Genomic DNA, 72,089 nt, shown 5'->3' with positions numbered 1-72,089 from the left:
CGGGGATTGACAGCCTGAAGTTATTTAGTTTTGCCATAACATTTTATTTTGTTTTGCATTTTTATTTTTTTGTATAGTTTACTTGATATTTTTGTTTTATTTTTCAGGTTTATTTAGTGTATGCCTAGAAGAAATTCTGAAGAGCCTTTGGAACCAATAGAACCTGAGATTGAAAGACTCTTTAGAAGAAGAAGACGTGCTCAAGGAAATATGTATCAGATTGGAAACCAAGGCATTGGTCAAGATGATGGAAATCAGAATGTCGCGGCATTAAACAATGTTGAACCTGCTATTAGGCCTCATGTTATTCGAGATCATTTAAATCCGATGCTGGATGATCTGAATCTTGGGATTGTGGCACCCGAAATTCAAGCTGCACATTTCGAGCTGAAACCAGTCATGTTCAACATGTTGAATTCCATTGGGCAGTTTGGGGGTATGCCAACTGAAGTTGCCAGGCAGCACATTCGCAATTTTCTGGAAGTTTGTGATTCTTTCCGCCAAGAAGGAGTGCATGGGGATTTTCTGAAATTAAAGTTTTTTTGTATTCATTGCGTGACCGAGCAAGAGCTTGGTCGAGTGGTGTACCAGCCGGTTCGATGGAATCATGGGCCGATCTTTGCAAGAGTTTCTTATTGAGGTACAACCCACCAAACATGAATACGCAGCTAAGGAATGAAATATCATCTTTTCGCTAGGGCGACGACGAATCCATGTATGAGTGTTGGGATTGTTACAAGAGTTTGCTTCGAAAGTGTTCAAATCATGGTTTTCATGATTGGACTCAAGTAGTCATGTTCTATAATGGAGTCAATGCACCCACGAGGATGTTACTGGATGCCTCGGCAAATGGGACATTGCTGGACAAATCACCTACGGAGGCTTTTGCTATCTTGGACAGAATTGCTAACAATGATTATCAATTTCCTTCCTCAAGACTTGGGAGTGGGAGGAGAGCACCTGGAGCATTCGAGTTAGAAGCCAAAGATTCGGTGTCCGCTCAACTCTCCGCTATTACTAATATGTTGAAGAACTTACAATATTCCATTGATGTGAAGGAAGTGAAAACAACTAATCTGGCATGTCTGTTATGCCAAGGCAATCATCATGAGAGCGAATGCCCAACCAACCATGAGTCCATCAACTTTGTTGGTAATTACAATCGAGGCAGCAACAATCCTTACTCAAGCACTTATAATGCTGGATGGCGTCAGCATCCCAATTTCTCATGGGGAAATCAAGGAGCCCACAATTCTAATCAACCTACTAGGCAGCAGAATCACAATGAGCCTCAAAGTTACCAAAATGCTATGCCATGGCATAATGCTAACAAAGGAGCTTCATCTTCAGCGAGTATAAGTTCCTTAGAAGCTACAATTCAAGAATTCATATCTACTACGAAGACAATGCTGCAAGACCATTCTACTTCAATTAAAAATCAAGGAGCTTTACTTCATAGTCAAGGCACCTTACTTCAAAGCCATAGCTCGTCTCTGAGAGCTTTGGAAGGTCAAGTTGGTCAGATTGCTACGGCATTGCAAGAGCGTCAGCAAGGTCGTTTGCCAAGTGATACTGAAGTCACTAAAGGGCCTGGAAAAGAGCACTGCAATGTGTTAACTCTTAGGAGTGGAACACAAATCAATCGACAAGTCAAGGATAGTGGGCCACAGCATGATGATTCTAATCCCACTACTGAAGCTGAATTACAAGATGATAGAGTTTCTGAGAAGGACAAGAAGGAGGATTCTGCCAAGGTACCATATTCTGATGCCAAGGCAAAAGAAAATTCTATTCCTACAGCTAAGGAAGCTAGACCTCCCCCACCCTTCCCGCAAAGATTGAAAAAGCACAATGATGAAGTTCAGTTCAAGAAGTTCGTAAACATTCTTGATCAGCTCCATATCAATATACCTCTCTTGGAAGCTGTTGAACAGATGCCGATGTATGCCAAATTTCTGAAGGACATCTGTACCAAGAAGAGGAAAGTAGAGACTGTTGCCACGGCAACAGAATTTTGTTCTTCAATGAGTAAGTTGTCGCCAAAGAGAAATGATCCAGGCAGCTTCATTATTCCTTGTTCAATTAGAGCTAATTTCGTTGGGAAGGCTTTATGTGATCTTGGTTCAAGTGTCGACTTAATGCCGAAATCGATATTCTTGAAGCTTGGCATAGGAGATGCAACACCCACCTCAGTTATTTTACAACTTGTCGATAAATCCCATGTTAAACCTGAAGGGAGAGTCGAGGATGTCATAGTAAGGGTGGACAAGTTTGTGTTTCCAGTCGACTTCTTAATTCTGGACTGCGAAGTTGATTCCAAGGCACCAATCATTCTGGGAAGACCTTTCCTAGCCACTGGACGTATCTTGATAGATATTGAAAAAGGTGAACTCACCATGAGAGTGGCTGATCAGTGTGTGACTGTCAATGTTTTTAGAACGCTCAAATATGTTGATGACACTGAAGAATGCCAAGGCATTTCTGAATTGAACTCAGTGATTGAAGAAGAGACTGAACATCTTTACCAGAACAACTTCATTCAGCTAGCAGAAAATGAATATTGGGTGGATGATGAAAGCTTAGTGGAGTCCGACGACTTTCCAATTTTGGAGGAGCAATCTAGCTTAGTACAAGTTAGATCAGGTATGAATTTTGAACCTCTGAATTTTGATGAATTCATTTCTCCTAAGCCTTCATTATTGCATGCACCCAATCTAGAGCTTAAGACTTTGCCAGGGCATCTTAAATATGTTTACTTATGTAGAGATGAGACTTTACCGATGATTATTTCCGCTAACCTTACTGCTAACCAAGAGAAAAGTTTGTTAAGTGTTTTGATACAGCATAAGAAAGAAATTGGTTGGACTATGGCCGATTTGAAAGGCATTAGTCCCACGATCTGCATGCACAAGATTCTGTTAGAAGATTGCCATGGCAATTCAATTGAACCACAAAGAAGACTCAACCCTATTATGAAGCAAGTGGTGATGAAAGAAATTCTGAAATGGCTTGATGTTGGAGTGATCTACCCTATCTCCAATAGCTCATGGGTGAGCCCTATCCAATGTGTTTCGAAGAAACGAGGCACGACGGTGGTTACGAATGAGGATAATGAGCTATTACCCACTCGTACTGTGACCAGATGGAGGATATGTATGGACTATAGAAAACTCAACAAAGCTACGAAGAAGGACCACTTTCCTCTACCTTTCATCGACCAAATGTTGGATCGATTGGCCGGCAAAGCATTCTATTGCTTTTTGGATGGTTACTCGGGGTACAATCAAATTTCCATCGCACCAGAGGACTAGGAGAATACTATATTTACTTGTCCTTTTGGCACTTTTGCCTTTAGGAGGATGCCTTTTGGACTCTGTAATGCCCCGGCAACGTTTCAGCGCTGTATGCAAGCTATATTTTTAGATATGGTTGAGGATTTTCTGGAGATCTTCATGGACGACTTTTCTGTTTATGGGGACGACTTTGAATGATGCCTCGGTAATTTAGCAAAAGTTCTCAAGAGATGCGAGGAGGCTGAGTTGGTCTTAAACTGGGAAAAATGTCACTTCATGGTGACTGAAGGTATTGTATTAGGCCACAAAATTTCACACAAGGGTATTGAGGTGGACAAGGCAAAGATTGAAGTGATTGAAAAATTGCCACCACCAACTTCAGTCAAGGAAATAAGAAGTTTTCGTGGACATGCTGGATTCTATAGAAGGTTTATCAAAGACTTCTCCAAGATTTCTAAACCCTTGTGCACATTGCTTCAACAAAACCAACCCTTTGTGTTTGACGAATTATGCCTCGGCGCGTTTACTGAGCTAAAGCGACAACTGATCTCGGCACCCATTGTAGTCCCTCCCGACTGGACATCACCATTTAAGCTGATGTGTGATGTAAGCGATTATGCCGTAGGAGCTGTTTTAGGGCAACGCCGAGGTAAAATCTTTCATGTTATTTATTACTCTAGCCGCACTTTAAATGAAGCACAATTGAACTACACCACCACTGAGAAAGAATTACTTGCACTAGTATTTGCTTTTGATAAATTTAGACCTTACCTAATAGGCACTAAAGTTATTGTTCACACTGATCATTCGGCTATAAAATACTTAGTGAACAAAAAGGATGCCAAGCCTAGACTTATTAGGTGGATCTTACTTTTGCAAGAATTTGACTTAGAGGTGGTAGATAGAAAGGGAACTGAAAATCAAGTTGCTGATCACTTATCTAGGCTAGAGAACAATTCTGAATGCCATGACACTGTAGATATCCAAGAGGAATTTCCTGATGAGAAAATTTTATATGCCGCGGCAATCCCGTGGTACGCTGACCTTGTTAATTTTCTTGTTAGTGGAATTGTGCCTTTTGATTTGAATAGTCAGGCTAAAAAGAAGTTCAAGCACGATGCAAGGCACTATTTTTGGGATGAGCCATATCTGTTCAAACATTGTGTTGATCAGCTCATTAGACGATGTGTACCTGAAGAGGAGCAAAGTGATATTTTGTACCATTGTCATTCGGCCCCAAGTGGAGGCCATTTTGGTGGAGCAAGGACTGCTGCTAAGGTCCTGCAATCAGGCTTTTACTGGCCAACTTTGTTTAGAGATGCCCAAGCATTTTACAAAGGATGTGATCGATGTCAACGGACTGGAAACATCTCCAGACGACATGAGATGCCGCTGCAAAATATTTTGGAGATAGAGTTGTTTGATGTGTGGGGCATCCACTTCATGGGACCATTCCCATCTTCTAAAGGAAAATTATATATATTGCTTGATGTGGATTATGTGTCAAAGTGGGTGGAAGCAATAGCAACATAAAGGAATGACTCCAAGACCGTACTCAAGTTTTTGCACAAGTATATTTTCACTCGGTTTAGAGTACCTCGTGCTATCATCAGTGATGAAGGAACCCATTTTGATAACAAGTTGATTGCCAAGACATTGCTGAGATATGGAGTTCCACACAAGATTGCCACGGCATATCATCCGCAGACAAATGGCCAAGCTGAGATATCTAATCGAGAGATCAAGCAGATTTTAGAGAAAGTCGTGAACCCAAATCGAAAGGATTGGTCGCCAAAGTTGGATGAAACACTTTGGGCGTACAGAACAGGATTCAAAACTCCTTTGGGGATGTCACCCTTCAAGTTAGTGTATGGTAAAGCTTGTCATCTCCCGGTTGAGCTTGATCATAAAGCTTATTGGGCTATCAAGCGATTGAATTTTGATCCTCAACTAGTTGGGGAGCAGAGATTATTATAACTTAATGAAATGGAAGAGTTTAGAGCACAAGCATATGAGAATGCTTGGATATACAAGGAGAAAACCAAGAAGTGGCATGACCAAAAACTGATGCCACAGCATTTTCATGTGGGCACCAAGTCTTGCTTTACAACTCCAGACTTAAACTCTTTCCTGGGAAGCTAAAATCTCGATGGTCAGGGCCATTTGAGGTGCGTTATGTCTATCCCCATGGAGCTGTTGACATCAAGAGAATAGACAATGGGAAGATCTTCAAGGTCAATGGCCAGCGTCTGAAAGCCTACAATGGAATTCCACCACCGCACAACAAGGACGTGTTACGGCTGCACGATACTGAAGCGTGCCCAGAGGATAACCAAAATTCGATGCCTCGGCATTGAATTTGTGTCTGTGCATAAATAAAATTTAACATTCAAGTTTTTTTCTTTAGTTTTATTTTATTTTATTTTGTAATTAATTTTTGATCTAATTTGTAGGGACCACATTGCTGCAAACCGTACAAGGAGCGGTTACCAAAGGGAGGAAAGGACAAAGCATTAATTGGAGAGATATTCTTTTGATTTGTTTCTTTTTATTTAATTTAATTTCTGACATTTCTTTTTCTCTTTCCACAGACTTGTCCTATCACCATCATTACCTTTTGGTAGTTTTTTTTTCCTTCCCTATACATGCACAACCCCCCACCCACTAATTCCTCTCTTAACTGTCCTATCACCCCTTTTCCCTCCCAAATTTTTAACTTTTTCTTTTCTCTTTCTTTATTCATTTTTTTCCCTTTCATGTTAACTTTTACTTTTTCTCTCTCTTTTACTCATCCTCTTCCCTTATTCTCTCCATAGCCGAAATACATCCAAGTTTTTAAAGCTTTCAAAAGCTTCTTCCTTTTTCATTTTTCTTACTTCAAAAACACTGAAAATGGTGCGCTCAAGACCAGCTCCAACCGACACTACCGCTTGGCAACAGTTTGAGAATGATGAGGCCAAGGCTCGGTTCCAAAACTTCAAGAACCGAAAACTCTTTTTTGAGTTGGGATTTATTTTTACCGAGAAAACCGATGGTGGTTTTGGACCCGATGTTATGGACATCGTGACGCTGCTCAATTGGCAAAAGTTTGCCCGTCATCCTGGTTCGGTGAACGCCTCATTAGTTAAGGAGTTCTATGCGAACATTTCCAAGCCCAATCAACACTCCATCTTCGTTCGAGGTAAGCAAATCCGTTTTACATCCACTGCTATAAATCGTTATTTTCATTTACAGGAGGTAGTAGACGGCCATGCCATGTTTGAAGAGGAAGCCGATAGCAACACATATGATGGGGTCTTGGAGGACCTTTGTTTTGAAAACACTGAGTGGAATGGACGACAAACGAGTAGATACTCGGTCAACCGAGAACGTCTTCAGCCGCGCGCAAAGTTATGGAATCACTTTCTCAAGCATAAACTAATGCCCACTTCCCACAACACTACGGTATCACTTTCACGCTTATTGCTTTTACATTCTATGATAGTATCCCGTCCGATCGATGTGGGTCATATTATTGTTCAGCAAGTTCATGATTGTTTGGGTAAAAAGGTAAGTGCTTTGGTGTTTCCTAATTTAATTACCGCTTTATGTCGTAAGAAAAAGGTTGAGGAAAATGCTTTTGATGAAATTTTACCTGGATTATCGGGCATCACTAGGGCTAGACTTCCACTATTGTTTGGACTTGAAAATCCCAAGTCTAAAAACCCTGTTCATGAGCAATCTGCAGGTACTACAGAATCGAATGTCGAGGCAAGGTTACTTGCTCTCAAGGCAGCTGTGACGCAGACTCAAGCTCAACTGCATGCTTTACACGGTGACATCCGTAATTTCTTTGGATACGTGAAGCATAGAGATGTTATGGTGGAATCGTTGTTTCAAGAAATTATTCCCCACGGTCAACGGAATTTCCCTGGTTTCCCAGACGAAATTCTGCCGGCATTCAATGCCGAGGCATCTCCAGAGCCTGAGCACAATGCACCCGATCCTCCTGCAGCTGACCCTACTCCTGATACACACCGGTTCGAGACTCCTGAATATCCGCCCACTGTCCCTGTCGAAGAAACACCCAGCCGCATCCCAGCACTCAATCCTTCTCATGCACAACGTAGTGGTCGCCGCACCAAGACCACGGCTGGACGCATTGCGCACTATTACTCCACTTCTTCCGAGTCCAGCCCAGCACCTATCCGAAAGCGCACCCGACGAGGAGCTGCTAGCACCTCCAAAGCACCACCACCACGTAAACATTGAGGTACCTCTCTTGCATCCATTTTCATTTAGTTGCATTTCATTGCATAACATATAGTTTATAGTTAGTTTAGTTCTCTTTAAAGCATTGAGGACAATGCTTCCCTTAAGTTTGGGGGAGGTATTGTTCTTGGTAGGTCATATGCATGATAGAATTAGCATAGTATTATGCCATGGCATCAGTAAATGGTAGGATAGTTAGATGAAATGTTTTGAGGATACCCGATGATGATAATTTTGTTAGGCTAGAATCTGAATGTAAATGACTGTTGAGAATGATAGAACTCACTCTAGGGCTTGATGCTTTGTGAAAAATATTTACACAATATGTATGTTTTCTATACTTAGAAAATTTAGGAAAATTCTATGAAGGAACTTTAGTTAGTCTTGGCATTGAAATATAGTATGGTGTTTAAAAGAAAAATCAAAAACAAACTCCCTTAGAAATGAAACTGTGAATAAATGCTTAAGCATTGCTGTAGAGGGACACTCCTCTTTGCCGTGGCATTTCCTGGAACTTTCTTTAATAAATGGAAGCCTTGTGCATATGAGTGAATGAAAGAAGTCATGGGATGACTCTACTTAACTAGCTCGGGGATGGAAGGTATGCTCCCTTTCATCTAGAGTGTGGGAGAGTAGGTGTGATGAGCTGACTCCCTTCGTAACAGCATAAAAAAAATCAAAGAAAAGGGAGTAAAAATGTGCTTAATGATAAGTAAATGCCTTGACAAAAACTAGGGGGACTTGATTAGAAATTATCTAAATTCGCTAAGTATAGATTGGATACAATCACGCACACACACTACCACAAAGGATTTTGACCTAGGGAAAAGTACTTGAATTCTTGATAAGTCTAGCATGTTGAAGCCTATCGTTCTGAGGGTTGAAATTCAATTTTGTCCTACTGCCTTACTATCGAACTTTGCCATGACATTATGCTTATGTAACTGCTATCCATTGCTTGAGGACAAGCAATATCTTAAGTTTGGGGGTGTGATAACTTCCTAAAAAGGCTACTTTTAAAGCCTTTTTCACTTAAGTTATTGTTTGTTTAAAAGCTCATTTTAGTCATTTTAGGATCATGTAGCTGCATATAGTTGCATTTGTGGTGGTTGTGCTATTTTATTTCTTAATGGTGCTATTTGAGGGAAAGGTGCAGTTTGTCTATGGTGTGCAGGGAATAGCAAGAAAAAGGATTCTTTGGGAAGTAATGCCGCGGCATCACACGTTGCTAAAGCAGATTGAAATGCCTTGGCATTTCTGGCGCAGAAAAAGACAAAAAGATATTTCTACATAAGGACAGCTGGCATTGGACAGCTGTCACTGGACAGCTGTCTCTGTACGTGAAGGACTGTTGTAACCGCCTGCCAGAGCTGCCAAAGGACCACTGCCACTTAGAGGATAAGGTTCATGCACAACATGTGATTCTAGGGGTATGAGGGGTATTTTTCACCCAACAACCTCATCATTACCCCTAGATATTTTTATTATATATGACACCTCATGGGAGAGAAAAAAAAAGAGGGGAGACAGAGAGCACACGCATAGAAAAAAAAATCACATTTTTATTTTCTCTTTTCCTTTCTTCTTCCTTGGGATATTCCTCCATTGATAAAGCTCCAAGGAGTGGCAAGCTAGGCGCCGAAAGGAGCTAGCGAGCTAGGTGGTTCGTGGTGGCCCGAGAGGAGACCTTCGGTGGCGCGTCGAAGGCTTCTTCTCACTTCCCTTTTGCTGCTATTTTTCTATTAATTTGTGGGTTGTTGGAACGAATATTTTCATGACTTTGTGTTTGGATATTTCGAACCCCACTATGAACTAACTTATTTAGTGGTGGTTGGTTGAACGATTGTTTAAACTTTATTTTTTAGGGTATATTTAAGTTTATTTTGGGTTCTTTATTTGCTTTGCTTATGAATGCTTCACCATCTAGGCTTGTAAGAGGCATGGAAATGTCCATCTCTTAGATGAAGGTTAGGTATTCGGAAGAATCCTAAGCTAAAAATACTTGTAAGTATTCGGAAGAAACACAAGATAAGATCCTCATAAGCAATGGGTTATGGTATTTTCAAGGGGCTTTGAACCGGCCTAGGAATATTATAACTTAATCCCTTAGATCTCGGAAGAGACTAGGATAGGATTTCAACGACTAAAAAGGGTGTCTTTATCAATAGGGTAGGCTGTCCAACATCGTTGAGGGAGAGCAGATGCCTTGGCATCCTATTCTGTTAGGTTCTTTTGAACACCTTAGGAAAGCCCTGTCGAGTAAGTAAAGTCAAGATAGCTTAAATATACTTGAGAAATAAGTTCAGCAACCTTAGACAAATCCTTACCATTCATTTCATTGGAAGCTTGTCACGTGAGGATTATTTTCTTCTTATTTTATTTATTTATCTTTTTATTTACTGTTTTTACCATTTCTCATTGCCTCAACATTTCACCATATTCAACATTAAACATCCATCATTGCCAATGCATTTCCATTTGCTACACCATCACACCATCAATCCACATTCACCAGCATACACATTTCCATTACCGTGACATTTGTATATATCAAGACTAACTATACTTAGATAATTTAGTGCGTTCCTTTGGTTAGACTTTCGTAATTTCACCCAATCCCTGTGGAGACGATACTCACTCATCATTATATTACTTGAGCGATTGTGTATACTTGCACATTATTTGCGTATATTTTATAGTACTCACAACACGCGAACAATAGATATAGATATTTATATATATATATATATATATATGTGTGTGTGTGTGTGTGTGTGTGTGTGTATAATTTCGAAACCTATTAATATAAAGTAATAGATTAATTTCCAATGAAAACGGTCAAAGTCAATCGGTATCATGATAATATGCATAAACAAGGTACATGGTAATATGTGGATAAAGCTTGATAACAAATAAAGTAATTAACTGGTTATGTTATCGTCGGATTTGTTAGGCTCCAACAGCTTTAATATTACGCTACTTTTTACATTACATAAGCACTACCAAATATGTTATTATGCTTGATAATGTTTCCAGTAATTAACTTCTTATGTTATCATCAGATTTCTAAGTTTCATTAGCTTAAACTTTGGTAACATTTTAGGCGTTACCTAATGTGTTGATAATATAGATAAAAAATGAAGTAATTATCTTATTTTGTTATCGTAGGATTTCAAAAGTCCCATCAGCTTTAAAAAGGTGCTACTTATTACGTTACATAAGCGCTACCTAATGTGTTATTATGCTTGATAAAATATCCAGTAATTAACCGGTTATGTGATCGTCGGATTTCTAAGGTTACATCAGCTTAAACTTTGGAAACATTTTAGGCATTGCGTAATATGTTGATAATGCTCATGACAAATTAAGTAATTTACCTATTTTGTTATCGTCGGATTTCTAATGCCACATCATCTTTAAAAAGGCGCTACATTACATAAGAGCTACCTAATATGTAATTATGCTTGATAATGTTTCCAGTAATTAACTGGTTATGTTATTGTCGGATTTCTAAGGCTCCATCAGCTTAAACTTTGGTAACATTTTAGGCATTACCTAATATGTTGATAATACACATGGAAAATTAAGTAATTAACATATTTTGTTATCGTTGGTTTTTTAAATCCCCAACAGCTTTAAAAATGTGCTACCTAATTTGTTATTATGCTTGATAATGTTTCCATTAATTAACTGGTTATGTTATCATCAGATTTCTAAGTTTCATCAGCTTAAACTTTGGTAACATTTTAGGCGTTACCTAATATGTTGATAATATTGATAGCAAATTAAGTAATTATACTATTTTGTTATCATCGGATTTCAAAAGTCCAATTAGCTTTAAAAAGGCGCTACTTATTACGTTACATAAGCGCTACCTAATATGTTATTATGCCTGATAATGTTTCCAGTAATTAACCGGTTTTGTTATCGTCGGATTTCTAAGGCTCCATCAGCATAAACTTTGGAAACATTTTATGCATTACGTAATATGTTGATAATGCTCATTAAAATTAAGTAATTTACCTATTTTGTTATCGTTGGATTTCTAAAGCCCCATCAGATTTAAAAAGGTGCTACCTATTACACTACATAAGCGCTACCTAATATGTTATTATTCTTGATAATGTTTCCAGTAATTAACTTGTTATGTTATCATCAGATTTCTAAGTTTCATCAGCTTAAACTTTGGTAACATTTTAGGCGTTACCTAATATGTTGATAATATAGATAACAAATAAAGTAATTATCTTATTTTGTTATCGTAGGATTTCAAAAGTCCCATCAGCTTTAAAATGGTGCTACTTATTACGTTACATAAGCGCTACCTAATATGTTATTATGCTTGATAATATATCCAGTAATTAACCGGTTATGTGATCGTTGGATTTCTAAGGTTACATCAGCTTAAACTTTGGAAACATTTTAGGCAATACGTAATATGTTAATAATGCTCATGACAAATTAAGTAATTTATTTATTTTGTTATCGTCAGATTTCTAATGCCACATCCACTTTAAAAAGGCGCTACATATTACGTTACATAAGCGCTACCTAATATGTTATTATGCTTGATAATGTTTCCAGTAATTAACTAGTTATGTTATTGTCGGATTTCTAAGGCTCCATCAGCTTAAACTTTGGTAACATTTTAGGCATTACCTAATATGTTGATAATACACATGGAAAATTAAGTAATTAACCTATTTTGTTATCGTTGGATTTTTAAATCCCCATCAGCTTTAAAAAGAGCTACCTAATATGTTATTATGCTTGATAATGTTTCCAGTAATTAACTGGTTATGTTATCATCAGATTTCTAAGTTTCATCAGCTTAAACTTTGGTAACATTTTAGGCGTTACCTAATATGTTGATAATATTGATAACAATTTAAGTAATTATACTATTTTGTTATCGTCGGATTTCAAAAGTCCAATCAGCTTTAAAAAGGCGCTACCTATTACGTTACATAAGCGCTACCTAATATGTTATTATGCTTGATAATGTTTCCAGTAATTAATCGGTTTTGTTATCATCGGATTTCTAAGGCTCCATCAGCTTAAACTTTGGAAACATTTTATGTATTACGTAATATATTGATAATGCTCATGACAAATTAATTAATTTACCTATTTTGTTATCGTCGGATTTCAAAAGCCCCATCAGATTTAAAAAGGTGCTACCTATTACACTACATAAGCGCTACCTAATTTGTTATTATTCTTGATAATGTTTCCAGTAATTAACTTGTTATGTTATCGTCGGATTTCTAAGGCTTCATCAGCTTAAACTTTGGTAACATTTTAGGTATTACCTAATATGTTGATAATACTCATAACAAATTAAGTAATTAACCTATTTTGTTATCGTCAGATTTCTAAGGCCCCATCAGCTTTAAAAATGTGCTACATATTACGTTACATAAGCGCTACCTAATATGTTATTATACTTGATATGTTTCCAGTAATTAATCGGATATGTTATCGTTAATATTTTTTTACGCAATTTCCATAGAAATATAACATAACTGGTTATTACCATTACTATAACCAACTCAAAAGATATTTTTCGGTGAAATCATTTAACAAATTAAGTAATTAACCTATTTTGTTATCATGTGATTTTTAAGGCCCAAACAGCTTTAATATTACGCTACTTTTTACATTTCATAAGCACTACCTAATATGTTATTATGCCTGATAATTATTCCAGTAATTAACTGGTTATGTTATCGTCAGATTTCAAGGCTTCATCAACTTAAACTTTGGTAACATTTTAGGCGTTGCCTAATATGTTGATAATATTGATAACAAATTAAGTAATTAACCTATTTTGTTATCGTCGGATTTCAAAAGTCCAATCAGCTTTAAAAAGACGCTACCTAGTACGTTATATAAGCACTACCTAATATGTTATTATGCTTGATAATGTTTCCAGTAATTAACCAGTTTTGTTATCGTTGGATTTCTAAGGCTCCATCAGCTTAAACTTTGGAAACATTTTAGGCTTTGCGTAATATGTTGATAATGCTCATGATAAATTAAGTAATTTACCTATTTTGTTATCGTCAGATTTCTAATACCACATCAGCTTTAAAAAGACGCTACCTATTATGTTACATAAGCGCTACCTAATAGTTATTATGCTTGATAATGTTTCCAGTAATTAACTGGTTATGTTATTGTCGGATTTCTAAGGCTCCATCAGCTTAAACTTTGGTAACATTGTAGGCATTACCTAATATGTTGATAATACACAAGGAAAATTAAGTAATTAACCTATTTTATTATCATTTGATTTCTAAATCCCCATCAGCTTTAAAAAGGCGCTACCTAATATGTTATTATGCCTGATAATGATTCCAGTAATTAACTGGTTATGTTATCTCCAGATTTCAAGGCTTCATCAACTTAAACTTTGGTAACATTTTAGGCGTTACCTAATATGTTGATAATATTGATAACAAATTAAGTAATTAACCTATTTTGTTATCGTCGGATTTCAAAAGTCCAATCAGCTTTAAAAAGACGCTACCTAGTACGTTATATAAGCACTACCTAATATGTTATTATGCTTGATAATGTTTCCAATAATTAACCGGCTTTGTTATCGTCGGATTTCTAAGGCTCCATCAGCTTAAAGTTTGGAAACATTTTATGCATTTCGTAATATGTTGATAATGCTCATGAAAAATTAAGTAATTTACCTATTTTGTTATAGTCGGATTTCTAAAGCCCCATCAGATTTAAAAAGGTGCTACCTATTACACTACATAAGCGCTACATAAAATGTTATTATGCTTGATAATGTTTCCAGTAATTAACCGGTTATGTTATCGTCAAATTTCTAAGGCTCCATCAGCTTAAACTTTGGTAACATTTTAGGCATTACCTAATATATTGATAATACACATGGAAAATTAATTAATTAACCTATTTTGTTATCGTCGGATTTCTAAATCCCCATCAAATTTAAAAAGGCACTACCTATTACGTTACATAAACGCTATGTAATATGTTATTATGCTTGATAATGTTTCCATTAATTAACCAGTTATGTTATCGTCTTATTTCGAAGGCTTCATCATACTAAACTTTGGTAACATTTTATGTGTTACCTAATATGTTGATAATACTCAAGAAAAATTAAGTAATTAACATATTTTGTTATCGTCAGATTTCTAAGGCCCCGTCAGCTTTAAAAAGACGCTACCTATTACGCTACATAAGCGCTACCTAATATGTTGATAATACACATGAAAAATTAAATAATTAACCTATTTTGTTATCATTGGATTTCTAAATCCCCATCATATTTAAAAATGTGCTACCTATTACTTTACAAAAGAGCTACGTAATATGTTATTATGCATGATAATGTTTCCAGTAATTAACCGGTTATGTTATCGTCGAATTTCTAAGGCTTCATCAGCTTAAACTTTGGTAACATTTAAGGTATTACCTAATATGTTGATAATACTCATAAAAAATTAAGAAATTAACCTATTTTGTTATCGTCGGATTTCTAAGGCCCCATCAGTTTTAAAAAGGCGCTACCTATTACGTTACATAAGCACTACCTAATATGTTATTATACTTGATAATGTTTCCAGTAATTAATCGCTTATGTTATCGTCAATATTTTTTGACGCATTTTGCATAGAAAGATAACATAACCGGTTATTACCATTATTATTACCAACTGAAATAATATTTTTGATGAAATCATATAACATTTATGATATCGATTTTAATCGGTCAATTATTTAAATAGTCATGCCATTTTTTAGCCGTATTTTAACCGCCTCACAGTAGAACTTCCCGAGTCTATCCTTTATTAACCTGGATAATCCCAACTACAGAACTGGTTCCAGCCACGACTTGTGGGAGACTCTATTCTACAGACTGTTTGGCAAGGTTCAAGCACACTATACAAGGGAACATATGGAAAGGGATCGTAGTTTCATAAAACATGGTGGGATTCTGAGAAAGAATAGACTTATCCGTTTAATTGTTAATTTACCTATTACCTGAAAGTAATAGGTTTCGAAATACCAAGTATCGATACTCCAAGTACCGATATAAAATAAGAAATTAGTGCATTGACACCCCATTGACGATTTCCATTTCTTTACCTCGTTCAAGTGCATTGTAGATGTCTTTATGTGTAAATCCAACATTTTGATAACCCATATATAAAGAGCATTGTAGAAGTAAAAGGTAAATTTACAATGTACACGGTAGAAGTAAACCAGCATAATGATAATAACGTAAACTTTTGTATATGTATCAATATTTCGTTATATCGGTCTCGATACTTTAATTCCACATAAAGGCTCAAACAATATGCATGCAAAATGTATTGATACAAACAAACACACACACACAGAGATATATTATGTATATATATATTTTATATATATTATATACTTATACTTTCGAAACCTATTACTTTAAAGTAATAGGTTAATTTCCAATGAAAACGGTTAAAGTCAATCGGTATCATGATAATATGCATACACAATGTACACGGTAATATGTTGATAAAGTTTGATAACAAAATCAATTAATTAATTGGTTATATTATCTTCGGTTCAAAGACTCCATCAGCTTTAACTTTGGTTAATTCTACATAAATGCTCAAACAATCTGCATCAAAATGTATCGATATATATATATATATATATATATATTTATAATTTTGAAACTTATTACTTTAAAGTAATAGATTAATTTCCAATGAAAACGGTCAAAGTCAATCGGTATCATGATAATATGCTTAAATAAGGTACATGGTAATATGTGTATAAAGCTTGATAACAAATAAAGTAACTAATTGGTTATGTTATTATCGGATTTGTCAGGCTCCATCAGCTTAAACTTTCTTAACATTTTAAGCATTACCTAATACGATGATAATTTTGATAACAAATTAAGTAATTAACCTATTTTGTTATAGTGTGATTTCTAAGGCCCTAACAGCTTTAATAATACGCTACCTTTTACGTTACATAAGCTCTACCTAATATGTTATTATGCCTGATAATGATTCCAGTAATTAACTGGTTATGTTATCGTCAGATTTCAAGGCTTCATCAACTTAAACTTTGGTAACATTTTAGGCGTTACCTAATATGTTGATAATATTGATAACAAATTAAGTAATTAACCTATTTTGTTATCGTCGGATTTCAAAAGTCCAATCAGCTTTAAAAAGACGCTACCTAGTACGTTACATAAGCACTACCTAATATGTTATTATGCTTGATAATGTTTCCAGTAATTAACCGGTTATGTTATCATCGGATTTCTAAGCCTCCATCACCTTAAACTTTGGAAACATTTAGGCATTACGTAATATGTTGATAATGCTCATGACAAATTAATTTATTTACCTATTTTGTTATCGTCGGATTTCTAAAGCCCCATCAGCTTTAAAAATGCGCTACCTATTACGTTACATAAGCGCTACCTAACATGTTATTATGCTTGATAATATTTCCAGTACTTAAACGGTTATGTTATCATCAGATTTCTAAGGCTCCATCAGCTTAAACATTGGTAACATTTTAGGCATTACCTAATATGTTGATAATACACATGAAAAATTAAGTAATTAACCTATTTTGTTATCGTCAAATTTCTAAATCCCCATCAGATTTAAAAATGTGCAACCTATTACGTTACATAAGCGCTACGTAATATGTTATTATTCTTGATAATGTTTACAGTAATTAACATGTTATGTTATCGCCGGATTTCTAAGGCTTCATTAGCTTAAACTTTGGTAACATTTTAGGTGTTACCTAATATGTTTATAATACTCTTAACAAATTAAGTAATTAACCTATTTTGTTATCGTCGGATTTCTAAGGCCCATCAGCTTTAAAAAGGTGCTACCTAATATGTTATTATACTTGATAATGTTTCCAGTAATTAATCGGTTATGTTATCGTCAATATTTGTTGACGCATTTTACATAGAAAGATAACATAACCGGTTATTACCATTATTATTACCTACTAAAATAATATTTTCGGTGAAATCATATAACATTTATGATATCGATTTTAATCGGTCACTTATTTAAACATTCATGCCATTTTTTAGTCGTATTTTAACCGCCTTACAGCAGAACTTCCCGTGCCTATCCTTGATTAACCTGGATAATCCCAACTACAGAACCTATTTCAGCCACGACTTGTGGGAGACTCTATTCTACAGACTGTTTGGCAAGGTTCAAGTACACGATTCAAGGGAACATATGGAAAGGGATCGTAGTTGCATAAAACATAGTGGGATTCTGAGAAAGAATAGACTTATCCATTTAATTGTTAATTTACCTATTACTTGAAAGTAATAGGTTTCGAAATTCCAAGTATCGATACTCCAAGTACCGGTATAACGTAGGCAATTAGTGCATTGACACCCCATTGACGATTTTCATTGCTTTACCTCTTTCAAGTGCATTGTAGATGTCTTTATGTGTAAATCCAACATTCTGATAACCCATATATAAAGAGCATTGTAGAAGTAAAAGGTAAATTTACAATGTACACGGTAAAAGTAAACCGGTATAATGATAATAACGTAAACTTTTGTATATGTATCAATATTTTATTATATTTCTCGAAACTTTAATTCCACATTAAGGCTCAAAAAATATGCATGCAAAATGTACTGATACACACACATACACACACACACACACACACACACAAATATATATATATATATATATATATATATATATATTTATAATTTCGAAACCTATTACTTTAAAGCAATAAGTTAATTTCCAATGAAAACGGTTAAAGTCAATTGGTATCATGATAATATGCATAAATAATGTACACGATAATATGTTGATAAAGCTTGATAACAAAATCAATTAATTAATTGGTTATGTTATCGTCGGTTCTAAGACTCCATCAGCTTTAACTTTGGTTAATTCCACATAAATGATCAAACAATCTGCATGAAAATGTATCGATATATATATATATATATATATACATTTTAATTTCGAAACCTATTACTTTAAAGTAATAGATTAATTTCCAATGAAAACGGTTAAAGTCAATCGGTATCATGATAATATGCTTAAACAATGTACATGGTAATATGTGGATAAAGCTTGATAACAAATAAAGTAATTAACTAGTTATATTATCGTCGGATTTGATAGGCTCCATGAGCTTAAACTTTAACATTTTAGGCATTACCTAATATGATGATAATATTGATAACAAATTAAGTAATTAACCTATTTTGTTATCGTGTGGTTTCTAAGGCCCTATCAGCTTTAATAATACGCTACCTATTACGTTACATAATCACTACCTAATATGTTATTATGCTTGATATTGTTTCCAGTAATTAACCGGTTATATTATCGTCGGATTTCTAGGCTTCATCAGCTTAAACTTTGGTAACATTTTAGGCATTACCTAATATGTTGATAATATTGATAACAAATTAAGTAATTAACCTATTTTGTTATCGTTAGATTTAAAAAGCCCCATTAGCTTTCAAAAGGCGCTACCTATTACGTTACATAAGCGCTACATAATATGTTATTATGCTTGATAATGTTTCCAGTAATTAACCGGTTATGTTATCGTCAGATTTCTAAGGCTCCATCAGCTTAAACTTTGGAAACATTTTAGGCATTACATAATATATTGATAATACTCATGACAAATTAAGTAATTAACCTATTTTGTTATCGTCGGATTTCTAAAGCCCCATCATCTTTAAAAAGGTGCTACCTATTACCTTACATAAGCGCTACCTAATATGTTATTATGCTTGATAATGTTTCCAATAATTAACCGGTTATGTTATCATCGAATTTCTAAGGCTACATCAGCTTAAACTTTGGTAACATTTTAGGCATTACCTAATATGTTGATAATGCTCATGACAAATTAAGTAATTAACCTATTTTGTTATCTCGGATTTCTAAAGCCCCATCAGATTTAAAAAGGCACTACCTATTACGTTACATAAGCGCTACGTAATATGTTATTATGCTTGATAATGTTTCCAGTAATTAATCGGTTATTTTATCGTCGGATTTTTAAGGCCTGTTCAGCTTAAACTTTGGTAACATTTTAGGCGTTACCTAATTTGTTGATAATACTCATGACAAATTAAGTAATTAACATATTTTGTTATCGTCGGATTTTTAAGGCCCCATCAGCTTTAAAAAGGCGCTTACTATTATGTTACATAAGCCCTACCTAATATGTTATTATTATTGATAATGTTTCCAATAATTAACCGATTATGTTATCGTCAATATTTTTTGACGCATTTTACGTAGTACGATAACATAACAGGATATTACCATTATTTTTATCAACTCAAATAATATTTCCAGTGAAATCATATAACATTTATGATATCGATTTTAATCGATCACTTATTTAACCATTCATGTCATTTTTAGCCTATTTTAACCGCCTCACAACAAAACTTATCGAGCCTATCCTTAACTCTGAAAAAGATTATGGTAAAGTAAATTAGTCAGTGAGTTATGCTTATATAATATATTCTATCATTGAACTTTTAAAAAGTTTAAAAATAATTATTAGATTATTATAAAATAGTCACTATAAAATGATAAAATTTGATAAAATTAATGATCATTTGGTAATAGTTTGATATATTTAATTATAAGTTTGTATTTTAAAGTCACATGATGAAATTTGAGCATATTTAAATGATCTCTTGCGGAGTTTACCCAAATATTTACTCATTTTGATTTGAAGAATTTGACGCCAATTGACAGATGATTATTGGGAAAGAAGTAAATCGCTTCCTCCCTCGCCGTAGTGAAAAATAAGAAGAAACCAACTTTCTTCACCGTCTGCCATAACGCGTGCATAACACGATGCAAAATCAATGCACACATCAGAACCCACGCGCCCTCAAGGCGATCATGAACAACAAGGAACAAATAAAGCAACCAGCGAGAGAGCGACATATCTCCGACACAAATAAAAGCAGTCGCCTTGCGCGGGCGTTTTTTAACTCGCTCTTCTTTGCTTCCAATTTCTTTTAACCAATTCGATGTAACGTATACCGTTGACTTATAACCGTCCCAGCCGTCTTAAGGGCATCTAACGGCTCTGCCATCAACGCAAAATCTTGATCGAGTGTATTACAGAAGAACCCATTAACATTTAACAAGTTGATTTTTGGTTAGTACGATGTACGAGGCAAGACAATTTGGACATGGATGTCTCGGGTGAATGAATATAGAGTTAGATAAATTATGCATATAATGTTTATTTATATTTATTTATTAAGTGAAATAAATGAATATTAAGAAAACTTTTATGTTAAATTATCAAACGAACGAACACGAACAGACATATATTCGATTCATTTATATTCATGAATAAACTCGTTTATAAACTTGTTACTAATTTTCCTTTCTCTTTTATTTGTTTACATTTTAAATATTGATGAAGTAGAAAATAAATTGAACACAAGTTGAATTATGGTATAATTTCACCATTTTCTGAACATGTTAGCCATTTGGCGGTAAGCAAAACAATGGGCAGCAAGCTAGCACTGGGGCATTTGGCAGTTTAACAAAGAGTTTAGCGCTTGGTTTAATTAGCATTTGCTGGTTCACTTTGCTTTTAACCAAATCAGCACTTCATATCAACACAATTTTTTACTTTTTTTTTAACTTTCAGGTCACATCTTCAAAAAAGTAAAAAAAAAAAACTGATTAGCAAAAACAACAGTAAAAGAAGGATTTTACAATAAACAGAAAAGTTTCTGTTTTTATCCACTAGTAATGAGTATGCATCACATCTCCGGGCTTTAATCTTCCAAAACTAGTACATGGAGGAACTTACAATTGATTCCCCATTCTCTCAGTAAAAGAAGATAAAAACAAAAAGTTGTCTTTCTTTGCTGTAATTTTGTGTTAATGGAATTTGGACAAGAACAAAGACTAACAACTTGTAAATTATTGTCAAGCCATGGATGTCTTTTTGAACTGTTAGGAGCCATTATGCTGAACCTGTTGAAACGGGGAAGAGTCATGTGGAAGTTAGAGAAAATGGATTTAGGGGGTTCGGAATTACATCCGAAACCGTAAAAACAGGACAGACTTGTTTTCAGAGAGTGGACGACGACCGTCTTTAATGCCACCATGGTTGGTATGGTTTTGACCCACCTGTGAAAAAGAGGGGACCAATCAATATGATAAGAATAAGAACAAGCAAGAGACCTTTATCTCAAGTAACAGGGAAAAAATGACATGATTTACGGTTAGAATTCCCGAAAACCCGAATTTTACAAGCCAAAATTAAAGATCTGTATGTTACTTGTTAGGGTGAACACCTGAAAGCTATAGGTGCATAACATTTCATATGATTCACCAAAGATGTCCGTATCAATAAAAGCTATAGGTGCATAACCTTTTCTTCCTACTAACACGACCAATCGGGAGTCGGGACAAAGCACACATTAAAGGATTAAAATTACCTTACTGGTTGTGAGAGAGAGCACGGTTAGAATTCCTGAGTGAATTTGAATCGCACTTTCATCATGATATCCTGTTAACAGCTGAAAGTTCTGTGATTTGCAGGAATCAATCAGTAACAGCAAAAGGATATATTCATTTAGTTCCCGGTATAGACGAATTACCTTGCACGACTGTGCACTTAATCCTTTTGCTTGTTATGTAAGTTACCGCATGGAAATATGGATTGTTAAAGATTATCTCAAAAGAAACAAAGTTCGGTATATCCGTGTGGCTGTGGCAACAGCTCTTCAACCTCGATCCTGGCACTGGAACAACTCATGCTTTTGCTCATTCGGCTGAGGTTAATAGACTCAATCTCAGCCGAAAATACACTGTAGACAGGCCTATGATCAGAGAACTTGGACTCCCCACGAACATAAGATAGCTGATATAGGCCTCTTCCATACCACAGTATACGATCACACCTTCAAAAATATCGGGTTGCATAATATTATGATACTATTAGATCAAAAGTAAAAGAACCATGTGGTGGTTTCTTCCTATAGACGTAGAAACATCAAGTAAATAACGAGATAGTACCATGCGGGAGTCCTTCGCTTCTCCCTTGGGTGCCTACCCTCTCCAGCATATCTGTCTGAATTATTAGAGTATTTGTATGTAGGAGGGAAATATATTTTTCCTTCACTCCATCCCTCGAAAACACGGCCTCGCCTCTGCTCTATCCGAAGCTGTAAGACAATTGATTCTTTTCAGATTCTTTGAGGGTTAAGAGCAGATATTGAATCAATTGAGGAAGGATAAGAACATGCCTGGTCATTCTCTAACAGTGCCTTCCAATTGCGCATCTCGACCAGAGCTTTTGCAGAACAGTACGACAGAGCAATCCGATAATTCAAATCCCCGAGCCATATAATACGACTGTGCCAATACATTCAACACAGCATTTTAAGCCAAAGGGAAAAGGCTAACACAAAAATTATAAAGGCTACAATTTCTGGGAAAATAATGTAATAATTTGACATATGAAGGCTTACTCATGCTCTAGAATCGTTTGGGGAGAATTCTTGTCTCCGATACAGTTAACCCTGGGAAACCTTGTCTTCCTTAGGATCTCCATGACATCGGAGTTTCTTCGCAGTTCATCGCCCTCTTTTTGCCCGGATGTTAAATGACTACAGACGAAGCAAAAGCTGGTTTGATGCAAAGACATGCTAATAGAAATGGATCCCTGGAAAACTCAAGAAATGAGTATGCCTCCTCATTTTCTAGTTCAAGAAAATTGCTCGAATCGGAGAAAGGAAAAAATACCTTGTTTCCGAGATATCCCATCAATCCTCTGCCAACACAGGACACTTTCATGTTGCGAACATCCTCTCGAAGATCACTCTTCACCCACACAGTTAGAAATATCCCTACCATTTGCTTGCTGGCAACCAAACAGTACCTTGAATTCCCCATCTGCCTACTGGTTTCCTCCATGACAAAAGATCCACCATATGACATCGGAGAATATTGCGAATATTGAGCATTCCATGGCGAATCCCCCTGTCCGTTTTCATCATCAGAGGAACCCCATTTGAAATTAGGGTCGTAATCACTAGGCCTATGTCCAAATATAACACGATCGCAGACACTGAAGCAGCGGTCGAGCTGGGGTTGCAGCATTGCCATGTCATTATCCATTCTCATGCTGCAGCTCAAGGATTGAAATGATCGGCGGTGAAGGAAAGACGAAGCTTTCTGCCTCGTTGATCCTTCAAAGTCCGAATCCTGTTCCACAAGTGGATCAGGGATCGGCGAAGGCGTGTGGCAACAACCGCTTCTCCCAGGAAGACTATTCAGTGTCTTCCTAATGAGAGCTAGCCATTTCCTAGCCGGTCCATTGTCTTCGGTTCCCAACACATTACCGGCATTCAGAGGGACAATTTCTTGAAAACTACAAGGCCAAATAAAAAATATCCAACAGTCTTCTATCAAACATCATAAAATCCGTTTTTTAAAAGAACTGAAATACAAAAGAAATCTGATTCGGTTCGACATACCCGATAACATAAATGTCAGCAGGAGGAGAAGCATGAAGCCAATCTTCAAGATTCAAATAACTAGGAGGAGATTTTCCAGCCACATTCCATGTAGCTACAAAAATCCTGCAAAACCAAATCCTATTCAGCAAAACTCAACGAAAGTAGAACACCAGAAACCAACTAAGAACACAACACAACACCATACCTATAATCACGCACATCCGTAAACTGCGAAACATTGAGATCGACTTTACCTCTCCGAGCTCCATCCGAACCCCTCTCGCTCGATCTCTCTACCATCCAAAGTAAGTTGATTTGAAGTTCTGTGAAGATGGGAAAGAGATAAAAAGAGAATTGTTGTCCAAAATCCAAACCTGTTTTACTTTTCTTGATGGTGCATGGATCCTTCTCTGAAAAATGGTCCCTCCTATCTTGATCAACACCTGAAAAAAGAAGAGCCAAACAGTTGTTAAAGCTGCTGCAATTCTCTCTCTTTACCAGAAGGGTATCAATTTCACATATTCAAACACCATAAAAAACAAAGATTATGGATTTCAGAACATAAAAAGAGAAGAAGAAAACAAATACTAAACAGATCTTGAGCTGCAAACGTAAAAGTACTAAGTACCAAAAACACATTTTAGTGCAAGTGCCCAGGGTCCAGAAGAATCTGAAATCAATCAAAATCACCTCTATAATCAACATCATCAGCATGAAAGTCCTGAGCTTTACTCTTGATATTGAACCATTTCTTGACCAATGTCTTGGGCCATGAAAGCTTCTTCATCATGGAAAAACAAACAAACACAATACAATCAGCAATCAATCTCATATTTGAACATTAAATTGACAAAAGGAATCAAAATGATGGGGTTTTTTTTTGCTTGTTTCAAAAGAAAAACACCTTTCTGTTCTTGTTGTTCCCACCTCTCATTGCTTCACACACCTTTCATATGGCCCTAACCAGATTTGAAAGCAAATAGTTTTATGAAAAGCTGCTTCTTTTTGGCTCAAACTATGACTTAGGGGTAAAATTCCAAGTTTTTGCTGAATATAATGAGAGAAAAGTGTTGTAACTTTGAATGATGGGTGAAATGAAATGAAGAGTAGTACTCAGTTCCCTCAAGTAATGAAGAGAAAACACAGGTTTTTAACCTGCATTACTGTTGTACTTTGAACCAGGTGAGAAAACAAAAGGACCCAGTCTTTGCTGGTATGAAGAAATCCTAAAGGGAGAAAAAGAAACCACAGAGAGATAGAAGAAGAAGACAAGAACTGAATAAGAGATTCAGAGGTTTAGAACAAGACAATGTAGGGAACACAAAAGGAGATATAGAGATAAAAGGGATGGTCTGGTCTGTTGAAACAATAAACCTCGTTTCAAGGTACAGTGCAAAGTATCTAATTTTGAAGAGAATAAAGTGCAAGAGGAGCCCTTTCTTTAACACCCTCGAAAATCCAAGGCCTCAACCAACTATATCAATGGAGATCTCTCTCTATCTCTTCAAGCTTAGCCTTTGATCGTTAATCTAATACAACACCCTAAGCCTTATATATATATATATATATATATATATATATATATATATATATATATATATATATATATATATATAGAAAGGTCTCATTATGTGTGAACATGGAGACTCTGCTTTCCTTTCTGACATCTCCTGTTTTAATAATCTTCAAAAATGAGCTTAGAACAGATTTGTCTCAACACTCAAGCCTAATTTACAAACATTTCAAGACCAAAACTGGGTCATTAACATGCTTTTGGTCAGTTTTTGAAGGGACTTTTGTGAAGATGAAGGCTGTTATTGGAAGCGTGGGTTTCTGGAGCTTCATATGTAATCCATTGATTATAGGTGAATAGGGCAAATAGGGGAATTTTTGTGCCAAAAGAAAAGGTTGGATCTTCAATGGTTGGCTTTTCTAGAAACAACTTTAGAGGCATTCCATGGATTAAAAAAATACCAAAATAAAATTAAAATATAATATTAGTATGATTTTAAGAAAAATAATTAGATGATCAAAATAAACCTAGAATAATAACTGTGTGATTAAATACATAGTTTATTAAAAGATTAAAACATTGTTAACTTTGTAAGTAGGATCTTGTTAGGGCATTAAAAGGCTGGCTAAAACTTTGGTTCAAGTAGCCCTAGGGTTTTGTGTATTGTTATGATTTGTACAAAAGTGAATTCTTAGTGTCTGATTTGTTCAAATGAATAATCTTTAGAAAACACATGTAGAAATTGTGTCCGCTTCATTAAGCAACCCCATTATTTCTCCATTTTCCAAGCTCTTATCAATCACACAACTCAATATTTTAAGTGTATACGTGTACTTTAACTCTTTTTTTAATTAAGGTGTTCTGATTAGGATTAAATCAATAAAGTCGACAGAAAATTAATTTTCTTTTCAAAAAATGATATAAAAATATATTAATGGATCTAGAAATAAAAAAATAAGATCTAAAATTTTAATATTCTTTCTTTTTAAAAATAAGTATTTATATTTTTTTTCTCCTCCGTTAATATATGAACTAGATTTTCTAAAATAATGGATATGCAATTAAAGATGAACATGAGATTCGAACTCGACAAGTTCTGACCTGACCCTATTAGTCAATTTTTTTTAAAAAAATGAGTTCGGGTCGCATTCTGATTTAAGATGAAAAATATATGACCTGATCCAAAAAATAATGTAATTATACAATATATATTTAGAGATTATTGTAATAATTGCCTCTATATTATTTTTTTAATTAGATCTCTATTTTTATAGAATAAAAATATTTTTTTAATATATATATATATATTTCGGGTCGGGTTGAACGAGTTCAAATTTTATCTAAAAAGGCAGGTCGAATGAAGCCATCCTAAACTCAAGTAGAGTCGGATTTCGAGTGGAGGATTTATATTTTAGGGTCGGGTCATGTTGGTCGAAAACCTGACCCATGTCTATCCCTATATGAAATTACTTCATATAGAGCTTAGTGCATGCATCCTAGGGATGAAAGCGAGACTTGAACCGACTCTATTAGGTTAGGTTTTTTAATTAAAATTTTGGATTCGAGTCAGATCGGATTGGATTTTTTAGATGATAAATTCGGGTCAAATTCGGGTTCGAATCAAATTATCAATATAATTGTGTCAGGTCAAATTTAGGTTCAAGTTTTATCTCAAAAGAGGAGTCGAATTTCAGGTTGGATGAAGTCTCTAAACTCAAGTCAGGTCAAGTTTCGATTGTATGATTTACAGGTCAAATCGGATTGATCGAAAAGCCAACCATATCCGACCCATACTCATCCCTAATCCGCCCTCGTAAATGCGTTCATATGGATGGATCAAATTAAAAAAAAAAATTCAAATGGACGAAATCAGATTCAAACAATGTCTACATTAGTGTAAGCCAGTGATGAAGGTAAGGGGTCCACCAGCAGCATTGATGTATCCATTTGGTCCGAATTATAAGTTGTCGAAAACTCATTGTTGTCTAGGCTGAAAGGCTTTTTCTTCGTGATTACCATCTCATCAACAAGATTAAGACCAGTCATTTGTTTGTCTCTCTTTTGATTATGTCTTAGGAAACTTAATTATCCTGTTCTGTAAAAACCATAATGTTAGTTAAACCCAACACAACATTAGCTCATGAAAGCTAAAAGAAATCCGGCCCAAACGCTTTTTTTCTTAACCTCTTTTGAAAAAAGGTAAATTTTGTATTTAGTCATTCAACTATCATTTTAATTATGTTTTAATCATTCAACTATTTATGTTTTCAAATTATCAGTAATTTATGTTTTGATTTTATTTTAGTCATCATCCGTTAAAAAATTAATAGAACAACTGACATGACATTTTATTTTATTTTTTTCAATTATGACTTGACATTATCATATTGTGACACATCAACATCACTGTTAAGCTTTTAATGATAGGTGACTAAAATAAAACCAAAACATAACATCAATGATGATTTTGAAAAAACAATAGTTAAGTGACCAAAAGAGAACCAAAGTGACAGTTGGATGACTAAATACGTAGTTTACCAAAAAACACAAACTTCAAATAATTGGGTAAATGCTAATTTTGGGGCCGAAACCCCTCTTTGATTCATTATTATATATCACTAACATCAAATTTAATCAAGATCCGATATAACTAAGTTAAAAAGAAAAAGGTAACTTAAAAAAAAAAGAATTGGCCTTTGGATTCCATAGGGTTAGGAGAAGTGGCAATCTCTTAAGCTACCTCATAATCTCATATATAAACCCACACAGGTTTTAGCAAGCAACCGTTTTTAATGAATGCGCTAAGCCTTCTTATTAAATTACCAGACAACACAAAATTAATCCATTTTCTATTTTGAGTACATCTACTTTAATGCTTCCCTCATGTTATTGTTGTTAGCTTTTCTTCTTTAGTCTTTAAATTTTCTTATAGTTATTGATATTTAATTTACTAACATTAAACTGACTTGGATATTGAGATGATCACTCAATTTTCCGTATACACAACATTGACCTTGACCTAATAGATCATCCTACTAGATTAATCGGTAGTTAAAGCTCCCTCCCGCTAGACTAACTAATACTTAGCTCCTCATCGACAAACAAATGAGGGATTTTCTTTATAATACTTTTGTGACGGCCACATGAATTCAGTTTATTTGTAGCAGTCGACATCATTGACACTAACTCAACAACATTGTGATAAGCAGCACCATGTTCTTTCTTCAAAATCTAACAACTCAAAAGAAATCGGTTTCACTTTTGTGAAAAACAATTTCCCAAATGGGTTCACAAAAGGCACTAAAATCCATAGCTTCTTACAAACCGGTAGGTTTTTAGAGAAATTAACCACTTTACCTTTTCTCTGCACTCATACATACATTTCCGCACATTGGATGTTAGGCAGGTTTCACCCAAAAAGCGACGACCAATGCTTGTGATCACTATATTCTCAAGAAAATGATCACTTTCCAGCATATCAAATATGAAAATCAGATTCCTACTAATGAAATTTTCCGAGCAATACGAGTACTTTATAATGTACACGCAAAACACCCAATACCCAAGTATTTAACCTTCGACAAAACTACAGCTAGAACCAAAATAAGAACTCAAGAAACAAGAGGGGTTGTCTGTTAGTCAGATCCCTTATAGCTTATAGTTCCCAAAACCCGAAACAGATACAAGATGAATGCTCATAGTGAAACGAAAATACTGGCTGCTACAACAGAAAGTGGGAGATCCAAAGATGTTAGGCAAAGCTTGTGGGAGGTATTCTCTTCAGACTAAAAGTGGGAAAGAAGTTGCTAATTTCTGCTTGGGTGCTGCAGGAGATCTATGGGAAAGTGTCCTGTAGATGGCTTTGATAGTACTTGGAGTAGTTCTACAACAACCTCCTACAAGCGAAGCCCCAACCTCGCACCATTTGTTTACGTATGAGATGAAATCTTCATCCTTGACTCCTGTATTTTGCTGTCAACAAAAGAATGATGCAGACCATTAAGGATCCACTTTAACACTAGAACAAATGAATTACCGAAAAATCAGTATACTTCGGCTTCCTTTTCCAATTATTTTGCAATTTCCTGTACACTTACGTCCTTCCTTGAGTTTCCTTACAGCCAAATGAAAATACAATTTTATGAAGTGTATTTTAAAGTATGCAGAAAATAGAATTTCCTTACAACTTTAAGTGGTAGCACTTCATTTCATGTTGCAAAGTTCAGAATTAGCAATCAATAAGTGTTTCTTGATATCATGTTGGAAAACAACTTTAAAATTGCAGTTATATTGGGTATATTTTCTTTAATGAGACCCTTTTGGTTCAAATAAGGCGTTCCTACAGATTTCAGACCCTTTTTTCATATAGGGGATATTCCATGTATCGTCTAGAGAGAAAAAATAATATAAACTTACCACCCATTCCTTCCGATCAGCATCATACCTCTCGCCACTATTGGGATAAATAACAATTGGTTTGGCAGTGGCCTGCACAAATTATTAACCAAATAAGTTGGTTGAATCCATCAAAATTCCTAGACTACAACATTACAGGAACAAATTCTTCACAGATGATAAAAAAAGAAAAAAAAATGTAAAAGAAAAGGAGAGAACCAATTATTTGCTAAACCATGTGCAACAAAAAGGTGAGAAAAGAGTATAATTTTGAATCCAGAATGGTTATCAACAAAATAAGAATAGAAAAACCAAAACCTTCTTGATTGCTAAAATCAGATCATGAATAAATCTAGGAGGCGTGCAGTTGATTCCAACGGCAACAACTTGTTTGCAGGATTCAGCAATTGATGTGCACTGAAGCAAAGAATCACCGCTAACTACATTGACACCATCTTTTGAGTTGAAAGTAAATCATGCAGGAATCTTTAAGTGTTCTTCCTCTAACAGTTCAGCATAAGCCTGTATGAAGAGCCTCCAAAATCTTATTAGGAAGAAACAAATTAAACAACAAAGTAGACATAGAGCACTGGATCAATAACACCTTACTAACCAATTCAGGGAACATTTAGGGCATGCAAGACATGAAATTCAATATTTAGTTTTTGTTCCTCGTACACTTCTTAATTTTATCTTAAGGAAGAAGGTATCATTAAGAATCAAATATTCAGCTATACCTGAGCTTCTATCTTGTTTGGAATTGTTTCAAATGCTATTAGGTCAGGACCTGCTCCTGCCAGGACCTGAACCCTTCTGCGATGAAATTCTTTCAAAACTTTCACCGTCACTGCATCACCATAGTACCCACCGGTATAGAGAATATATCAACAAAAAAGGACACATGTAAATATGTACTAAATTTAATGATTTTCATTTTACACAAAAAGATAACAGATTGTGGCGGATAGCCTAAAGCAACAAGATTAGATTTGGATTAAACATTACTTAAGGACATCTGCATAGAGATTATTGACACACCTGTACTCAGAACCATCAGCCAAATAAGCCCCATAGCTGCCTACAGACGCTGCAACTAAGATTGGACGCTTTTTTAGTATCTTACCATCACTAGAACTTTTACTACATCTTTCATAATACATTTGCCTTGCCTCAAGGGCAGTTTCCACGCTTTTTTTAAGCAATGATTCACTTTGTTCTCCGGAAAAGCCTTTCGCTTCGAACCCCTGAATCGTGGCCTGTTAAAGATACATAAATTTGCATCAGTTTGGCGAGAGAGAGAGAGAGAGAGAGAGAGAGAGAGAGAGGAGAGGGAGAAATGTTATATCTGATACCTGATAGGATGCTGTGATAATAATATCTGCACCAGCTTCGAGGTAGTCAAGGTGTACCTGCTCATAATAGTTTGGTAAATGATCTAGAAAAGCACTCTAAACATCACATGCGGTCGATTTAATTCCATTATTCTTTTAACAGATGCTGCAAAGTGACATGAATATTCACAAAAATCATGGATAATCTAATCTGGCCAGATAAATCAATCAACTTAACAAGCGCAAAACAGAGAAGCAATCATATGGATTGCTTGTTCAGCACCTCAACTTTAATCATCAATACATTATGGCATTAATCTTGTTCAGTTGGACCTTGCATACTTGGATAGTATAATTATCTCGAAATTGTGTTAAGTAAAATGAACCCTCCCACATGGGTTAATAAGCCTAGAAGAGAACTAAACTTTCAAAAATCCAAATCCTAGTATCATGTTTATTTGTTTCCCCTTTCTATGATTTCTGAGAGAAATTGAATGCAGACATGGACTACTGACAACAAACTAAAAAAAGGTCAATTCTTTCATCACAATATTAAAATAAGCAATATGGCAGCCCAAACTCAAGCAATTGCTCATAACATTTACCTCTTTGCATCAGTAAAATTTATATAGAAAACAGTAAAACTCAAAACTGAATCGTGACCAATAACCCTTAAATGCCAATGACTTGACTCGCCAGATCAAAACTGGACCACCTCCACACTGTGGTCCAGTGTTATACACATGCATATATAGATATATATATACACTACACTGCATCCATAGCAAAACGGGACAAGTTCTTTTTCTTTGTCATTTTCTATAATCAGAGCCTATTTCAGTTCCATATGAAAATAGATCATAACGCCAGTAGCGCAACAGTGAAAATTCCCAAAAAGACCTCCACCAACCATTCCTCTTCCTTCCACCAAAATGAAAACCTACTTGCATGCACCAAAAACCAGTTCCCAACTTCCAAGTTCCTATTATAAACCACATTGAATTGTATACAAGGTGTAACTAAAAAAATAAAGATTGAAAAAAAGTAAATTTGAAAGATAAGAGAAGAGAAAAATTACGTAGCGAATAAGGTGAGGAGAAGTGAGAAGGCATTTGGCACTCCAGAGAGGATCGTTGAGGTCAGCACCGTGGCGTTCCAGCTCCGTCGCCAGTCCGCCATCGATAACTGCGACGCCTCCCGTCTGGCGGAGGAACTCCTTCATCAATGAAGGTGTCGCCGGGATGTTGAAAGCCTCCATTTCTTTGTTATCGTTTTCTGGTTTCCGCTGGAACTTTGAGTTTTTTTTTTTTTTTACAAAGGAGCTTGACGATATTCGGATGACTTGGAGCTCTCGCTCGCCCGCCCGCCATCGCAAACCTACTTATACAGAACCAACATGTTTACACTTTGGCCCCTATAATTTTTCAATATTACAATATTTACCATTCCAAAGTGTTTTATTCCCATTTACTTCACATGTTTTTCAATAATTTACTTTACCACCATGTTTGGTGAGCGTCATATTAACAAATATGATTAAAAAAACACATGTATATCATTAAAGCATAATTTCATTGGATGTTAAAAGAATAATATAAAAATTGAGGAACAAAACACCAACTTAGAGAGGATATAATTGTAAAATTAAGCAAGATGAGTGGACAAGGCCATCATCTCCCCTGCCCTGTCGTCTTTTGGTGAGCGATGAGAAATGACAATAAATCTCGCCAATGGAACATCAGGATAAGTCCGAGGTCTTTTTTCTAATATGTCGTTACGGACATCAAATTTTATATGCCAACTTAAAAATTTAAGTTAAACATATAGAAACTTGATCTTTCTATCTATCATTGTCGATCATTATTTTGGTTAATAAAATTTAATCCTTAAAAATAAATTAAAAAATCATCACAAATTAAATAATATATTTTTAAAGATATTTTATATAACTGTCGGTTAATAAAAAAAACATGAACTAAGAGAGATGGAAATCCTTTAATAAAAAAAGTGTGAAAATATAAGGATTAAAATTTTAAAATACAAAAACCTGATAACTTGGGAATTGGGATGTGTGTGGTCCATTACCTTCCAAGTGCATTTGTTAGTCATGATGTCACCGACAAGCAAAGCAATCAGAATATGTGTTAGCACGTTAAGATATCCTTAAAAGTTATAAGCTTCAACGGAAAGCCAAGGCACTGCTCTGCTCCACGCTTCGCCTCACGGTCATTAACCGTCAAGGTGAGTTTTATCGGCCATCCCTCTTGGCCCCGTCATAACCGCGTTAACAGTCATCGTCGTTTTAGCGAGTTTTCATGAAATTCACAAGCTTTAACTCGCAATGTCACCCGCTGCCGGTTCCCCAAATTGAATATGAAATTATTTTATTAATTCATCGTTAATTATTAATTTGATTTGGAAATTGGTTTATTGGGGATTTGATTCGGCGTCGTAATTTTGCAGGAAATATCGAACCGAGAATCAAGTTACCGTCACCGCTACTCACGAATATCGAACTGAATCGTATAGGTCGTGTCGACCGTGAGCGATAGCTGACACATTTTAGTATGTTAAATCCGCAATTAATTTTAGAATAATTTATTTATTTAAATTATTTGTCGTAGGTACTGATTCGGATCGACCTACTGCTCGAGCTGACTGTGGTACATGTTATTATCGTCGCTAGCTATCTGTCGAGGTGTGTCGAGGTGTGTCTCTGATGGTGTTATATTAAATTTTGTGTTTACTTGATTGTTTGGTATGTACTGTTAAATTGTGAGATTGATTGTTCTGTGAAATTGGTTGAAATTGTTTGCATTAAATTCAGATAAATATTGTGTTGTATGTCAATATGTCGGATTCGGAATATATGTTGTGAATTTGGAATATCTGATTATTATGATATGTCAAACAACAATTGTGTTATGTGTAACGTGTTATTTATCGGATTCAGATTATGCTATGTGTTTGGACTCTAGAATCATGTAATTGCATTCTTGTTCAGATCAAATCGAAATTTGGATACGATATTCGAGTATATGCTATTCGAATATGTGCCATTTGCATTGAATCATATTTCATATATATGTGCCATTTGCATATCATATTGGGACGATTTCTTATAGTGGAAGTTCAATGCACTCACTCGACGGGGTGAATATCACTTTTTCAGATTCAGTGGTATCTGTCTTTGTGACAGACCCCACTCACATGGTGTGTTTGGTTGGTATATAATGTGGTTATGGGGAACACACTCTTCGGATAGTGTGTTAGGAGTACGGGCGGGTGTATGAGCATTTACATCACATTTAAACTGTCATTACTGTTCATATTTTGGCGTATGAATATTACTGTAAATGCTTCAGACTATGCTTTTACTTGTGATTGATTGCACTGTATAGACATGCTAAGCCTTGTAGCTTACTCCCCATAGTTTCCCTTTCAGATACTTGAACTTAGGAGATTCGGCACTTAGAAAATCACATTCAATATTCAGTTAAAAACATTATTTCAGCATGAATTTTTATTTATATTATTTTTGGATTATCTGATTTGTAAATTTGGGATTTTGGACATTATAGTATTTTGAAACGTTTTTGCATGATACGGAAATAATTATTATTTATATAATTTTTTTTGAATATTTTATTTTAATAAATTATGAATTATTAACTTGAGATTTGTTAGTGTACTATAAATATTATTTTAAGTTTAAAATGGTCATGGCATACTTGGGGGAAATTGATTTAAATTAGACTCTCTAAATTCGATATAATTTCTTTTAGGTTGGATTTAAGGGTAACAATTAGTGGTATTAGAGTCTCGTTCAACCATCGGACTGTGTGGCACAGTCATACTTGGGGGAAATTGATTTAAATTAGACTCTCTCTATTTGATCTAATTTCTTTTAGGTCGGATTTAAGGGTTATATTTAGTGGTATTAGAGTCCGGTTCAACCCTCAGACTGTGTGGCACAACCACAAAAATTTTAACTTCAAATTGTACTGTTTGGACTGCATAAAATATCTTCGAGTCGGATTGGGAATCTTTGAAATAATTATATGATACTATAACTTCTTGATTCCTTTATATTTTATTTTTCAAAACTCCAATTACCAACATTAATGTTAGGTCTTTGACTCTTGTAAATAGTTTTTATGGCACCGCATAGGAGTTCACGATTAGCATTTGGCCACGGTCGTATTGCATCGTCTGAAATTAACCCTTCACCTCCCGTGGCCAGACCCAAAATCCGAATCAAGTTGATGAGACCGAGATTGATAAGCAACCTACGAATCATATAGAAGTTCATCAGGTAAAGAATGGAAACATAATCGCACCTCAGACTCAGAGTGAGGGATCATGGGAATCTGAGGTCAGTGAGACTGTTGAGTTAGATAGTGCTTTGGTGAATCGGGAACTACTTCGTTATCTCCATCAAACTGAGGGTGTTAGGAAACTCATATCGATCGAGTTCTTAACTGCTGGGATGATTGTGTTTGTGAGTAAGACCGAGACTGATCCCGCTGATGCTGAGGACTGGCTGAAGAAGTTGCAGAGACTGTTTGAGGAAATGGATTATCCGATTGAATGTATTTTGAGGGTTGTCATATCACAGTTAGACGGTGAAGCTCAGGACTGGTGGGAATCCGAGAAGGATACCGTTGCGGTCGGACAAGTCACTTGGGAGCATTTTCGTTAGGCATTTCAAGATCGCTATATGGGGGCTGAGTATTTGGCAAAGTGTCAAGAATATTTTATGAATCTAAGGTAGAATTATATGTTTGTGACTGACTATGAGATTGAGTTTGTGAGATTAGTCAAGTATGATTCAGGGTTGGCTTCGAATGAGAAGGAGAAGTGTGATTGATTCCTAAAAGGTCTCCGCCATTCGATTCGTTTAACGGTTGCCTTACACCATGACATTGTGCTAAATACTTTAGCTTGTCGAGCCAGAACTGTTGAAAAGAGTGAGTCATTATCTGTGAGTCCTAAACCCTATTATTTTAATAGAGCTCAGAGGCAACCACGATCACTTACTCAAGCGGGCTTTATGAATCAGTTTGGGAAAAGATCGAGAGTTGATGCGAGTTCTCAGGGTTATTCTAGAGCAAGACCGGTGATACATGTTTCTCTGACTGTTAGTGCTGACAGTTTGGCTGATGATTATGAGATACCTCTGTGCTCTTACTTAACAAGAGGCATCCTGGAGAGTGTTGGACGAGAATTGGAGCGTGTCTTCGTTGTGGGTCTTTAGAGCATTGTTTCAAGGAGTATCCTCTTTTGGGTTCTGGTTCCTATGGTCCTATTCAATCTCATGCTTCAGTTCAGGCATCGACCCAAGTTAGGGATCAGAGTAGACCGAATGGTTCTGATTATAGTTCGACTAGTAGAAGTAGACCAACTCAGAGTAGGGGTTCAAATAGGTCTGCAGGAAGACAAACTGGGTCGTTTTATACTACTCGGAGGTATGAGGATCGAAATGAATCAAACGATAATTAAGGTATTTTCTTAAGCCATTCAATTTCTATTTTGGTAAATTTCGACGAAAAAATTTTCGTTTAAGAGGGGAGAATTGTAACACTCTAAATAATTCCCAATGCGAAACCCTAAAATTTTGGGGAAATTATTTAAATCCCTAATTTCTATTTGATAGCCAAATTGCAAAATTGGAAAGATTGAATCCAATTTCGTGAAAGCTAGACAGTTTGATGACCAACCTTGCAATTAGACCAAAGTTGGTTTAAAACCAATTCTAAGTCTTCTCCCCCACGCGGCTTTGTTCTCCTTTATTTATTTTCTTTGCACAAACCCTTTGTCGTAACCCTAGCTGTGCCCCACACTCCTCCACGCTTCGCCTCGACGTGGTTAACCATCAAGGTGGGTTCTTCGGTCATCCCTCTTGACCCCGTCGTAGCCCCATTCGCAGTCATCGTCGTTTGAGCGAGATTTCGTGAAACCCGCGAGCTTTGACTCGCAATATAACCCGATGCCGGTTCACTCAAATTGAATATGAAATTATTTTATTAATTCGTCGATAATTATTACTTTGATTTGGAAATTGGTTTATTGGGGTTTTGATTCGGCGTCGTAATTTTGCAGGAAATATCGAACCGGGAATCGAGTTACCATCACCGTTACCCACAAATATCGAACCGAATTGTATATCTCGTGTGACTGTGAGTGATAGCTGACAAATTTTAGTACATTAAATCCGTAGTTAATTTTAGAATAATTTATTTATTTAAATTACTTGTCGTAGGCACTAATTCGGATCGACCTACTACTCGAGCTGACTGTAGTAGATGTTATTATCGTCGCTAGCTATCTGTCAAGGTGTGTCTCTGTCGATGCTATAATTAATTCTATGTTTACGTGATTGTTCGATAAGTACTGTTAAATTGAGAGATTGGTTGTTTTGTGAAATTTGTTGAAATTGTTTGCATTAAATTCAGATGAATGTTATGTGTTGTATGTTGATATGTAGGATTAAGAACATAGTTGCATAAATCGCTCAATAGCCCACGATCTACGTACCGTACGCTGCGATCCAAAACGCGGTACGAACGAATTCCAGTTCATTTCAAAATCACGATTCGGTACGACGATCCAAAATTGACTATGGAAGGAGCTATTCATCGTCTTTTTTTTCGATTTTGAAGGTATTAAGTGTGTGTGTGTTTATTTTGAAAGAAAGGAAAAGAAAAAACCGCAAACGAGATTCACCCATCAACCATTATTTAGCAAACAAAAATAAAAAAATACGAGAGAAAAGAAAGAGAAAGGAAAAGAGAAAGATGAAAGCTTATCTGCTTTAGGCGTCAGAAAACTCGAAGGTCACCGCATTCAAAAAGGGTCGAGAGGTAATTTCTTAGATCTAAGGTTTTTTTTCTTGGTTTTTGGGGAAAAGGGTTCTAGATCTAAGTATAGGAGGTTGAGAGGGTTGTTTTGGGCCTTTTATGTCAAGTTCCGGCCGTCGTGGATCACGCAGTTGAGTGGCGGTGCTCTCTCTGTCGATAGAGAATGCAGAGAACTCCTAAGTTCTCTTTTTCTGTTTTGTTGAACAAAATGAAGGCTTAGGGTTTTTTGAAACCCAAAAAAGTTATTTATATTACTATGGATACAACATCTTTTAGAACCTGCGTCTAATAGGGGTTTAATCACGTAAAGGCTCCCTTTAGTTTCAAGTTGTTGTGTTTTGGTACTTGCTCAGAGATTCTGTAACTTTCCAATATGGTTCTTAAGTTTTACATGCATTTCATTTCGGTCCCAAGTTTTTTTTATTTATGTTGTTTCAGCCATTTGACCTTCAAGTTTTGCATGTTCTATTTTAGTTATCTTTATACATTAGGTGGCAATATATACACACACTTAATACCTTCGAAATCACGTTCCGGAGCGATCTGAAATGAGTCTACCCCCTCGTACTGAATTTTAGGGACCTAGCGAATTGCGATCCCGTTCCACGTTACCGTACCGGAACGTACCGCGATCCATGTGACTATGATTCGGAATATATATTGTGCATTTGAAATATCTGATTATTATGATATGTCAAACAACGACTGTGTTATGTGTAATGTGTTATTTATTGGATTATGATTATGCTATGTTTTCGGACTCTAGAATCATGTAACTGCATTCTCATTCGAATCAGATCAAAATTCGAATATACGATGTTTCAAGTATATGTTATTCAGATATGTGTCCTTCGGATCGGACCGAATATCATATATATGTGTCATTTGCATATCATATTGGGATGATTTTTGATAGAAGAAGTTTAGTGCATTGATTCAACGGGGTAAATGTCACTTTTTCAGATTTAGAGCCTCTACCTTTGTGGCAGACCCTACTCATATGGTATGTTTGGTTGGTATATAATGTGGTTCTAAACCACTCTTCGGATGGTGTGTTAGGAGTAAGGGCGAGTACATGAGCATTTGCATCACATTTAAACAATCATTACCGTTTATGTTTTGGCTTATGAATATTACTGTAAATGCTTCGGACTATGCTTTTACTTGTGATTGATTGCACTTTATGGACACGCTAAACCTTGTAACTAAATCCATATAGTTTCTCTTTCAAATACTTGGACTTGAGACATTCGATACTTGGAGAATCACATTCAATATTCAATTAAAAACATTATTTCAATATGAATTTTTATTTGACATTTCTTTATCGATTTTTTATATTATTTTTGGATTATCTAATTTTTAAATTTGAGTCTTTGTACATTACAATATTTTGAAACATTTCTGCATGATTTAGAAATAATTATTGTTTATATAAAATTTTTCTTCGAATATTTTACTTTAATAAATTATGAATTATTAAATTGGGATTTGTTACTTTAAATATTATTTTAAGTATGAACTGCATACTAGGGGGAAATTGATTTAAATTAGCTCTATAGATTCAACTTAATTTCTTTAAGGTCGGATTTAGGGGTTACACATGTGGTTGCCACCGCTGGTCCGACCAGTTTGATTCGTCTTAACACATTTTTAATATGTATTGCGAGAGAGATCATTGTCAAACATAAGGAAAAAAATGCCAAATTGCAGAGATAAAATCTGCAAATATGAAATTATTTTCCAGATCAAATGTTGTTCACATCTTCCAAGAGATTTCTGAATCTATACTCTGGATATGGGATGTTCCCCACCCTTATCTTTCTCTATTTTTTCTCCCTAATGTTTCTAATCGTAAGGAGTCGTTGATACTTACAATGATTTTGTTTTCCCTGTCCATTAGCATATGAGGAGGCTTAGCTCTCTTAACTGCACACCAGATTCGATTGGACACGATATCATCATGAAAACCAAACTCAAAGATGTATTCTTCCACTCATTCCTGGGCCTACACAATTATTGTTTTAAGTCATGTTCTATTAAAATATGACTCTTTTTCAACTACATTGTAGGCAGGAATTATACACAGAGGAACTAAATGACTAACCTCGACTCTGAAGAGAACACTACCGTCTGAAACTTGCTGACCAGCACTGACTTTAAGCCCTTCAACAAAGCCGGCAGATGTTGCCTTTACCACATGCTGTCAAATAAAGCAACTTTTAGTAACCATAAATAACATATTGTTGCAGCTGTTATGGGTAAACAGTAATACAAACCTCCATCTTCATGGCTTCTAGGACTAATACAGGTTGTCCAACTTCCACCTTCGCTCCATCCTCTTCTAGAACCTTAACAACTAAACCAGCCATGGGTGCCACTACAGTTCCAGGAGGGTGGCAGATGTGCTCAAAACTCGTCTTATGCTGTTTTTCATCTTCATCGGACAACTCAAGACCTAGTTTCTGTCTGAAATGATGGTGGTGCAGCCCATGCCATATATGCATGTGTTCGATCTGACCCTGTAACCCCAGATAATAGGATTTTACATGATTTTATCAGAGAGAAAGAACAACCTCAGAATTTTCTGCACTCTAGTTATACTAGATAAAATCTACGGTCATACGCATGCCTGTCATACCTAATATGCTAGGTTGCATGGATTTGGGTACAAGGTCAGACATAGTCTGTCTGAAAAGGTATACCACACATTTGGAGGGGCACCCTCTACCCTCAGAATTTTCTTCTATTTACCATGCATTGGAACTTAATGATAATTGAGAAGTCAGAGCAACATAGCCAATAGCTACAGATGACAACCAGATAAATTTTACAAGTTATTTTCACAAATTAATTGAATCCTTCAAGAGGTTACAAGACTATATATGTAGGCTTGAAAAACCAAGGATTCATCACTGGCAAGATCAAATCCCATATGATCAACCACGCATCAGAACTTCAATTTAGATTGAATAGGCAAATAGAAGAAAACAGTGACACCCTAAAATGTAAAAAATGGTTAAAGATTGTTGCAGAGAAAACATTCACCTTGGTGTAAACAGCTAAACTAACATCCATGGTTACACCATCAGCCTCAACTCTAAAATTATCGTTGCCAAGATTTGATGCTTTGACTTCCAAGGTGTAGTCACTGTTTTCTCCAATCTGTAGATGCTGCTACAAAATCATTAATCACGTCAAAAAGGAAATGGAACAATGGGCAGGAAGTGAGACAAAATAAATATAAAAAGGGAAAACAAAAAAGAGAGTTAAGAAAAGGCACTTTGAACGAAAAACAATTCCAAAACTGAAATATCTTTAACATGCGTCTTGCACTTTAGGTTAGTAAAAACCTGAATTAAATAGTTTCCATCTGGATGATAAGTGACAGAAAGCATTAAATTCTTTGAACCACTGCTATCATATTCATTTTCCCACTCAAGTTCCATGATACTCTTAGCATGATGATTGACTCTGAACGGAGGATGAGTATACCATATGGGAAGTAAGCTAGGATCCCCTGAACACAATCGCAAGTTGTAAATACTAAGAAGATGCAAAGCAACTAGTAATGATTCCATGATAAAATCTAAAGTATCAACTTACCAGAATGACTTTCTTTCAAAGCAGAATGCTTATCGCAGAGGCATGCAGCTACCAGCTTTGCTCCGAATCTAGCTGCACCATATGCTTCCTCATAACTTACTTTGTTATTAGGATCAACAAATAGATCATCTTTATGGTGCTCAATAAAATGGGTTTCTACATTGCCCTCTTCAAATGCCTTATTGTTAGCAAGTTTTTGTAGGAAATTGATATTAGTTGGCACCCCTGCAACCTGCAAAAGAACAAATGATGAGAACCGAAATATAATAACAGTAATTCTTAAAGAAAAAAATGGCATGAGAATATGCTACGTAGTCAAATTAATAGTATGATTTACCAACATTTAGAAGCCATGATAGAAGAGATGATCCATAGAAATCATTAAATTAAGCCAAAAAAAACAAAAGTTGCCCGTGAAACAGTATAATTGCATCACTATTACACCCATATACAAATTCAACGTGGTTACATGAAGAACCATCAATTATCTCCAAACCATTCATTATCCAATCTTCATTTTACGCTTAAAAGCATTTAAAAAGATATCCTTTTGTGTTAATCAATGGCCATGCAAAGGTGAGAGGTTCATCTCATGGGGTACTCACCATAAAATTGGAGCCAAGTTCATGATTGGGCATACATTATAGCACCAATTATGTATTCTTTCAAAGTAAGTTTAGAACTAAATTTCTCAAAAAAATTATACCTGAAACTTTGACAAGCAATCCTTCAATTTGACTAGTGCTGCAGCACGGTTTTCTCCCCATACTACAAGCTTTGCAATCATGGGATCATAATGCATGCTAACAACATCTCCTTGTTCAACTCCAGTCTCAACCCGAACTGTTAATAGAGAGATCAAAACAAGCAGAAAAAGGGAGAACAAAAAAGGGAATAAAATTTGCAGGCTTTGAGGGGGTGTTATCCTCAATTTAGGACAAATGGCTACATGATTCAACAATGATCTTATTTTTTCTTTTCTTTCCAAGAGTAAAAAATGGATAGAAAATATCAAACTGAAGGATGGCCTGGTATTGCCAGAGGGAAACAACTATGTCCAAGAATCCTCCAGAGGTGAATCAACAAGAAGATACTACCTAATAATCTGACATAACTCCTCCAATGTGGCTCTTTTTACTATTAGGAACAGTCTCCAACAGTTAGGTTGTGTTAATTGTTTTATATATCCAAGAAACTGGATCCCGAGTAAAGCATAATAACGTCACCTGTTGAAGAAGGTGGTACCGGATGATAATGATGAAGAAGTCCAGTTGCAGGAAGAAATCCTTTGGGAACATTTTCAGCATAGATTCTGGCTTCAAAAGCATGACCTGTCAAATAATGATCAATCACAAATCCGTGAAGATGGATCCTTAAATGGATATCATAAATATCAATTAATGGTAACGCCAAATTCAGTTTCAAAAAAATAAATAAGTAGAATAGAATACACCATAGCAATCGATATTTTGTTTAGAGATCTGCAGGACATGTTATAGACAATGTTTCAGCATTCAAAAGAATGTTTCATAACTTGAAAGAACCTCATCATATATGTTTCACCATTGATATTGATCATCCGATATTACTATTTCCACAGTTAACATGAGTATGTAATAAATTTTAAGCATCATATATGATCAGATAAACTTTAACTTGTCAACAAGTTTTAAGCATGCATGTAATAAATTTTGCATTAGCATATATGATCAAATAAACATTGAGGCCAAAACTTATACTTATATCGAAGAACAATAACAACTACTACCAATACCATTACCAAAAAGGAGCATATATTAAACCAAAGCGTTTGCCCAGTCAATTCCTCAATGATAATAAAAGCGGGCAAGTGGAAAATATAAAAGAGATAGGTGCAATTTTAGACAAGCGACCCTTTTTAAATGTAGAATGTAACTGAATAAGATATATGTATTCTAAATGTATTTTATGTATATCTATTTAAAAGATAAGTTAGATAACTATTCGATAGTTTAGATAAGTAGGAGTGTAGGACTCCTATGTAAACACTAACCTAATAGGACTTCACTGTTGTATATTCAACCTTTTTAATCAGGCTACTGTTAATAGTTCGAAAGTATGAAGGGAAAAAAAACAGAAAAGAGAAAACCTCTCTTTTTTATAAAACTTGCATTAAATTTCAGATAGAACATCACAAGAAAGGCAGCTCTATTCAAAGGGTAAAAGCTTGACCTGATAAGGGCACCTGAACTTGACTTAAAGGAAGTGGCTCCCCATTTGCAACACGAATTTGCCACTCCACAAGATCTTGACCAACAATCATCTCAGTAACAGGATGCTCAACCTACAAATGAATATGGATACTCTATTATAATTTTGTGAAGCATTAGGAATCAAGATGAAAAGAAAAAGGAGTGATTAAAGAACCTGTAATCGAGTGTTCATCTCCATGAAGTAGAAATGACCTGTTGCAGTATCAACTATAAATTCCACAGTGCCAGCACTGTGATACCCAACTGCCTTTAAATACCACATGGACTAGATATCAGCATTTAGAATTTGGAAGCTGAAACTTAAAATAAGTTGGATGACAAAAAACCTTTTGATTCATGAAAAGCCAGCCAATATAAGCAAGAATGGAGAGAAGTTAAAAATATGAGATGTAAACTCAGAAATATTGCATTACTAAAAAAATACAAATGCTAGTCATCTGATAATGACATTTGCATACTTCAGATTAACAATTATAATTATAATGATTTTGAAAGACATCACCTTGGCAGCAGATACGGCTGCTTGACCCAAGTGTGTGCGGAATTCATTAGTAATGCATGGCTACATCAATGGAGTTTCAGTCAATTTTTTTGAAGATCACGAGTAAAAGACGTGAACTGAAAAGTACAGAAAGCAACATTACCGCTGGAGCTTCTTCGATTATCTTCTGGTGTCTCCTTTGTACGCTGCAATCTCTCTCATATAAATGCAGTACATTGCCAAATTTGTCACCAAATATCTACTTATATCAAGCAGGAGACAAGCTTCGATCAGTACATAAAACCTAACAAACAATGAAATCAATCACAAGCATCTCCCCCCACGCACAGCTTATTACATTTTCCAACACATCTTACAGATTCCCAAAAACTTGACAAAAACAAGCAATTAACCTTTTCCAGAAATGGAGCTCTATTCAAGTACAACTAAATGAAAAGGCAATATTTAATAAGGGTCTAATAGCACCTGAACTTCTATGTGTCTCGGTTGTGTAATGTATTTCTCCAACAAAATAGTGTTTATACCGAAGGATGCAGCAGCTTCGCGTTGTGCTCCAAGAAAGGAGTCAACAAAATTGTTTGGACTTTGTACAATCCTCATGCCCTATGAATGGTAAGAACAAACGTTCAAATAAGATGAAACTTCCAGCAGTCCTAACAACATTCTTAATATTGCAAATGCAATGATTATACACAGAGAATGGAACATAAGCAATGATAAAAACAAATCAGCTCACAATTTACACCATTATTTAATGAAAGAGAAGAAATCTGACAAGTAACTGAACGAGAAAGGAGCAGACCTTTCCTCCACCTCCATGGGTTGGCTTTATTAAGATAGGATATCCAATTTTATCTGCCTCTGACCTCATAAGCTCAATATCTTGCTCGCTGCCATGATATCCCGGCACCAATGGCACCCCTGCCGCACCCATTATTCTCTTCGAGGCACTAACAAGCACAATCACATCATCATCAATAAGCCAAAAAAAAAGCCTTCTAAATAATGGTGGAGCCTATTGGTTACTGTACCTTTTGTCACCCATGTCTCTGATTGCAGTCGCCGGAGGACCAATAAATGTAAGCCCCTTATCTTCAACAAGTTGAGCAAACTCAGAGCTCTCCGATAAGAAACCATAACCAGGATGAACAGCCTAAAATGCTTAAAAATTCATCATATTAAACACCATCCAACTGAGATACTCTTTTAAAAAAAAAAGAAAAAAAAAGAAAACAATAATAAGATCGTAATTTAGATGAATTTACATATATCAAAACAAATTGGAGCTCGAGCAGCTCACCTGAGCACCGGCGCGAATTGCGGCCTCAACAATAGAAGAACCATTCAAGTAACTGAGCCGAGCGGGAGGCGGTCCGATGTGAACCGCCTCGTCGGCCGATTTCACATGGAGAGAGTCTTTATCCGCGTCGCTGTAAACCGCGACAGTTCGAATCCCTAGCCGCTTGGCCGTCCTCATGATCCTGCATGCTATCTCCCCTCGGTTCGCCACAAGGATTTTCTCAATGCGTTGCTGCTGCGACGTCGTTTCCAAGTGAGTTGTGTTAGAAGAAGAGAGTAGCCTTACTTGGAGGAGCACGGCGGGCCTTCGACGGAGGATTGTTGCCATTAACGACATCGTTTCGATTGTAGGAAGGTAGAGAAAAGGAACTCTAACGTTACCGTAAAGTGGATAGGAATGAGTAGAAGATGATAAGCATCGGTTACTAATATAAAATCATTACAGTGTGGATTCCCATAATTGTAAGTTATTAAATAAAAGGGACATTTGCTCCAACGGAGGACTGAGAGTTGCGTGTTTATCGTGAGCGTGACGAGGCGCTTGCCTGGTGTCTATATCCTTCGGCGTTTAGCGTCAAGCTTGGGCCCATAGCCCGGGTTAAATTTTGATTTCTAAAAAAGGTAAATTACACCATTTTTAACCCTCCCTTATCTTATTTACTGTATTTTTAATTTTTTTAATTTATTAATTAAACTTTTGAATTACTCTTGTTTTAATCACTTTAAATTATTTTATTATTATTTTCATATGACATGATATTTTTATTATTAATATAAAATAAGTTAAAATATAAAATAAGAATAAAAGGTGGTTAGATACCACCACTAATCGTCTAGAGCGCCGTAGATGGTAATCACTCGGTCTCAAATTTTATGGGTCACTTCGCCTCGACACCGTGAGTTTGACCCATGAAATTTGGGACTCAGAGGATCAAGATGAATAGAATCATGAAATTTAGGATCGAACGATCACCATCTACGATGATCGACAATGGTCGACGGTGACATCCAACCACCTTCTATATTTATCTTATATTTTCAATTATATTATATTAAATAATAATAAAAAATTTCATGACATACTAAAATAATAATAAAATGATTCAGAATGATCAAAACATGAGCAATTCAAAAGTTTAGTTAGTAAATTAAAAAAATTAAAGTATGATGAGTGAAATAGGAGAGAGAGTATAGTTTAGTGAGAAATGATAAATTTACCCATTTAACAATTAGGTTAAATCACTGTGATCGCACAATTATGTGCTTGGTAACAGATGACTCACTCTTTCTTTTATAATATAAACAAATCATTTAATTAAAAGGTTTAATGCAATAAAATAACTCTAACGTTTGATAGTAGTGTCTAATTTATCAGTATTGTTTTTTTGGAACATTTGGACATTGAACATTTATTTTTGAGTCAAAAATAACCCACGCAGGATGAAAACCGTCAGTCAACTGACGGTCAACGGATGAAACGTGCATGCGTGGATGGGAAAGTTGATGTGGTCGTCCAGGTCATCGAGTTCGATGACGTGGCATTGCCACACCATTTTTTAAAAATTATTATTTATATTTTTATATTATTAATTTGCACCAATCATAGAAAGACACGTGTCACTCTCTGATTGTTCACAATGAAAATGGTAAAATACATGAAAGGGGACTCAAGCATGGGTCTCTCGGGTGAATTGCTCCTTGTTTTGCCACCAAACTAGGCTAATTGCTCGAGTAATGAATGAAACAGATTATATTTAATAGATTTTTCCGTCTTAATTTCATAAAAAAATTGCACCAAAATAAATTTAACCGTTGGTGAATGCTTGTAGAAAAAAATGCACCAAAATAAATTCAACATCTTTTATGGGATGGAACTTCAAATGCCAAAAAACCCAGATCCAAGTCCTCTTCTTCTCTCGTTAAGGTTGCTTCTTCATCGAAACGTCCTAATGTGTCTGAATCAAAACGTTCTATGAAGAAATCCGGCGAGAAAGGGTCTGATTCTACCGATGTTATGGAGGATGAGGTGAAGAAGGATGAAGAAGACGAAAAGAGGCAGCTTTTCCAGCGACTTTTTTGTGATGACGACAAAATTACTGTTTTGAAAGATTTGTTGGATATATTGGCCAAAAAAGAGGTTGACCCATTTGTTGATACACATGCCTTTCATGATTGTGTTAAGGATTCGATTCACGCTGATGTTTCGATAGCTTAGTTGATGTAAAGGTTAGGAGGCTGAGGAAAAAGTTTGAGAACAATGCTAGGAGGAGCAAAGATGGCGATGATCGAACGTTTTCTAAACCCCATGAACAACAAGTATTTGAATTGTCCAAAAAGATTTGGGGTAAATAAGGAATCGTAAAAAATATCGATTCTTCTGCTGCAAAAGCAAAGGGAAACAACAAGGCATCAGATACATTGAAAGCAAAGCCGGTCGCTTCAGCTGATGAGAAAGTGGATAATGGGGAACTGATGGAGGTTGATATCAAGTCGTCCAAGAGTTCGACTAGCTTGTTCGATAAGAAATCTGGCGTGGGCAGTTTATAAGATGAAATTTTGAAGCATGTATTGCATATGGATGGGAAAAAAAGAGAACCGCTTTAAAGGAGAAATGGAGGAAATTACAGGTTGCTGAGTTGGAGCTGTTTTTTGAGAGGAATGAGTTGGTAAGGGAACAAGCCAAATTGATGTTGGAATTTTGTCTTTAAGTTTGCTATAACATTGCAGTAATTTGTATTGTTTATTGCTTCTGCTGAGTAGCATATTGTCAGATGTTAATCGTTAGTTTTATATCTAATGCTTGTATTTGCTTTATCTGGATCTTTAGTTTCAGTTTCCCATTATATACATGTGTCCAGATGCATTCGAATATACCACATAATCTTTTGAATGTGAAGAGGGGATGAAGAAGTTATTTGATAAAATGCATGAGACATAACATATATGTTAAATAATTTATAATACAAAATATAACTAAATGAAAGATTTGGCTTGGTGGTTAAGTGAACGCATTAGCAGGTTCAATCCCTCACAAAAGCATATTTTGTTTTAAACCAATATGATGTCATCATCATCTTATTGGATAGAAAATATTAAATAAAAATATATTAATAATATTTTATTTTTTATTTAAAAATCTGACGTGGTAGTGCCATGTCATCATTTATCATGATCTGGACACGCCACATCAACATCTGGGTCTACATGTTCTTACTTGGTCAGCACAATGCGTTGACCGTTAGTTGACCAACGATTTTCATCTAACTAAGGTTTTTTTGACCCATAATGAAACTTTTGAGGGTCAAATGTTCCAAAAAGAAAAACAATATAAGAAAATTTGACAATACTGTCAAAAGTTAGGGGTATTTGTTTGTATTATACCTAATTAAAATATTATTAAAAACATATTACTCTGTCATGAACATTGAAACATACATGTAATGTAGTCTAGTGTAATAATATTTTAAATCTCTAAAACTTATACATTATATTAATTTTCTTCTAATTCAATTTTAATATTCAAACTTTCATTTTTTAAAAATCATATTTAATATTTAATATTTAATTTTTATTTTATTTTAATATTAATCGTTAATTTTTTAAAGGCGAATAAGATAACGAAATAAAATCAATGTAAGCGAAATGATAAAAGAAATTGCGGACGACAACATTTGAGCCTTGAACTTTAGGGAGTAAAGCCAAGCATTAGACCAATAGGATAAGCAATTTAACTAATTATTTTCACCGCAACATGTATTTAACCTATAGTCGTATTTTACCACAAAATAATTTTGATTAAACTTAAAGTCCGAACATAGGATCTTTAACTAATTATATATTTCATAGAAAAAGCTTTAATAATTATTCAAGGAATGATTTCTGCTCGAGATATGGGGATTCCAAGAGTTATAATAGAGAATGACTCCAAATTTATTATTAAAAAAACCAAAAGCGAGAAGGAAGACATGTCTGATTGTTCCGTGCTCACTTTTTTTTTACATTAATACAAAGCAATCGATCCCTTTTGTCAAAAAAATATTATTAATAATTAATATATATATATATTTTAAATTATTTTAACTTTATTTTAGAATAAATAATTATTTATATATTTTAATACAATTAATATTAAATAATTATAAAAAATTATATTATATAATAAATAGTTTAAACTTTATATTCATTTAATTATTTAAAAGATATAAAAACTTTTTTATTATAAATTTAATAAGCATGATTTTTAAATTTATATTCCATAAATAATTAATTGATTTAATATTAATTAAATAAAAATAAATTTTAAACTATTTTTGATAGAATATATATTTTTATAATATTTATTTCATTTTAAATGATTTAATATTTATATTTTATCATAAATAAATTTTAGAAATTTAAATTTTATAATGATTTAATATTAATTTTATAAAGAAATATATAACTAATTATTTGATTATTTTTATTGATATATGAAGTTAAAATATTTAGTTTTTGAATTAACAATTGTATAAATTAATTATTTATATTGATGAAATTTGTAGAGACTTTTTTTTTCCCGAACATAGTAGCTAAATTGTGTGATATGTAAGTACAAGGTCCCAAGTTTGATTTTGGACTTAACTAGAATCTTTTTGTTTTGTGATATTAGTAAAATATGAGTTTATAGATTTTGTTGTGAAGTTAATTGAAATTGACCACTTAGATGAAATGCTCACGTGTAATGACCCAAATTTCTGAGTTAATATTTTAGTGTTGACATGATAATCTATTTAATAGGTATATTATAACATTGAGGTTCACTGGTTTGAATTTGTGTTCAAGCGAGTAAGAAATTGACCTTATTGAAGATAAAAAAAAAGGATTTTAAGCTTAAGATGATAGGAAAGGGAACTCAAGTGTAATTTTCCCATTTAGGACAAACATGGATGATATGAGGAGAATTTTTAGCTAACTTCACGTGGCTTTCTTTCTTCCCAAAATGTTTGTTTCTTCTCTTTCTCTCCATCTTTCTTTTTTATTTATTCTCTTTTTATCCAAGCTAGATAACTTAGATGAAATGCTTTATCTTTCTCTATCATTAACCCCTCATTAAAAAAATACAAGGTAAGACTTATGACCCTTGGATCATAAGCTCCAAGATGAGCTCACCATCTTTTTTAATGGTGGCCATGAGCTTATTTGGAGGTTTGAGAAGGTTTGAGCTCCAAAAGCTTTTTCTCATTATTACTATTAGATTTTTGTTTAGTCTAGTTGTTGTTTAACAACTTCTTTTCATCATTTTAATGTATGAATCATTGTTTATCTTTTGGGTGGTGGAATATGGAGTAAACCCCCCCATAGAGCAAGAGCTAGGAAGACTTGGTTCTATGGTGAGCTTTAGAGGTATTTTGGTAGCTTGGAGCATGAGGTAACATACTCTAACTCTTTTTTTACGACGTGTATATCATATACACGATTTTACTTGCTTGTATGGGGTGGTGAAGCATGCTAGGGGTTTGGGTGCTTGATGATTTTTTTGAATGCTTTGAATGTTATTTTGGTGTAAAAATGATGTATGATGACCCCTAATAACTTTCGTAGGCTTTAATAACCGACTTAGGCCTTAAACAAGTGTTTGGGGGGTGAATTTGTGGGTGTTTCCATGTGAAACAATGTATTTTTGGATTTTAGTATTGATATTGTATGAAAAATATAGATACTATTCATTTCTGAGTGAAATTAAGCTATTTTATAAGGGTAGTATCGATACTGTAAAAGGTACTACCGATACTACTCCTTTAAAAATACAAAGGGTGATTTTCGGGCCATTTCAAAGTTAAATTTGATATCGAAACGTAAGGAAGTATCCATACTACTTGAAAGAGTATCGACACTACAAGTATGGTGTAACACCCCAAGCAATGGGCTAGAGACAAAAATGTAAGGATTTAAAAATTTGTGGGTTAATTGGAATAAGTTGAACAATTTAAGGAATAATTTTGGATATTGTGCTTAGGATATAATTGCAATGATGGGAGAATAGAAGGGTAAAGAGGTCTTTTATCATGATATGAATTTAAAATTTATTTTAAAAGATATTTAAGCCTAGGAAGATGGGAAAAGAAGAAGTATCTGAAAAAGTTGGCTCATTTATCTTCTTATTCTTTTGTGCCATGAACTTCCATTTCCAAGGTGAGTAATTTACAAGTTGTTTGTTTCTTGAATTTTAAGTTTGTTTTTGGTATTGGGTAATACATAAGCTTAAGGAAAGCTTAAGGTTGCTTAAAACTAAAAGATGGTGAATTATTGATGAATTATGTAACATCCTCCATGCCGGGTTAGTGATTAATTTGCAAAGTTTCAACATTTGGTGATTAAAGTAGAATAATTATATAATTTAAGAATAATTGTTAGTAAATATGAAATGAATTTAAGGACAAAATGGTCATTTGCAAGGAAAAATTATAATTAAGAATTTATGGGGTTATATTATAACCCACGTGGGGCTTGAGTAGGAAACAAATGTTTCCAGAATCCTCTCATCTCTTCTTCCTTCTTTCTTATCTTCTTCACTCTTCTCTTCTTCCAAACGTGAAGACCAAGTTTAAGGTAAGAATCTGAACCTTGGTAGTTTCTTTGATTTTTAGCTTGGAAATTGAAGTTTGGATGTTATATAAGCTAAAGGAAAGCTTATATGACATTAAGACAACAAGATAAGTGTTTTAGGTATAGATTTGGAAAATGAGTTTTTAGATGAAATTTTGATATGGATGAGTTTTTGAAGTTTGAATAAGATTTTTGACTTGTCAATAAGTTAATTAAGAAGTATGAGGTGATAGAATTGAAATTAGAACAAGTTGGAATTTGAGTAAGATTCTTAAATTCTATATGGATGATTTGTTTTTTTTAGTTTTAGAGGTATTGAATGGATAATAATTAGTTTAAGTAAGTGTATGAAAGCTAAGAGTATTAAAGGGAGTGAAGTATGAATGTTTGAGCTGAAATGAGATGATTTTCGAGCTCAAAATAGGATTTCTGGGCTAGGGGAATCGGTACCCATTCAAGGGGAATCGATACCCCCTCAACGAATATGAATTTCCAGAATGCTAGAGGGGAATCGATACCCCCAGGGGGGGAACCGATTCCCCCATATAAAAAAAAAGAAAGACTAAACTATTAATTTCTTAAATTGGTAGGCTGTTAAAGATTAATTTCAAGACATAGACATCTGATAATCATCTTGAAAATTATGTTTATGTAGATACTGAGCCTACACGAGTTCGGGAACAATTTACAAGTAGGATCGATCGAGGAAAAGACAAAGAAATATAGGTGAGTGCATATGCATAGCATAATTATAGAAATATACTCAATTCTAGACTTGTGATAAGTCTAGATTTTATATCTTGGCACATGAGCATATTCTGTATTTTGAGACATGACATGAATTCATATAAAATGCATTATATGACATGAATATGCAAGAAAAGTTATGAGCTATGTGAAAAGGTAAGAATTTACATGTCTACGCGATATAGACTACGTGAAATGTAAAAGCCCATGTTATGTAGATGAGAACTATAGGTATAGTTGGCATGCCAAGGGTAGAGGGTCTACGCGGTCCTTCGGGACAAAATTCTACGCGATCCTTCGGGATATATATATATTCTTTGGAACATGTGTGAAGTCTGGTGAGACACATATGTGATCCCTAGCATATGTATATGATTCTTAAGGAATTCTATGTGGTCCTTATGGACATTATTATATGGCACTACGGTGCAATTCTACGCGGCACTTCGGTGCATTTATACGAGCTGTGGTGACAGCATAGTGCACAACCTCACATTACTCAGATACCTTAGGTTCTCAATATGATATCATGGGCCAATAAACTTATTAATACAAATTCATGAATGTTAAAGTCATACGCTTACAGGTATGGATATTGATGATGTAGACTACATTGATTAAGTACATGTTTGCATCTCATTTCATAGCATTATGACATTTTCATTACATTGCCTTGTTATTATTATTACATTGCCTCACTAAGTCGATGACTTAGCGTGTGAGTGTTTCACACGTAGGATCCGAGAAAGTAGACGAGACAGGTTAAGCAGCTTGACAGCATTACTCCTGCAACCACCAGATCAGAAACAACTTAATCAGTAGGTCATTTTGTTATGTAAATGGCAGTTGGCATGTAATTAAAGAGTTAAGTTGTGTATGCTTTGAATATTTTGGTAAACTTATATTACAATATGTATATTATCGTATTTTCTTAATATAAGTTCAAATATTTTTGCTATTATTTGTTAAGAGTTGTGTTTTAAAGTCAATGTAGTATCTCTGACTTATATCCGGGTCGGGTACGGGTTGGGGGTGTTACAAATTATTTAAAGGAGTTTTTAAGGGTTTTGATGATAAGGTTTAGTATTTGAATTTCTAACGATAAATTTGACTTTTCAAGGGTATAATTAAGAATTTAGAAGTATTAGAAGTGATTGAAAACATGTTTGAGAAATTGGTATGATTTTTAGCTTCAAGTGTTCTTGTGAGATTCTAGAGGTTTAGAAGTGTTAAAATGATATAAGTTGGTTTTAATAAGTAAAGTTGAGTTTAAAGGTTTGAGAGAAGATAAAAATGGGAGATTTAGGTAAGTTTTGGTCAATTTTCGAGTTGAAATTGGTAATTTCTGGGTAAGGGTATCGGTATTGGATGAACAATACCGATACTTCAAAGTAAAAATAAGAGAAATATGAGTTTAAGCATCTATACTGGAAGAACATTATCGATATTATAAGGTGAAATTGTATGAATCAATAGAACATTATTGATACTGAAGGATTAAAATCGATACTGAGGGTATCAATACTAATGGACAAGTATCAGTACCATTTTTAGAGACGAATTTCATAATGTAGATTGGGTATCGATACTAAAGTATAGTATCGATACCATGGTGAGGAAATATTGGTACTGAGCATAGAGTACCGATACTATTCAACTTAAAATTGTGAATTAGATGGTTATTTTAGTTTAAATTATTGACGATTGGTTAATAGTAATACAAATTTTGATATTCATCTCGATCGTATTATTGTGTAGATATTGAACGAAGGCAAGTTCCAGACGATTCGACGGTATAAGATAACTACCAATAGTGATAAGGATTTTGCTAGGACTAAGTGAGGCAAATGTGAGTGCATACTACTATAATATATTGTTATATGGAAAGAAAACATACGATGAGTCTATTTCCAATGTTTTGATTTAACAATATTTTGAAAGTTGATTAAATGTTTTAAATACATGTTTATATGAATATAAGCATGGTTCTGATTCTATTACTACGAATACATGCATTGTTTGAATTTTATTCTATGTGCTATTGATCTATGTGAATATATGAATATGTGATATAAGCTATGAGAAATGTATAAATGGTAAAGCCCAAAGTATGTGATATGAGAGCTGAAGGTATATTGGCATGCCAAGAGTCGAGGGTTCTACGCGATCCTTCGGGACAATTCTATGTGGTCTTTCGGGAAAAATTCTACGCGGTCCTTCAGGAAAATTTTCTATGCGGTCCTTCAGGACATTTCTATGTGGCACTTCGGTGCATATTCTACGCGGCACTTCGTTGCAATTCTATTTGGCAGTTTCTGCTGCAACCCAATGCACAACCTCAATGTACTCACATACCCTGAGTTCTCAGTGATATACCATGGACTATTAAAAGAAATGACATGAATGAACAGTGTATGATAATATATGTTTTGGTTTTATGAAACATACTATGTTTTCTTTATCCTTTGATTTTTATAAAAGGTTAAGAATAAGATTAAATGTTTTAATGTTTATTATGCACATTATGACTCACTAAGTCAACGACTTAGCGAGTGAGTGTTTTCACACATAGGTTCAAAGAAGGTGGAGAACAAAGCTATGATAGGACAACATATCTCTGTTGAAGAATTAAATCAGAAGTGATTTAAACAGTAGGTTATTTTGTTATACTGAAATTTCGTTGGCATGTAATTAAATGTTTAAATCGTATATTCTCTGATCAATTTTTGTAAACATGCTTTATTGTATTTATGTAACTAATTAAGTATTTAAATTCAGTATGAGTTTAAAATTTTAATATTGACTTTCATGAAAAGGCTCTACTATTTTTATACAAATAAATGTTTAAATTTTCAACTATTTTTAGAAGTCAATGATTTGAAAAAATCAATGTGACGCATCAGATTTGTATCAAGGTCGGATACAGGTTAGGGGTGTTACATTTATTGGTATTAGAGCTACGGTTTAGCCGATTCTAGGCTTATACTGAAGTCATTTGTGTTTTAAAAAGTATACATGCCAACGAAAAAGTGAAAAATCTATGATCTGATAGTGTATTGAGTATGTTGTCCTTGCTAATATAATTAAATTGTTATATCTTATTAGATGTCTGACTACGAGGGCTCCCGAAGTGAAGCGAGAGATGAAGGACATGAGGGTAGTAACAATTCACCTGCCCCGGCATGACAAGGTGAATAACATGCTCCTCAGGGAGTGTCTGTAACAGATTATGAAGTGTTTTTCAAGACATTGGACACTATTATGATACATTTCCAGCTGTCTTCTCCCTCAACTCCTAGAATGAATGTAGCGAAAGAGTTGAAAGGGTTAGGAGAATCTGAGTTCAAGGGTGAATCTGAGGAAGGTCCTGTTACTGAGGATCTTTGGCTTAATGATGTAAAGATCATGTTAGAGGGTCTCCACTATTCAAAAGTGGAGAAGTTAGATGGAGCAGTCCTGTTGCTATGAGGGCAAGCTCGGGTATGGTGAACTAATGTCACCATGAGAATGTCAAGTGACCAAGTGACGTGGTCGTTATTTTTAGAAGAGTTCAAGAACAAGTACATCGATGGTTAGTTTATTAGGCAAATAAAGAAAGGATTTATTAGTTTTAAGTAAGGGAATCACACCTTGTATGAGTACAAGTGCGAGTTTAATAAACTGAGTTGATTTGCTACTGAACTAGTTCCGACTGAAAAGGATTCATGTGATTTGTTTGTTGAGGGTTTGCGCCCCCGATTGAAAGAATTGTTAATAGCTTTGAATCATCCTCGTTTCAAGAAGTGGTCAATCGTGCTAAAGCTCTAGAGAGAGCTCAGAATGAGAGGATTGGGGAGCAAAAAGCTCAAATGACTAAAAGAGCTAGTGCTTCATCGAGCTTAGCACTATCAAAGAAAGATAAGGTTCAGGTTTTCGACCTCAGACTAGATCTGAGTCAGTTGCATCCTCCGGAAAAGGATCAAATCCAATGAGAGCTAGACAGACTCAATCAGTAGGGCTTGGAGTTGGAGAATCAAATCAAGGTCAACCGATGTAGTGTCAGCATTGTGGGAAGAATCATACCGGAGTATTTGAGTGGTCTTCGGAACATATTTCAGATGTGGGGACACTAAACATTTTATCCAGGATTGTCCATTGATGACTGGAGAGCCTGCACAAATAGAGCAATCTGCTACGGTACCTCATTGAGGCAGAGGAAGAGGTCATGAAAGGAATCAGTCTGAGTCGACCACTCAACCTGAAATACGTTCAATTACTCGAGTCTACAATATTAAGACTAATGAAGATCGCGATAATCCAGAGATCGTTGCAGGTAATTTTCAGTTATTTGATAAATTTGTTTTGGTTTTGATTGATTTGGAATCAACCTATTCTTATATTAGTAGGAAAGTAGTGAGAGAATTGAAATTCAATTAGAAGATGTAAGTAATGATGTGATAGTGACTAACCCAATAGGGCATAGTGTTCGGGTGAATCAGTTATGTCGAATGTGTCCCATAAGGATTCAGGGAATTGAATTCCCTGCTAATCTGATGGAATTACCCTTTGACGAGTTTGAAGTAATTTTGGGAATGGATTAGATAAGATGTATCATTATCATGCCCATGTCGACTGTAGATTGAAGAGAGTAACTTTGATAAGTCTTGAAGTATTAGAACTAATTATGATCATCGAAAGATTTAATCTATTAACTAATGTAATATCGGTGATGTCGGCTAAGAAGTTAATGTTACAAGGATATCAATATTTCATCGCCAATGTTATCGATACTAAACTTAACGAGAGAGAACTGGAGGACTTTTCGATGGTCATAGAATTTCCAGATGTATTTCTAACTGAGTTTTCAGGATTACCTCCAGATAGAGAGGTCGAGTTTCAAATTGAGGTAATGCCTGGAATGACACCGATTTTAATGGCTCCTTACCGAATGGCCCCAAATGAACTGATTGAACTAAAGACTCAGTTGCAAGAGTCATTAGATAAAGGATTCATCAGACCTAGTATGTCACCTTGGGGGTACTCTAGTGTTGTTTATAAAGAAGAAAAATGGTTCGATGCATCTTTGTATTGATTATCGACAACTCAACAAGGTGACAATAAATAACAAGTATCCTATTACAAGAATCAAATACTTATTTGATCAACTTCAAGGAACTTCGGTGTTCTCTAAGATTGATTTGCACTTTGGCTATCATCAATTGAAGATTCAAGAAAGAGACATTCAAAAGACAACTTTTATGACTAGATATGGTAATTATGAATTCGTAGTTATGCCTTTCGGGTTAACTAATGCACCTGCCACGTTTATGAACCTCATGAATAGAGTGTTTTAATCTTATCTTGATCAATTTATGGTTGTCTTCATTGACGATATCTTGATGTATTGAAAGACAAATGAAGAGCATGACACATACCATAGAGTGATTCTTCAAACACTTCGAGATAAGAAACTTTATGCTAACCTGTCTAAGTGTGGGTTTTGGTTAACTAAATTAGTGTTCCTTGGGCATGTAGTATCAATAGAGGGGATTCGGGTAAATCCTCGCAAGATAAAAACTATTAGATTGGGAAATTCCAAAGAATGTGTCAGAATTTTGGAGTTTCCTAGGTCTTGCAGGTTATTATCAAAGGTTCGTTAAGAACTTTTCGATAATAGCTTTGCCTTTGACCAAGTTGTTAAGGAAAGTTGTGTCTTTTTCTTGGACCCCTAAATGTCGAAAGAGTTTTGAAGCGTTGAAGCAAATTTTGACAGAAGCTCCAATATTGGTCCAACCAGAATTCGACAAGGATTATGTGGTTTACAATGACACATCCCATAATGGTTTGGGATGTGTATTGATGCAAGGAGGTAAAGTGTTGGCATATTCATCGAGACAATTGAAACCGCATAAGAAAAACTATTCGACACATGACTTGGAGTTTAATGTAGTAGTGTTTGTTATGAAGATATGGCATCATTACTTATAAGGTGGGTGTTGTTACATTTACACAAATCACAAGAGTTTGAAGTATTTGATGACTCAAAAAGAGCTAAATTTGAGACAATGAATATGAATTAAGCTTCTCAAGGATTATGATGTGGTAATTGTTTTCACCCCGGGAAAGCAAATGTGGTAGCTGATGCTATAAGTCTGAAGAATTTCTCAGCTTTGCGAGCTTCAGATGCGAGATTGTCATTAAGTGGATATGGTACATTACTTGTGGAGTTAAATCTTAAGCCAACATTATTGGATCGAATTAAAAATTTACAAGGTAAAGATGATAAGTATTTGAAAAGAGTGGAGCATATGAAAAATGAAGAAAGTAAGGATTTTGAAATTAAGCTCGATGGCAATCTGTTTTATTGTGGGAGGCTTGTTATTTCAGATGATGAGGAGTTGAAGAATGACTTGTTGTCAGAAGCTCATTATAGTTTGTTACCTATGCACCCAAGTGGAAATAAGATATACATGGATCTTAAAAGTAGTTATTGGTGGCCAAGAATGAAAATAAGTATCACAGAATTTGTGTCCAAGTGTTTGACTTGTCAACAAGTAAAAGCTGAACATCAGGTTCCTTTAGGATTGCTGCAACCAACCTCCATTCCTCATTAGAAATGGGAGAATGTTATGATGGATTTCTTAACGGGGTTACGCTTGACACTGAATAAAAGAGACTCAATTTGGGTGATAGTTGACTGATTTACCAAGACATCACATTTTATTCCCGTCCGAACTCATTTCTCTATGGACAAGTATGTTGAATTGTACATCAAAGAGATTGTTTGACTTCATGGTGTGCATGTTTCGATAGTATCTGATCAAGGTCAACGATTTACTTCAAGATTTTGGAAGACTTTACACGGAGCTTTAGGGACTTGATTGAACTTTAGTACAATTTTTCACCTTCAGACAGATGGACAGTCTGAGCGGACTATCCAAATCCTGTAATATATGCTAAGGGCATGTGTTATTGAGTTCAAAGGATCATGGGAAAGGTATTTTCCTTTTGCAGAATTTACTTACAATAACAACTACCAGTCGAGAATTAAGATGGCTCCCTATGAAGCTTTATAGGGAGAATGTGGCGTACACCACTGAATTGGTACAAGCTTAAGGATCGGGACGTTATTGGTCCTGATTTGATCAAGAAAGTAGAAGAGAAAGTTCAAGTGATTCAGCATAATATCAAAGTAGCAGCCGATAGACAGAAGTCATATGCGGATTTAAAGAGAAAATAGATTGAGTTCGAAGTTGGAGATAAAATATTTTTGAAAGTCTCTCTTTGGAAGAAAGTGTTGTGTTTTGGTCGGAAAGGAAAACTGCACCCTAGATTCATTGGCCCATATGAGATTATTAAAATAGTGGGACCAGTCGCATATCAATTAGCTTTGCCACCGAAAATGGAGAAGATTCATAATGTTTTTCATGTTTTCATCCTTAGAAGATATCGATATGATCATTCTCATATCATTATACCGAAAAAGATTGACATTCAACTAGATTTGACTTATGTAGAAGAACGGTGAAAATTTTAAGTCATGGAGTTAAGGAACTTAGAAACAAGAAAATTTTGTTAGTCAAAGTTTTGTAGAGGAAGCAACATGGGAATATGAGGATGATATGCGTAGACAATTTCCCCACCTCTTTCTACAGTGAAAATTCAAGGAAGAATTTTCTTAAGGGGGAGATTTGTAACACCCCAAACAATAGGCTAGTGACCAAAATATAAGAATTTAAAAATTTATGGGTTAATTGGAATAAGTTGAACAATTTAAGGACTAATTTTGGAGACTTTGCTTAGGATATAATTGCAAATATGGGAGAATGGAAGGGCAAAGAGGTCTTTTATCATTATATGAATTTAAAATTTATTTTAAAATATATTCAAGCATAGGAAGATGGGAAAAGAAGAAGTATCTGTAAAAGTTGGCTCATTTCTCTTCTTCTTCTTTTCTGTCTTGAACTTCCATTTCCAATGTGAGTGATTTACAAGTTGATTTTTTCTTGAATTTTAAGTTGGTTTTTGGTCTTTGGGTAATACATAAGCTTAAGGAAATCTTAAGGTTGCTTAAAACTAAAAGATGGATGAATTATTGATGAATTAGTTAAAGGAGTTTTTAAGGGTTTTGATGATAAGGTTTAGTATTTAGATTTCTAATGATAAATTTGACTTGTCAAGGGTCTAATTAAGAAGTTATAAGTATTAGAATTGATTGAAAACATGTTTGAATAATTGGTATGATTTTTAGTTTCAAATGATCTAGCGAGATTCTAGAGGTTTAGAAGTGTTAAAGTGATATAAGTTGGTTTTGATAAGTAAAGTTGAGTTTAAAGGTTTGAAAGGAGATAAAAAATGGGAGATTTAGGTAAGTTTTGGTCAATTTTTGAGTTGAAATGGGTAATTTCTAGGCAAGGGTATCGGTACTGGATGAACATTACCGATACTTCAAAGTAAAAATAAGAGAAATATGAATTTAAGTATCGATACTATAAGGTGAAATTGTATGAATCAACAGAACATTATTGATACTGAAGGATTAGCATCGATACTGAGGGTATTGATACTAATGGACAAGTATCAGTACCATTTTTAGAGATGAATTCCAGAATGTAGATTGGGTATCGATACTGAATTATAATATCAATACCATGGTGAGGAAGTATCGGTAATGGGCATAGAGTACCGATACTATTTATCTTAAAATTGTAAATTAGATGGTTTTTTAGTTTAAATTATTGATAATTGGTTAATAGTAATACAAACTTCGATATTCATCTCGATCATATTATTGTGTAGATATTGAACGAAGGCAAGTTCCGAACGAATCGATAGTATAAGTTATCTACTAAGAGTGATAAGGATTTTGCTAGGACTAAGTGAGGCAAAGGTGAGTGCATACTACTATAATATATTGTTATATAGAAGACTTGCGATGAGTCTATTTCCAATGTTTTGATTCAACAATATTTTGAAAGTTGATTAAATGTTTTGAATACATATTTATATGAGTATAAGCATGGTTCTGATTCTATTACTAGAAGTACATGCACTGTTTGAATTTTATATTATGTTATTGATCTATGCGAATATATGAATATGTGATATAACCTATGAGAAATGTATAAATGGTAAAGCCCAAAGTATTTGATATGAGAGCTAGAGGTATATTGGTATGCCAAGAGTCGAGGGTTCTAGGTGGTCATTCGGGATAATTCTATATGGTTCTTTGGGACAAATTCTACGTGGTCCTTCGGGACAAATTTATACGTGGTCCTTCAGGACATTTCTATGTGGCACTTCGGTGAATATTCTACGCGACACTTTGGTGTAATTCTATGTGAAAGTTTCGACTACAACCCAGTGCACAACCTCAATGTACTCACATACCTTTAGTTCTCAGTGATATACCATGGGCTATTAAAAGAAATGACATGAATGAACAGTGCATGATAATATATGTTTTTGTTTTATGAAATGTACTATGCTTTCTTTATCCTATGATTTTTATAAAAGGTTAATAATAAGATTAAATGTTTTAATGTTTATTATGCACATTATGCCTCACTGAATTACACTTATAGGCTTAAGTGAATGAAATAACTTATGCTAGTAAGAGTTGAGTTAATAAGTAATTAAGTAATGAATTGAAACTCGATGTGGGAGTCTAGAAATTTTTTAATTGATAATAATAATGAGATAACAATATATGATAATCATAAGAACCTTATGAGCTAAGATTCCATAAGACTCATGTCTTTGTTTGATACTCGGGAAATAACGAGGATACTCGAGTTACATATGTATGATGATGATGTGCAAGTTGTCCCTCTAATTCAAGGGTGAATTGAGGGAAAGTGTGGTAAGAGCGACTAAAGAGTCGCTAACGAATAATCAACACTTAGTCAAGTTTGGGTCAATACATAATATACCAAGTTGATAGTAATAATATTAAATTTTATAATAGCATAACGCTAAAGAAACCTTTGAAGGTGAAAATAACCAAAACACCCTTGGGTATTAATTGACCAGATTAGAGTTTTCTAACAAACTAATAGTTATGGAAAGACTAATAAACCCTTTCATAACGTTCTAGGTGAGAGAACGTGTGAGATATTAGTAATTTAAATGATTATAATACCCCAAAATTTTGAAAGTATAGTAGCTAAAGTAGAAACTCGGGAAAAATTCTAGGACCAAAGTGGTAATTTCCAGAAAAAAATTATTCCATAAATGAATAGTTCATCTTTAAGAATGGAGTTTATATGGAATTCAAATTTTGATATGAAGTTTCTGTAAAAAGATATTAAGTGATAAAGTTCGGTAAAGTATTAGGATAATCGGGATCGAATCAGAAGTTTTAAAAAATTGATGGATGATATTATGAGGTTAATAATATTATATTTATATTTTTAATCAGTAGAATTTAATAAAGATATGTAGATTTAAGTAGATTTTCCATGTTAAAGTAGAATAGTGGAATTTAAGTGACTAAATTGAAATTTTAGAAAATTGAAAAGGCAAAGATGAAAATTCAAAAATGTTTTTTATATTTATTTAATGTTATTAAAATGGAAATAAAATGATGGAATGGAGGTAAATATCAAGATTGATTAAGGGTAGATTTGACTTTAGAGACTAAAATGAAATTTAAATTCATTTTAATTAGAAATTAAGCCAAGTGTATATAGATATTTTTGTTGAAAATTTAAGAAGACTTCTTCTTCCTCTTTAAATTGTCGTGAGCTTCATTGAAAGGGGAACAATGTAAGTTTTCTTTTTTTCCTCTTCATTTTAGTCCCTTTTCCTTTGATTTTTGGATTAAGTTATGTAATTGAAGAATGATTCATGTCAACTTCTCTATCATTTGATGATAATATTTCATTATTTCTATGCTTGAATCATTGGTTTGATTGTTAGAGTGGATGATGAGTAAGTTGGATTTTAATGATTTAAGGAGAGATTTTTGTTTTGTTGATTTTATAGAGTTGTTTTTAAGTTTGAATAATGATTAAAATCAATTGAAAATGTTTAAAGATGAATTTGGATAAGGTTAGGGTTTATGGAAAAGATTGAATGTTGATTGTTTTTATATGAAATTGATTGAGATTGCATGAAAATGATGATAGGAACTTGAATTCATGCATATGTGTTCATTTGATAAGCTAATAGAATTAGTAAATAAGTTAAGGATGCAAATTAGTGAAATATGCCTAAATTGATAATCTGATCAGTAAGTTTATAAAATCACCATAAATTATATAAAAATTATTAAAAGATTATTTTTATACCGTTGGATTCTTAAATTAGTCTAGTTTTATTTAAAATAGACGACTATTGATTTAGAAGTGTATACAAAAAGATATGAATTTTTAACCAATGATAGGTAAAACATTTTGGGCAGTAGATTCTACTCAAAACAAATTCTGTAAATTGGATTAGAAAATTAAAACTTGAACTAGAAGAATTTATTTATATGGTTAGATTTGTATTCGAGTCTAGTTTCTAAGGGTACAAATGGAATAATATTTTAGTGCCTAGATTAATGGAAAATAATATTTCTTTGAGGGTAGGTCAAATTGTCAGAATATGCAATTGAGGTAAATTATGCATTTTATGATACTCTTATGTTATGCGCTATCTTAATTGTTTGAAATGAGCCAACTCTATTATCTTACCATGATAATTATGAAATTTAGCATATGATGAAATTATGAGAATTTCGTGGAAATGTTGTTTAGAGGATGAATTTATGCTTGAATTAAAATGTAACACATGCTAGGAAAACTTAAAAGTATTCGGCAAAAGGGAAAGGAATAAAATAAAAATTTTGGGAAAATTATACAGGGGTTATAAATGATGTATGAGTGATTCTACCTGCTTAAAATATGATTTGGACCAATTTGTAAAATTGTGAAAGTATAGGGACTTAATAGTATAAATTAAGAAATATGGATGTTAATGTGAAATTGTTTAATAATTGATGTATTATGTTGATATTGAATGTTGGAGTACTAAATTTTATATTTGGATGATAAATTGGATCAAATTGAAAACTTGTGAAATTATAAGGACTTATTTAAAATTTATGGAACATTTAGGGACTATAGTATAATTACTCAATAGATGATGTACTATGTTGGAATTTAAAAGTTAGAATGTTGAATTTTATGTTAGAATGTGAAATTGGAAATTTGATAAAGTTTGGGGACTAAATCATAAATTATGGAAAAGGTAGGGACTTAATTGAAAATTATGTAATTGTTGAGGTATTATGTTTTGATTAAATGCTGGAAATTTTGGTGATGTTAATTAAAGCTTGAATTGAAGTTAAATTTGTAAAATTGTTAAGATTAAGCACTAAATTACAAGTTCTATAAGTTGTGGGTCTGAAACATAAATATATATAAGTTAATGAGTATAAATTGAATATGTTGTTGGAATGTTTGAATTTGTTTTATGATGCTTGAATTTAGGATTAAATGGAAAAATGTAATTTATCGAATAAAATAGAAAAGTTGAGATGAAATTCTAAAAGAATTTATCCTATGGTTAAAATTATTGTATTATGGATTTAGAATCGAATTTAGAAGGTTGTAAGAGTGTAAGGGTTAAATTGAAAAAATGGAAAATGTGTAGAAGTTTAAGTACTATATTGAAGTTGAATATAAATTAATTAGGACATATTTTATAGAATGTAGAAGTTAAAGGACTAAATGGTAAATATGAAGAAATTATGTATTAAAGTAGAAATTTAGTATGAGATGATATGTGAAGTTTAAATAAATAAATTTTAGGACTTGGAAGGTTAATTTTGTGGAATCAAGTTAGTTTTTGATTTGGTAAAAAATTTAGAATCGAATATACGTAAATGATAATTTTATATTATTTATACTAATATGAATTTATTATATTAGTTAAAGTATTAATACGTGGTTAAATAGTTTATTATTTTTATAATCTTCCTATAAATATTTTATATGAAAAATGATATAAGATTTAAAAAAAAGGCTAGTGTATAAGACTTGAGAGTCAATGGTACATGAGATGGACTGATTCTGATTCTAATCTCGTACATTCATGTATAATATAGTTACCATATACATTTATGTGTCTGGTATCATAGGTACAATGTTGTTGTGTTCTACAGTACATGTACATTCATATGACACTGAATGTGCCGCACCTATGGTGCAATCACAGTGTACTAACTGTGTCACATCTACGGTGCAATCATAAGGCACTGAATGTGCCGCATCTACTATGCAATCACAGGGCACTGAATGTGCCGCATCTATGGTGCAATCACAGGGCACTGAATGTGTCACACCTATGCTGCAATCACAAGGCACTAAATATGCCATACAGTTACATATTACAGGCAACTATGATGCATACAGGGAACTAATGTGCCATACAGACACAAGCAGTTATTATACTGTATACAGGGCACTAATGTGCCATACAGTTACTGAAAACTATACTGTATACTGAACATAGCACTTGTTTCTGAGTCTTGTACCATGTATTCTCATGATTAAACATTGGGTTGTAAAAATGAAACTAAAAGAAATAGTACAGTAAAAGATATAGAATATTAAAAGAATTAGTAAAAGAAACAATACAATAAAAGAAATAGTAAGGTAAAGGAAAATAATATAGTGAATGGAACAATATAGAATGAAGACGATCTAATAAATGGATTATGAAATAAAAATGGCGAGATTGATAACTGACAACCGTCATAGTAAGATTAAAATTTAATTGATATTTTCCAAAATTATGCAATGGTTACTTAATCTAAATTGTGGATTAAATTGAGGGCAAATCATATATACTTAATGTGAAACTATAATAATAGTTGTTGTTAGTGGGTGGTCGTGTGGTGATAGACAGCGACTACAACGAATATCTTTTAAATAAATTTAATTATATACGCTACAAATGTTTTTTACATGATATTATAAAAAAGATATTATAAGAATTGTAATAAAATATGCAATAACATAGTATGAGAAAATGTAATAAAGGGAGATGAAAGTATGATAAGTTGATAAATTGTTATGTATGAACATAGTAATAAATTATGCTATAAAGATTAATTGGGTGATACTTAAATTAAGTTGTTTTAATTGTGATGTAAAAATGTATTGAACTGCTTAGTTACTTCCTGAAATTGGATGTGAACTGTAAGTTTAAGTATTGCATGAAGATATTATACGATAAAATGGTTTTATAGAAATTGTTAAACTTATAATTTTATAAGAAACAAAATGTTACTACTTTCGAAAAGTAACTGCTATATTGTGACATCTTTAACTTGTATTCGGGTACGAATGTGGGTTAAGGGTGTTACAAAGACAACCTTACCTACTTGTGTCATACTATGATAGTGAGTAATAGAACTAACTTGATTGCCCTTTTGTGGCATATGGGAACCTTTGTATGCATGTGTGATTGCACTAATGTTGATATATTGATATCCATAATGATTGGTTTAACGTCCCAAAGTTTGGTTCGGTAGTTCGGGTTGATAGTCGGGTGATTTTCCAAAGTTTTTTATAAAAATAATATTTTATTTTTAAAATTATAAATATTGATATTAAGTGTTTAAATGATTTTTTAAATATTAATTATGATTTTTTATAATAATAAAATAAATATTTGGTAAGTGATTAAATTGAATAAATTGAAAATATAAATTTTAGTGACAAAAATGTTAAATGATCATAAATCAAAATCTATGAAGCTAGTTTTACCAAGGCTCTTGTGGATGGCCAAATTCTTCTTCTTTAATAATATTCATTTGTTGATTGATTCTTATTCATTTCATCTTGATTTTCTCTCTTTAATCAAGGATGAGGCAATTTACTTTCTTCTTTCCATTTTCTCTTTTGTTTCTTGGAGTTGCCATTATTGATCTCTTCATCTTTTCTTCTTCTTTTCCACCTAGACATTTCTCTTTTCCTTGTTTACTTTTTGTGCTTCAATGATTAATGATTCAATGATTTGATGATTGTAATTATTCAATTCTTTTAAAGAGATGTTTGCGAATTAAACTTGATTTTCAGAGGTATTTAATGTTCTATTCTTATTGATCACTTTTCAAGGTTTTCTTGTGTTGATTAAGGTGTTTATGATGGTATTATTACGATATCAAAACATTTTTCAATTACATTTGAATTGGATAAGAAATTCTTTAAAACAAGCTTTATTTAAGTGTTTTTTCAGAAATTTGGGAATTAGAGTTAATTGATGTCAATTGTAAGGTTTCTAGTTGAATTTGGATGTTAATATTGGTTGTTGTTGATCATTTCTTATTGAGGAGAAGCAGTTTCGATTGTATCAAAGGCTTGGAGTATTGTTTCGGTAAAATTTCTATTAATTTCAGTTTTTTCACTCTGTTTTGGATGAGATTTTGATGTGTCATTTTGTTTTCTAAGGTGCCTAATGTGTTTATGGTTGAGGGAAAATGGTTAATCAATTTTTAATAATAGTTTGGTTAGCATTTGGGGTTGAATTGCATGGTTGCACTATCAAGGTGAGTGATAGTCCATTCACTTGTGATGAATGTGTTCAATGTTGAATGAAGGTTTAGTTATGTGCAAACTCTGAATCTTAGGTTCTAAAGTAGGTATACTTGTTGTTGGTAATTGATAATTTGTATTCGTGATGTGTATATAAAAGCATGTGATCAAAGTGAGCATATATGTTATGACATGATTCATGGAACATTGGAAATGAATTATCATTAGGAGCATGTATACAAAAGTATGTCGATTATGAGCTAAGAACATATTGAAAGAATATAATTGAGATAATCATGTGAATTGTGATGTGTTAATTATGATTTGTGATGCATTGGAAACAAGTGATATTAGAAAGCATGAGTATTAAAACATGTTGGATATGAATTATGATGCAATGAAATTATGTGATCAATGTTAGTTTATATATATGACATGACATGATGGTTATAAATTATGGTGCATTGGAATAATATGGTTTATGGAATGTGAATTGGAAATGTGCAATTGATGTGGAAAGTGATATGAAATATGGATATATTATGTGAATCGTGTATGTGTTGCAATTGATGCATAGTGGCTTTAAAAGTGTATTTGAAAGTGTATATAAAAGTCAAAGTGTACATAGATGAGTGAGCGTCTCACTGTCCATTTAAGGTTAATCTTGACAACCATTTCCAATAAGTATTTCAAAGTGTATTTTAAAAGTGGTTATGTGTATAAGATATGTATCATTTGATAACCACTCTTGATGAGCTTGGATTAATTGGCTATTTGTTCTTAATGAGACCTTTGGATATGAAAGACATGCCTAGGAAAGATTACTATGGTTTTTTTATATGTGTGTGAACAAAGGGTTATAATGGGTAAGGTTGGTGCGTTGAGCTATGCTCCGAGAAGATTACAAGGTAAGGTTGGTGCGTTGAGCTTTGCTCTGAAATACATGGTTTTGGAGTCCGTTTATCCAATAAGTGAGTTGTGTTTTGAACAAAAGGCCATTGATCTTTAATGGAAACAATGTATGTGTTGTGTGTGACTTTTCCTTAAGGTAATTATGCATGTGCGCATGTAATTTGCTACAAGGTATATGATGATGTAAAGCATGCTTATAATCTGGATTTTTTGCGCACTTATGATGCATTAAATGAACATTGAAACATGACGTTACAGTATGATCATTGAGGTAAAAACAAGTAAGGTTTCTTGGCATTTAGTTATGCTTTCCTTTAGCCTTGGCATGTACATCATATTTGAATGTTTATGTTTTTCTTTATCCTTGGCATGTACATCATATTTGAATGTTCAGTCATTCACTGAGATTTATATCTCACACTCTTTGTTTAATATTTTCCAGATATCTACTTGTCGATTTGAGAGCTTGAGGGGCAAGGCACTTGGTGTTGATCAAAGCAAGGGAACTTTTGTAAAGTTATTTTGAACCTTGGTTTTATTTTTGAGGCAATATGGGATCCTTAATTGAGTTTTAAGTTGATTTGTTCTTGTGACTCTTACTAGTGAATAATGTTGGATTAAAATCCATATTTGTGGGCAGATATGTATAATATACAATGTTATCATAAAGTATGACACAAAATTAAGTGACCAATTATGTTATATGTGTTATATGTATTAAAGTGTCATGGAATAAAAGTGTAGATATCATAAGTTGTATTTATAATTTGATGAGGAGCAAAATTATAAGTAATTAAAAGATTGACCTAATATTCAATCTATATAAAGAGGTAGTGGTCCCCAAGAAATAAGTCAACTTGTTTTACTCTTATCCCCGTCAAAGAGTTTTTACGAAAAAGAGAAAACCTATCTTCTTCGAAGATCACAACCAAAGAAAGACTCAAAAATTTCAACCTATCAATTATTTCATGTACACTTCCACAAATCTAGTATTTTATTCTTGATGGTTTGACATGATTAGATTTTGTATAATTATCATATTTATTAAGATTTGATTCTAACAATGGTATCATCGCCTGTGATGTTGAATAATTGAGAATCAATTGATTTTAGGGTTTATGGTTTATGAGATTAAATTCTTGTATAAAAATTTTGGTATTATTCTTAAAAATTATAATAGTATAAAGTTTAGGATTTATAAACCACCGTCAATACTATCGGATTAGTATTCAGTTTTGCATAATTGCCGTTTTATTTGATGATATGCATAGAATTGTCTATAAATCAATGGTTATTGATTGTTTGTTGCTTGAATTATTTCTCATAATTCTTAAAGTTAACGCATATTTTAATTTTTTTTACCGCATTAAGCAACTTTGATAATATTAATTGAGTTGTTTGTTGTTCCATTATTAATTTAAAGTTTGTGCAATACTTCTCATGTTAAGTTTGGGTTTTAAAACATGCTATATTATCGTATTGTTTGTTAATAAATTTGGATATTAGGGTTTATATATTTTTTATTCTCGATCGTATATTATAAAATAAATTTAGATATACATTTATTACTTTTTTTTGATTGAATTGTATAAAAATATTTTATGACACCTCGTAATAATAAGATTACGGGCATGTTTGAAGTCTAATATTTTTTTAGGTGTTTATCGATATATATATTTTTTTGTTTCTTGTATCATGTTTTGGTCTAATTTGGTGCATCCATTATTGAGGAATAGTCAAATATTTCAGTTTTTCAATTTATAATAGCGTCATTTAGACAACTTTATTATAGATTACTTCGAAACTCATGATGTAATTAGAAAATTCAGTTTTTTTACTATTATGGATTATAGAATACATAGTTGGTATTAATATATTGATTCAATTTGATTAAAGATTTAATTCATTATATGTATTTTAATTTTGACTTTTGGTTAAATATTTTTTTTCATTTATGAAGTTATGAATTAAATGCATGTTTAAGGAATTCTTTAGAAATAATCAAAGACTTAAGTTTTTTTTATATTTATGATTTCACTTTTATGTAACCTTATTCTGGTTTATTTCAAATATTGTAGAGCAATCAGCAATTTCAGTTTTGATGTTTGATTGTTATAGAAATATTAAATTTGAATACTGATATTTATTTTGAGATCACTTAATTAAAGCAATAAGTCGTTAAAGTGGCCGTAGTTATGAAAAATATTTTATACATTTTATGTACATGTAACTTAAGATATGTTAGTATTAGTTAGTCCAAAGGAAGATTAATTGTTGACATAATTGCATGTACAACTTTGGTAATAAGCATGTGATAATTATTCGGTTTGATGTGTGAGTAATAAATCAATCCAAAGGAAAAATTTTGTTTAACATGTTCTCATTATCAGTGTTCGGTTACCGCATCAGATATCACTTAAGGTGTATATTTTGTTTAAAGATGAAATATTAATGGAGTATTTGATATCTTTAGATAAGGTTTAAGTGTATTCAAATTTGTTATT

At 33.9% G+C, this 72,089-nt stretch overlaps 2 protein-coding genes, 1 long non-coding RNA gene and 1 pseudogene across 8 annotated transcripts; 1 reads left to right on the top strand and 3 right to left on the bottom strand.

The window, feature by feature from the left end:
* Nucleotides 1–22,027: 22,027 nt before the first annotated feature.
* On the bottom strand, nucleotides 22,028–25,093 carry LOC120208268 (type I inositol polyphosphate 5-phosphatase 4-like). Its single transcript, XM_039207581.1, has 11 exons — nucleotides 24,982–25,093; nucleotides 24,768–24,855; nucleotides 24,452–24,520; nucleotides 24,283–24,370; nucleotides 24,096–24,200; nucleotides 23,362–23,989; nucleotides 23,088–23,281; nucleotides 22,863–22,971; nucleotides 22,633–22,781; nucleotides 22,215–22,517; nucleotides 22,028–22,133 (listed from the first exon to the last, which is right to left on the bottom strand). The coding sequence occupies exons 1-10, from the start codon at nucleotides 25,009–25,011 to the stop codon at nucleotides 22,292–22,294; spliced, it is 1,686 nt and encodes a 561-aa protein (XP_039063512.1). The 5' UTR covers nucleotides 25,012–25,093; the 3' UTR covers nucleotides 22,028–22,133; nucleotides 22,215–22,291.
* Nucleotides 25,094–29,068: 3,975 nt separating this feature from the next.
* Nucleotides 29,069–32,595, bottom strand: LOC120208266 (annotated as a pseudogene).
* An 871-nt stretch (nucleotides 32,596–33,466) lies between these two features.
* Nucleotides 33,467–38,629, top strand: LOC120208267. 3 transcript variants are annotated; one of them, XR_005524298.1, is made up of 6 exons: nucleotides 33,467–33,557; nucleotides 33,780–33,845; nucleotides 33,941–34,014; nucleotides 37,419–37,495; nucleotides 37,579–37,652; nucleotides 37,804–38,629. It is a non-coding gene; the product is annotated as an uncharacterized LOC120208267 (long non-coding RNA). The 3 variants fall into 3 exon arrangements; XR_005524297.1 differs by having other exon boundaries at nucleotides 37,579–38,629; XR_005524299.1 differs by lacking the exons at nucleotides 33,467–33,557; nucleotides 33,780–33,845; nucleotides 33,941–34,014 and adding an exon at nucleotides 37,124–37,196 and having other exon boundaries at nucleotides 37,579–38,629.
* Nucleotides 38,630–39,899: 1,270 nt separating this feature from the next.
* Nucleotides 39,900–46,224, bottom strand: LOC120208265 (methylcrotonoyl-CoA carboxylase subunit alpha, mitochondrial-like). Of its 4 annotated transcripts, none has more exons than XM_039207576.1 (16): nucleotides 45,837–46,224; nucleotides 45,568–45,689; nucleotides 45,339–45,486; nucleotides 45,002–45,139; nucleotides 44,679–44,774; nucleotides 44,537–44,596; nucleotides 44,189–44,281; nucleotides 43,994–44,105; nucleotides 43,009–43,113; nucleotides 42,489–42,625; nucleotides 41,783–42,014; nucleotides 41,530–41,696; nucleotides 41,225–41,353; nucleotides 40,456–40,698; nucleotides 40,284–40,379; nucleotides 39,900–40,184 (listed from the first exon to the last, which is right to left on the bottom strand). In XM_039207576.1, exons 1-16 carry the CDS (start codon nucleotides 46,170–46,172, stop codon nucleotides 40,173–40,175), a joined length of 2,226 nt encoding a protein of 741 aa, XP_039063507.1. In that variant the 5' UTR covers nucleotides 46,173–46,224; the 3' UTR covers nucleotides 39,900–40,172. The 4 variants fall into 4 exon arrangements, with proteins under 4 accessions (XP_039063507.1, XP_039063508.1, XP_039063509.1 ...); XM_039207577.1 differs by having other exon boundaries at nucleotides 41,225–41,350; XM_039207578.1 differs by having other exon boundaries at nucleotides 41,225–41,341.
* Nucleotides 46,225–72,089: the final 25,865 nt, after the last annotated feature.

This window comes from Hibiscus syriacus, unplaced genomic scaffold (genome assembly GCF_006381635.1).
Source record: "Hibiscus syriacus cultivar Baekdansim isolate YM2019G1 unplaced genomic scaffold, ASM638163v2 tig00016106_pilon, whole genome shotgun sequence".
Classification (NCBI taxonomy): Eukaryota; Viridiplantae; Streptophyta; class Magnoliopsida; order Malvales; family Malvaceae; genus Hibiscus; species Hibiscus syriacus.
Note: the sequence above shows the minus strand (reverse complement) of the source record. Positions and strands in the feature narration are given on the sequence as shown.

Coding starts and splice junctions, on each gene's coding strand:
- LOC120208268 (XM_039207581.1), bottom strand. CDS start 25,011: ATGAGAGGTGGGAACAACAAGAACAGAAAG. Junction 24,201..24,282: donor ACGGATGTGCGTGATTATAG/GTATGGTGTTGT, acceptor TTGGTTTTGCAG/GATTTTTGTAGCTACATGGA. Junction 23,282..23,361: donor TGGGATATCTCGGAAACAAG/GTATTTTTTCCT, acceptor TGAGTTTTCCAG/GGATCCATTTCTATTAGCAT.
- LOC120208265 (XM_039207576.1), bottom strand. CDS start 46,172: ATGTCGTTAATGGCAACAATCCTCCGTCGAAGGCCCGCCGTGCTCCTC. Junction 45,690..45,836: donor CAATTCGCGCCGGTGCTCAG/GTGAGCTGCTCG, acceptor TAAGCATTTTAG/GCTGTTCATCCTGGTTATGG. Junction 44,775..45,001: donor CGAGACACATAGAAGTTCAG/GTGCTATTAGAC, acceptor TGATATAAGTAG/ATATTTGGTGACAAATTTGG.